General features: G+C 43.3%; 2 long non-coding RNA genes across 3 annotated transcripts in view; both read right to left on the bottom strand.

The window, feature by feature from the left end:
• Nucleotides 1–22,166: 22,166 nt before the first annotated feature.
• Nucleotides 22,167–34,470, bottom strand: LOC133258437 (uncharacterized). The gene is made up of 3 exons (XR_009740022.1): nucleotides 34,383–34,470; nucleotides 30,310–30,412; nucleotides 22,167–22,494 (listed from the first exon to the last, which is right to left on the bottom strand). It is a non-coding gene; the product is annotated as an uncharacterized LOC133258437 (long non-coding RNA).
• A 29,026-nt stretch (nucleotides 34,471–63,496) lies between these two features.
• The window catches only part of LOC133258440 (uncharacterized), a 9,708-nt gene continuing 1,115 nt past the window's right edge, over nucleotides 63,497–72,089 (bottom strand). For both annotated transcript variants that reach the window (XR_009740024.1, XR_009740023.1), the window contains 4 exons: nucleotides 72,004–72,089; nucleotides 66,442–71,916; nucleotides 64,714–64,891; nucleotides 63,497–63,815 (listed from right to left, as the gene is read on the bottom strand). The exon at nucleotides 72,004–72,089 is cut by the window's right edge. This is a non-coding gene — a long non-coding RNA (uncharacterized LOC133258440). The remainder of the gene's footprint in view (nucleotides 63,816–64,713; nucleotides 64,892–66,441; nucleotides 71,917–72,003) is intronic.

A 72,089-nucleotide genomic window follows, 5' to 3' on the forward strand; every position in this document is an offset into this window, starting at 1 on the left:
AAAGGACAGCCAGGAAAAATAAAGACCAACAGCTGAGCTATCAGCAGAAAGATCTGCTCTTTGCATGGTGTTCGAAGTCCCACCTTAACTTTACTCTAAATCACCCAACCTAATACCTGACACCCATCACAGCCATACATTCTCAGTGACCCCTAAGAATTCAGTGGTCTCTAGTGAGGAAGAAAATCTTCCCAGAGTGTCACAAATGCTGCCTAGTATCAGTGACTAGTGACATGATGGTCTTAAGAATAAATGAATGACGTTCAGCCTGTGGGGAAAGAGTATAATATTCAACTATAAAATGCAGCATCTCATTCCCATGTTAGACATGGGAAGCCAAGTGAGGATGAAGACCATTTTGCCTCACTTTCCACTAGAATGAGAACCTCAGAGAAGTTATTTTCTCAAGGCCAGTGGCTAGTTGGTAAGAGAGTTAAGACAAGAACCTAGGCCTGGACCCAAGTTCCAGTCCAGTTCTCTCTCCCCTGCCTGAGATTGCATACAATATTCTGTAAATGATTTTCTTGGCAAATTACAGATGAAACATAGAATGGTCTGTTTCTTTGTGGGGCAGGGCCAAGGTTAGCATCGCCTTACAGATGGAAGGGATGCAGCTGGACACCTCCTTTAGGTGCAGCGCGCAGTAAACCCAGGTGAGGAGAAGGCCAGGCAGGCTCCCAGGTGCAGCTGCTTCTGGGGAGTTTGCAGTGCCGAGCCTTTGCTTTCTAGGTGGTCCCCAGCGCTCTCTGCTCAAGGCAGTTGTTTGGAGGTATAGGAATCACACTGACTCAGTTTATAGCAGAGTTCTATGAGGGGCATGAGGGAGACGAGGAAATGGTCCCTTTTCGGTCCATAGTGAAGAATGTTTTTCAAAGCCCTGCTGCTGTCAGGCAGCCAGACCTTAGCCAAACTCTGGCCGTATTGGCCTTGGAGCCTAAGAGGCCTGCTGCTGCAGGGCGCTGAGTCCACTGGTGGGATGGAGAACTTTAGCCCTTCCTGGAAGAGGCTCCAGCAGCCTACAAGCCCTGGGGACCTGGGGAGCCCTGTGTATTACCAGCAGCTGGGCAGTCCTGCCCCTGTCTACAGCCGTAACCACAGGGCTCAACAGACATTTCTGCGGACAGGGACAACTCCAGGTCACCTTTGTACTGCAGAGCAGTGACCTGGGGATCTCCACAGGCAGGAATGCAGAGGGGGAAGTGAGATAAAGACAGAAACCCAAGTCTGGAAGGGCATCCAGAGCTCCTTTCCCCACCTCTGGGCTATAGTCCTTCAACGTAAGCCCAGACTGGGCTGGAAGGTGAATTCCTGCGTGTGTGTGAGTCGACCCCATGGACTGTAGCCTGCCAGGCTCCTCTGTCCATGGGATTCTCCAGATAAGAATACTGGAGTGGGTTGCTACTTCCTCCTCCAGGGGATCTTCCTGACCCAGGCATCGAACCCACGTCTTCTGCATCGCCAGGTGGATTCTTTACCGCTGAGCCACCAGGCAGTGATTTCAATCCTGGTCTGTGTGCTCACACCCTCAGCAAAAGCATCTGGGGAAAACTGAGGGTGTTCTCCACAGCCCCTGCAGAGACCTGGTGCAGCAGCTCTCCAAGGCCCCCTCCTCGTGGAGGCCAAGGGGCAGGCTGCCTTATTCCCTCCCCTCCCTTCAGGCCCTGCAGCGCTGTCGTCTCCAGCGGGTGTCTCTGCTGGCCGGTTATCTGGTCATCTTTTCCAGTCCGGGGAAGGACAGAATAGAAGAGTTCTCCAGAGAGAGGAGGTAAAACAGAACCCACTCCATTTTCATTTTCTCAAGCGCGGTCTGATGTGGGAAGGCGCACTGCTCAGAGCCCCACAGGGACTTTCCAAGCTCAAATCCAGAGGTCAGAGGGCAGTAGCATCTCTGTGTTTTACTGATGTGACCCAGAAACCTTTGTAGAGTTAAGCAAGAAACCAGAGGCAGAGCTGGAATTCGAGTGTAGAAGGTTCTGATGCCCAGACCCGTGGTCTCCGTGCTTTGTGCTTGGTTAGGAGGACTACTTTGGTGGCGTGCGTTGTGCCTGCAGCCGCCGCCTCCCGTCCTGTCTCCCGAGCAAGTGCAGGCTGCTCTTGTTCCTCACCCCTCCTTATACCTGGATGGTGTGCAGAGTGGGAAGGTGGCTTCCGGGCCCCCTCTGTGTGGTTCTGTCTACGGAGGGGACTGCTGTGGGCTATCCCCCACGGGTGTAAGCAGGCCCACCTTTTCCTGAATTTACCATCCCAGCTCCAATGTGAACTCATGAACTCTCATGAAACCAGCAATGGCCTGCTTGCCAGGAGGAACTGGAGGGCAGAGTGTGCTGTAATGGACCCGGTTACGTAAGTCAGCCCAGTGAGTTCCTCCTTTTCCCCCCATGAGGCACCTCAGAAGGACCCACGGCACGAGAGCTGCATGAAAAAACTCAGTCTTGGTGCAGAGCCCATAAGCAGGAACCTTGTACTGTGTAGATTCTGGGGTCTGGGAATTTGAGACTACACATGATTTAGAGTTTAAAAAACAAGAAGAAGAAGCGTGCTTAGAGTGCCCTGATCCTTGGATGTCAGATGTGAAGGGAAGACTGCATCTGGCAGTATTGGAAAAGGAATCTCTGTGAACAGTGAGTACTCCATATAAAGAAGCGTTATCCAAACTAGCGTTTTGAAACCTTTTGTGACCATAACCCACAGTAAGAAATGCATTCTTCTTTCATATCTAGTATGGACAGATAGATGGATAATAGAAACAGAAGTTTCATAAAACAATTCCCATCTTTACCAAATGCAATACATTTTTATTATATTGTTTTAAGAAAAAGGAGCAGCAGCTCATTGGAAATTGATTTAATATCGATTTGACTGCCAGAGAATAGCAGCTACTTGCAGTTTGAGAAATAACTGATTTAAACAAAAATGTGTCAGGCATGTAGAAACCAATTGTCATCGTCGCTCTGGTCAGATCTCTGCAGAAGGTGATGCAGTAACGCAGGCTTTGTGGTCCTAGAAGAGGTTTTCCTCGCTCTTCCAATCCCTGGATGTTATTGAGGTGGTGTTGGAGCTGGAGAACCAGGGAATGGGGGAGGGGCGATGGTTGATGGAAGAAGAGGAAGCTGAGTTTTATTTCTGCTTGTACAGAGGACACTGAGTGTCCGTGATGCCTTGTCCTGGCACAGATAAGACAAACCCTGTTCATCATGCAAGGGTGCTCACAGTTGAATGAGTATGCACTCATCACGCTCCAGCAGATTTACAGTGAAATCGAAGTGTAAACTGGATTCTCCATGGTAGCCAAAGCCCCTTCATTCTGAGTTCCCTAAAAGCAGGAGCCATGTTTCAGGCAAGAGTATGTTCAGTGTTACATCTCTAGTTTTGTGTCTCACATAGAATAAGTATTCAATAAATGTTTGATATAAAGACCATCAGTTCAGTTCAGTCGTTCAGTCGTGTTCGACTCTTTGCAACTCCATGGACTGCAGCACGCCAGGCTTCCCTGTCCATCACCAACTCCCTGAGCTTGCTCAGACTCATGTCCATTGAGTCAGTGATGCCATCCAACCATCTCATCCTCACTGGGGTGGGTTGCCATTCCCTTCTCCAGGGGATCTTCCTGACCCAAGGATAGAACCTGGGTCTCCTGCATTGCAGGCAGATTCTTTACCATCTGAGTCACCAGGGAAACCCAATAAAGACCATATTAGCTAATTAATATTTGCAATTAAACTAGTCATAATTCTAATTATCTTTGATGGTATAAAGAAAACATTTTTGTAGGGCACTGTAACACACTTGAGCATCACAACAGATAGGACAGTTAAGAAAGTCCCCCAAAAGTTGAAATTAAAGAGCAGAACTGCTGAACCTCACCTGGGCTTTGGGTTCTCCACATGGCAAACCTTTAAGATGCTATGGTTTGTCTGCCTGACTTGTACATCTGAGTGTCTCATAGGTGGACCCTGGGACAAGCCTGGAGGTGAGACGCCTCAGTGGTGAGGGGTGACTGGCCCTGGCTGAGCAGGGACCACAGGCAGGTGCATTCTGACTTCCCACCCCTGAGCATCTGAAACTGCTGAGTTTACCCACTCGGGTTGGGCAGTTCAGGAGGATGTGGTTGAGGCTTGAATCACCCAGGGTCCTGGGTGGTAGGTTTCTGGAGAGAGGAAGGTGCTTGCAGACCACTGTGTGTCAGGTCGTAAATAAAGTGTGTGTTTGAAGTTCCGGACTAGCTGGGCATTAAGACAGAGAAGCGGTCAGGGGCCGTGGAGACCCTAGCGTGGGTCCCACAGCAGAGTGAGCGGAGCTCCCTGGCGCTCTCTGAGCTGAACTTCCTGTTAGGGTCCAGCCCCTCGGGCTGGCCCTCTGTGCCCAGCGAGGCCTGGCGGGCTGGACCCCAACCTGCCATCCAGCGGCTAACTGAATTAGGTACAGGACCTTCTTCCACGCAGTTGTGGGGTGAAGGGTCGGGGAGTGGGGAGCAGGCAGGGAAGCAGGGGTGTGAGGAGAGGGGAGGGAAGGATGACAGGTGACCTGTTCCCTCCAAATGAGGTCCCCTCAGTTGAAGAGCTTGGACTAAGGAGATACCCCGGAAAGTAGTGGACAAATTCAACCTCAGGGTGATTGCTGTTCATGTTAGACATTTTTTCAAGTTTTCCATGGCCCAACCCCAGAGAGAATAGTGCGGGTTGCCTGGGAACTGGGATCCAGTCACAAAGAACGGCTTCCCCTTTGGCTTGGGAGCTTGAATGTGGGCTTGGGACCTTGGATGTGTGAAAGGCTTCGCAGGATGGCAGGTCCACCTTGCAAACTCTGTCTGGGTTTGATAATTTGCCTAGTTATTTACACCTGTGTGCTTAGTCTCTCAGTCGTATCCAACTCTTTGTGACTCTTTGGACTGTAGTCGGCCAGGCTACTCTGTCCGTGGGTTTTTTCCAGGCAAGAATAATGGAGTAGGTTGCCATTTCCTCCTCCAAGGGATCTTCCCGACCTAGGGATCAAACTCGAGTCTCCTGTGTTCTTCCTGACCCAGGGATCAGACCTGCATCTCCTGTGTCTCCTGCATTGCGGGCAAAGCCTTTATTTACTCCTATTTTTAATTTGGGGGTAAGATCAAATCTAAATGCACAAGAGCATTCAAAATACGGAAGGCGGACCTGGAGCCCCAGGTTTTAACTCCAGCTCTGTCCCCGTCTATGTGGCCCTGGGCCACTCAGTGTCCTCATTGGTAAATTGGGGGGCTGAGAAGGGGGGTGATGGAGATGCTCCCCTTGGTCTCCCTCAGCTCAGACACCCTGTAGCTGGCTGCAGCCCAGGGAACGTTTTCTGGCAGGAAAGAGAGGCTGCCCGGAGCTTCCTTCTCAGGCAGCCAATGAGTACATTCTTTCCTGTGCCCACATATGGAAGCAATTTCTAGATGATCCAAGGCACTTGTGCTGCTGAGCTCAACTGAAACAGAGGAGCGCGGCGGTGGAAAGTGGAAAAAGAAAAACGCCTGTATGAGTTCTCTTACGAACTTTCGCATCTGAAATCCGCAACCCACCCCCCCCCCCACCCCAACGCCCCCTCCCCGTGCCATTTGCCTTTCCGTGCTGTCTGGGGATGTGCCAGTGGCTTTGGGGCATTCCACAGATAAAATCCTGATAAAGATCGAGTGAGGGCTGAGCTCACTGCTTCTCCCCCGAGGCTGAAGGCCCCTGCCTTTTCCCCCTGGAAGCTGCTGGCTGGAGGCTGGGGAGGAGTGCAAATTCCAGAGTTTTGTTCCCACATTTATTGTAATCTTTCTCTCCGGTCTGTTAAAATGAGGACTATTAATGGCTGCTTTCAAGATTGTCTGTGAAGTTGAATTAGGAAACATTAGCCAAGTGCTTTGAAGGGGAAAATGTTTTATTAGTTCCTTCTCTGCCAAGCAACCCTTTACTGATGTTCCTCTTCTGAGCTCCTCGGGGGTTTTGGTAGCGATTGGGTGGTAGATCTTGTCACTTGTAAACTGGAGGCACGGAGCATTTACTCCTAACTTTTGGTTAGGAGCGGTTAGAAGTGCAACTTTTCCTAGAACATGACCTTACTGAGAAAACCTCATCTATGGTCCTGGTCCCCATAAATGGTCCTAAGGTCCTTATTTCCTCCTTCTTTCTCGCCACCCTTAACGTCAGTTCTTGGGAAAGAAGGTTACTGAAAAGGACATGTTTATAGAGAAATGCTTTTTGTTCCCCTTTCCGTCTGTCTCTTAACTTCTCTACTGCCTAACCCCCCCACCAACGTTAACATTTAAAAATTAATCTGTAAAGCATATTAATGCTATTAATGTTATTCGTCCTAGAAGTGAAATCTGAGTAATTAAAGCTCTGTGAACGTTTACCAATGCTGGTTAAAACTGTTGCATCAACGTTCTCATAACTGTCTAAGGTTATCACTTACTAAATTTATCACTAAATTCCTAATTTTATCACTAAAATTATCACAGATAATTTTTTTGGAAAAAAACTCAAAATTGAGACAGTAGGCTGATGCATGCTGAAACTCCTATGGGGACCCCATTCTTTTTTGTTGCTCTTGCTGGGTCTCCAAGCACGGAGCCTTCTGGTCAGAGCAGCCCTCTTTTCCCCCTTCAGAGGGAGCATGTTTACGGCTCTGGTTTACTTCATCTGGGATTGTTGCCGCGGAGGGCCAGAAATCAAGCATGACATGAAGAAAGAAACACTTCTGGGAACCTCACATGCCTGGCCGCCCTGTTTCAGGACACTCAGAAACTAGGGTTGTAATTCCACACATACATTTCCCGCCCTATGGAGTTTCCTGCCTGTTTTAGATCCATAATCAGGAATGTTTAAGCCCATCTCGGTAGGTGCTGGATTCTCTTCAGCACTATTCAGAAAACTTCAGCCGACCCACCTCCTGTCCACCAGGTGCTGAAAGTCTGAAACCACACTCCAGGAGAAGAGTTCTGAGTGCAGGCCTGTTCCTGCCACCCCCATGTGCAGTGTTAACTCAGGACTGGGAAGGTGCCCTGTGCCAGCCGGGGTGATGCCACCTCCTGCTCTGCTGAGAAGATGAAGACCGTTCAGTTCACTTGTCCTTTCTCTCCAGGGACTCCTTCCCCACCTAGGGTGGCCTCTTATCTTTAATGCAGCTGCAGCCAAACCCACTCACACCCCAGGCTCCCAATGATCAATACAGTTGAACACCCCCCTCTCCAGGTCAGTCACCCCCAAACCTCCTCACTCCTCTGCAGCCTGTTTTTGCTTCATCTCATCACTCACCAAACATTTGTTCTCATTTGTACTCACTGTTGAAGCTTGCTGAACAATGTGTGTTCTAGAAGGGAGAAACAGCAAACAAGCAACTACTTAGATAGACTAGTGAATGCTTCAGAAATTAATACGTAGATTAATTAGTAGTGATAAGGGTTATGGAAGAGGCTGACAGGTTGATGGGATGGAATGGTAGGAACGCTCCCTGAGGTACAGCTGTTGGGGGAGCTTTATGAGAGTTGAGATATGCATGACAAGGAGCCAGACTGAGTATCTGGGGAGAAGCATGCAAGGCTAAGTGCAAAGGCCCTGAGGTGAGGACGAGCTAGACAGGTCCCAGGGAAAGAAAGAGAGCTGTGAGGAGAGGGGGGAGGAGGAAGTCAGAAATGCAGGCCTAGCCAGGTACTCTAAAGGCTCAAATCTCATACGGTCTAGCCCAGGGAGTGATACCACGTGATGTGTGTTTCAGTAAAATCATTCTTGCCTCCATCCATCTCCACCTGCCTCGGAGCTCCTGGCTTGACATCCTGACTCACCACACTTGTTGGGTAGGGTGCCCTCAGTTTTGCCCATTGCACTCTGGCCCTGCTCTACGCACTGCCCCCCACCCCCACCAAGTCTGCGCCCAAGTTCAGGAAGTCCCAGCACCAACTGACCAGCTGTGCCTGGGGATTCAGAGGATGGGTGAGTCAGTCTGCCCTGAGCTGGACTGAGCACTGGGCAGAGAAGAGAGCGAGGTGCTCACTAGGCTGTGAGGCCCTGGACAGATTGCTACCCCTCCTGCCTTCAGTCTCCTGCTCTCCAGCCGTCAGCCTCAGTGGTCAGCAACACTGTCACAGTAACAGCATCTGTTAGGCACTTGCTTTGTGCCGGGCTTAACATGTATCACACTCACTCCTCTTAGATTGGCTCTCCCATTTTACAGTGGAGGCGACTGAGGCACGGAGAGGTTAAGTAACTTTTGCAGAGTCCCAGCTAGCACGTGTGGTTGAGCCCAGGCTCACAGTGGATGGTCTGATAGCCTCGTGCTCTTAAATCACTACATTCTGCTGCTGCATGCAGTGGGCATGGCTGTTCCTTCCCACCACCTGGCAGTCCTGAACGAGGTCCTCTTCCAGAGTGGTCAGCCCTGGGTGCAGCCCTCACCAGATGCTCCCTGCTGACATGCTCGACTTCAAGCAATGAGCAGACCTGTTGAGTTCACCAAGTTAGGGTGGCATCTCCAACATCAGCTAAGCTGGTGCTCACTCCTCTCCAGGATGTGACCTCCCTACAGTCCCTTCTGAGTCCATCTGTGAAAACCTCCTCTGGGCACATCCACCACCTGCCAAATAACAGGCAGTAATAATAGTAGGAGCAAGTGTTTATGAAACACTTCCTATGGACCTGGCTTTCTTTTTATTCTTATTTTACTGATGGAGAAACTAAAGCACAACTTGCTTGAGGTCACAAAGCTAGTAAATGGTAGAACCAGAATTTGGACCCAGGCAGGTTGGCTCTGGAGACCCTTTAGAGTATATACTTATTTATACTGAAGAATTCCCATCCCTGTGGTTTCCACATGGTGGTCCATACTCTATCCCTTGTAGCCACAGAATGGTTTGATTTTATTAACATAGGACAGACCTGTCAATATTTGAAGACAGTTATCACGTCTTTTTTGGTTCCAAACCACCACACCAAGCTCCCAAGGAGCAGTTCTACTCTGAATCCCCCTCTTCCTCCCAGAAAAGCACAAAGAGCGCTTTATAATTCTCCATCCAAATCCAGATACTTGTGAGAGGCAAGGGAGTACAGTTAATAATTATGCCGGGACAACAGGCATAAATGTGGACTGTCCTGGGCAAGCCAGGAAGTGGTTTACCCTACCCCCAGGCCACAGCAGAAATGCCGCCGCTTGGCGTGCCTTCTGAGCAGTCTGTTCAAGTGGATTATGGAGAAGTTGAGATAACTTTACACAGATACACTATTGATGGGAAATCAGATTTCAGGAGCCTGCCATTAGTCAGACTTCTTGATGGAACAGTGTTGGGTATAAGGTCAAGTCCTGAGGTTGCTCCTGTGACCCTGGATGAGTCACCTCCCAGCCCAGGCTCACAGTTTTCTCATCTGTAAAATAGAGGTTGATAATCTGGAGGTCCCTTCTAGTTCTAAAACTCTGATCCCATGTCAAACTTCCCTACACAAGTAAAAGTGTAAGTTCTGTCTTTGAAGCCATAAACATAGAATGTGGAGGTTTTTAGCTCTTCTACCAGCTTGCTTTTGAACTGTGGTGTTGGAGAAGACTCTTGAGAGTCCCTTGGACTGCAAGGAGATCCAACCAGTCCATTCTGAAGGAGATCAGCCCTGGGATTTCTTTGGAAGGAATGATGCTAAAGCTGAAACTCCAGTACTTAGGCCACCTCATGGGAAGAGTTGACTCATTGGAAAAGACTCTGATGCTGGGAGGGATTGGGGGCAAGAGGAGAAGGGGACGACAGAAGATGAGATGGCTGGATGGCATCACTGACTCAATGGACGTGAGTTTGGGTGAACTCCGGGAGTTGGTGATGGACAGGGAGGCCTGGCGTGCTGCGATTCATGGGGTCGCAAAGAGTCAGACACGACTGAATGACTGAACTGAACTGAAGGGTAGATTTTGAGAGTAAGATCGCCTTGTCTGCTTTGGGGCTGTCAGTGAAATTGTGGTGAGCACTGTTTTCTTTTCCTTCTAGACAGCCATGGATTTTTTGATAGAAACATAGGAGACAGAAAAGGACCTCCATAGAAAGTGCCTGTTGACTTACTGAGAACTTTCTTTATTAAAAAAAAAAAAAAATTACATTGTATGTTTCCTAAAACCTGTGTCTCCGAAATAATTTCCAAGTGTTTTGACATAATTTATCCCATTAGATGCCCAAATGGCCGTGTAAGATAGGTGTCACCTTTGTTTTCTGGATATTGAAACAGAGGCTCAAGGATACAAAATGACTTGTCTGAGGGCACACAGCTGGTTAGTAGTAGTGGGGCTGCGACTCAGATGTACGTCCCCAGGATCCTTATCCCAGGAGCAGCGCACAGTCTTTGTGCAGCACCAGGAGTTTTCAGTATGTTTGGGTTTTTTAGCAGAGAACTCATTTTTCTCCAGCAGAAGGGAAGCTTCTCTGGATAAAGTAGGGTGTATCTGTCTTGCGTGGTGCTCTGTAAGGGGACCCGTGGAGCCCCGAGCCCCCACAGAGCATGGTTTGAACAACCTGGCACTTTTCCCAGGTGCCCCACACTGGCCCTTTGCAAGGGTGTAGAATGCTTGTGGGATTCTGCACAACTTTGTTGTACATGAACTTGGTGCATTTAATAAGCTTCCCTGTGGTTCTAAGTCATTTGATTGGACATTTGTGGGACTTGTGTCAGCTGTGTGGACACAGTCTTTGTTAGGAGATTTGACTTCCTCCTTCCCCACCCCATCCACACACTCCCCTAACCCTCCAAGGCTCAGTTATGGCCCTCCCCACCTTGTTTTTCCACTTTGCTCTGCTGAATCCCAGCCCCACCTGTACCATTTACAGACTCACGTGTCCTTTCTGGATATGACTTGCCTGCCTTTGTCATTCATCCACCCACCAATAAACACGTATTAATTACCTAGTAAGTAAAATCACGTGAACAAGCCCAGCCTAGCAACTGGCACATAAGGAAAACGAGTTTCCATCCCTACTACCCCTTCTTTCTTTGTGTCTGAGATGACTGCCTTCCCCATGACAATATCCCAGGTCCCTTCTCTTGAGAAACCGTATTGCTCTTAAGGAAAGGAAAGTGAAGTGACTCAGTCGTGTCTGACTCTTTGCAACCCCATGGACTGTAGCCTACCACGCTTCTCCGTCCATGGGATTTTCCAGGCCAGAGTACTGGAGTGGGTTGCCATTTCCTTCTCCAGAGGATCTTCCCAACCCAGGGATCGAACCTGGGTCTCCCGCACTGTAGGCAGACACTTTACCGTCTGAGCCACCAGGGAAGTCTATTGCTCTTAAGCTAGCCTTTTCTTTTATCTTGAGGGTTAGGGTTGAAGGTAAAAATGAGTTGCTTGGCTCATTTTCACTGCCTGCATATCCTGTCCTCTCTCCATAGTCAAAGCACAAGTCTATCTTCCACCAGAAGTTATTCCACAGAAGAGGGAAAGTTAGAGAATAAGCTTTCCATTCTCTGGGGTTGCTGGGTCGCAGGGAGCAGCCAAGTGGCATCTATTCACAGAGCCCCCTTATCTAGGGGGAAAAAAAAAGAGAGTGGGAAATAGTTCCCATTTTTAAGTCTAGATTTTGTTCTCTCTCAGCAGTGTTTAAAAGGGGCTCATGCTCAGTTTCATCAACTGACAGAACATTTAATAAATGCTGAAAGTTTATGTTTACGCTTAAGGTTCTGTTTCTCCTGCTTAGTGTCTGCAGCTTTGCAATCACTGAGAACTGATCCTTCTCTTTCTAAACATGTGACATTTAGGCCACCAGATTTTTCTTAAACCTACTTCTTCACTCTCTAGCATGTAGGATTTATTAACTGGAGATAGTTTTGAAAGACATGATACATTGCAAAACATACATCAATAATTTTACCTACAAGAGATCATTCAGAAACATCAAAGCATTAGTCCAGTATAAACTGTTAGAAAATATTTTTGACATTCTGCTTTTTGATTTTTGTGAAAGACAGATACTTGGCTTAGATCCTATTTCTTACATAACAATCCTTTTTCTTTCTGAAAGAGCAGTAATTATTAGAAGCAGCAATCCAAAGTTCCACCAAACTGCTATAAATTTAGTACTCTTTCTCTTCTTTCTTTATAGCTACAGAGCTTTTGAAAATAATCTAGCCATATCCTGGGTTATATAACAGTGCCTCAGCTGTCTCCATGGAGCATCAGTATAGTGTGTATATCACATCAGTATAGTGAGTGTATGTGTGTATGTAATTGATTGGATGCCTGGGCTAAAGTTATGGGTAGCTGTTTTATTTCTAGTGATCATTTTAGTTACGAGTCAAAATTGGCCATTTTGTTCTTTGGGTGATTTTTCACGCTGAGCTAAACTGTTGCTAAAGTTAGACTGATGTTCAGTCCAGCTAAGCTGGGAGCCCCCACAATGTTCTAGTCAGCCTTGAACACAGCAATCCCTATGCCCTCATCCATAGCTTTGGAGCTACACTACTACTAAGTAAGAGAAAACGGAAGAGCAGGATGGGTTGGCCACATGCTAGTTTCCATTTGTGTCTTAAGGTTCACATCACATCCTTGGTTGGACTCCTTAGCTTTAATGTCAGACCTGGAATCCTTAAAAAAAAAAAGTAGGAAATTTTTTCTTTGGAAAATGTCTTTAAAACCAAAGAAAATGACAGAATAAAATTGTGATATATTCTAAATGGAAGCTGGTGGTGTGAGTTCCTCTATATCCTTTTAATATTCTGCTCTTTTTTTTTTTTTTTGGATCTGCCTGTTGGCAGATCCAAAATATTGGATATGACAATATGACATATGGACAATATCTCCAATATGACAATATTGATTTGTCATTGCATCAAATTTATTCTGTGAAATAATATTGTATTCCCTTTCATTTATACATTGAGCTTATTACAGTTATATCTTGGTATGTAACAAACCTCCCCAAAAGTTAGTGGCTTAAAATGTCAATCATTTCATTGCTTGCAATTCTGCAATCTGGCTGGGCTCAACTGGGCAGCTCTTCTGCTGTTCTTGCTTATGGTCAGACGGGGGCTGCATTCAGATGGCAGGTTAGCTGGGGCAGAACTGAGCTGGGCTTTTCTTCTCCAGGAAATATCAGGACCTCTTACTTTCCAAGTGGCCTCTTCATGTGGTCTTTCCACGTGGTCTCTTCAGCAGGGTTGCTGGACGTTTTCCATGGTAGTTAGGAGCACAAAAGCAGAAGCTTCCAGGCCTTCTTAAGTCTCAGACCATGACTAGTAGGTTCTGCACTTTCTTTTTTTTTTAGAAAGCAAGTCACAAGTACAGCCCAGTTCCAAGACAGGGGACTATACAAGGTGTGAATACCAGGAGCCAAGCTTCATTGGAGGCCACCATTCACTGGAGTTATACACCCCAGGCCAGAGACAAGAGAAAACATGTTTCCTCTGTGGACTGGAGAAGTTCTGTGTGGCTGGAGAGTGGAGTGTAGAGAGTAGAGCTGCCTGGGTGTGTTTATGGGGGTGAGGAGGAGTCACACCTAGGGTTTGTGAAACAAAAGGCCCATGAACTAAGCAGGAGCCTCATCATATATTGAAAGCCTGGTAAGCCATATTAGGGTTAGACTTGGCTTCAGTTGTGATAGGAAGACAACTGTAAGCAGATCTGCCTTTCAGAGAGATCATAGCTACATCATGCTGAGAATGGAAGGACCTGGGCCTAGAGACCTCAAGAAACTGTTCTGGGGCCAGGCAGGGGAGAGTGGTGGATGGCTCAGGGGATGACTCCAGGGATACTGAAAAGGAAAATCTACAAGTCTGGGCAATTGGTTCACTGGTTATGGGAGTGAATGAAAGGGCAGAGGTGAGGGTTACCTTCAGGTTTTTGGTTTGGGCGGCCAGCCGTCTGCTTCAGCAGGGAGCCCTGGAAGAGGGACAGGGCTGGATCCCATTGGGGTGGGCTGGAAGGACCAAGCAGAGCCAACTGGAATGTATCAAGTGTGATTACTTTGGGGTTTAGTCCACTGCGAACGTTTTTCAGACTCATACATTGTGAGAACCTTGCGTGCTTCTTCTTCCTTCCTCCCCACCTCTCACCCACCTGGTTGATTTCTGCTTCTCTCTGTCCTCCTGTGGGGAAGAGAAGAATGACCAGATCTGAGGCAGGAGTGTCCAAGGATGTCACCTTCTTGAACCTTTCATTCATAGGGTAATGGGTTGTAAACACTGGTGATGGGGAGTTAGAGGATTTGCAGTTGGTGACTTGCTGGGAACAACACAAATCAGGAGTTGGGAAGTGCAAACGCAAGGGGATTTGGGATGAAACTGGAAAAGGAGAAGAGAAAAAAAAGCTCTCCAGTTAAGGCAAGGAAAATTAGTCATTTGTGGAGGAAATACAGAACAGAATAGAAAAAGCAAAGAGAAAGAGATGGCTCCACAGCTGTGACCTCTGTTATAGAAGACTCGAGAATCTTGTTTTTTCATGCGTCCTTTTCACATCTAAACGTTAGAAAAGCAACATAAACCTTTTTCCTGAAAGCCTCAGTGGGTCTTCAGGTAAACATTCTTGTTATATAAAAAGAGAAATGAGTAGTTAATACATAAAGGTAACCTCTAGTCCTTTTGTGGAAGAAAAGGAATTTAAGAAAAGGACCAGCATACAAACCATTAGAGTCAGTTTTTAAAAAAAATGTTGTCTACTCTCAAACGATCTGACAGAGAAATATCTGTAGCCTGAGAGGATGGGAAGAGAGCATGTACTTGTGATCAATTTTTAATAAACATAAATGGTGTAATAAATTATGCATGGGGGAGTGGTATAAAGCATTAAACAATGAAGGATAAATAATTTAAATGATTAAAAACTGCCTCTGTCATTTGTTTGATGTATGAGAACTCTCTGAATTTTCTCTTCAAGGAAATAGAGGAGGATTTTTTTTTTAAAGGGGATTTTTCAAAACAGATTTTTTTTTAAAGGGAAAATCAAGTGATGATCTGCCAGGAAACGGTGTTGAGCACAGAAATGCGGATTTCCTTGATCCCGTATCTTGTCCTCATTTGATAAATACGTCAGTTGTGCCTTGCTAGTGGATTGTATTCTATCAGGCTGATCAATGGTGGAGGCACTGTCCATTTTCTAGAAGCTTGAGACTCCAGATCTCTTTCCAGGTGTCCAGAGAGATGTGTTCTGGGTGCTGGAGTACAGTGACTTTTACACAGTCTTACAGGATTCTGAGTGGAAGGGACTATCTCTGCATGTTCAGTGCCTCAGGTAAACTTCCATTTCCATCCCCAAATTAGTGTAACTGGATGGATTCTAATCAAAGAAGTGCTGACCAAGTGTTTACACATCCCCCCTTCTTATGTACCACTCATCTATGGTTTAGGGGAGCCACATTCACCAAAAGCACAATTGCACTCATCTCACATGCTAGTAAAGTAATGCTCAAAATTCTCCAAGCCAGGCTTCAGCAATATGTGAACCGTGAACTTCCTGATGTTCAAGCTGGTTTTAGAAAAGGCAGAGGAACCAGAGATCAAATTGCCAACATCTGCTGGATCATGGAAAAAGCAAGAGAGTTCCAGAAAAACATCTATTTCTACTTTATTGACTATACCAAAGCCTGTGACTGTGTGGATCACAATAAACTGTGGAAAATTCTGAAAGAGATGGGAATACCAGACCACCTGACCTGCCTCTTGAGAAATCTGTATGCAGGTCAGGAAGCAACATGGACATGGAACAACAGACTGGTTCCAAATAGGAAAAGGAATACGTCAAGGCTGTATACTGTCACCCTGCTTATTTAACTTATATGCAGAGTACATCATGAGAAACGCTGGGCTGGAAGAAGCACAAGCTGGAATCAGGATTGCGGGGAGAAATATCAATACCCTCAGATATGCATATGACACCACCGTTATGGCAGAAAGTGAAGAGAAACTAAAAAGCCTCTTGATGAAAGTGAAAGTGGAGAGTGAAAAAGTTGGCTGAAAGTTCAACATTCAGAAAACGAAGATCATGGCATCTGGTCCCATCACTTCATGGCAAATACATGGGGAAACAGTGGAAACAATGTCAGACTTTATTTTTCTGGGCTCCAAAATCACTGCAGATGGTGATTGCGGCCATGAAATTAACAGACGCTTACGCCTTGGAAGGAAAGTTGTGACCAACCTAGATAGCATATTGAAAAGCAGAGACATTACTTTGCCAACAAAGGTCCGTCTAGTCAAGGCTATGGTTTTTCCTGTCGTCATGTATGGATGTGAGAGTTGGACAGTGAAGAAGGCTGAGCGCCGAAGAATTGATGCTTTTGAACTGTGGTGTTGGAGAAGACTCTTGAGAGTCCCTTGGACTGCAAGGAGATCCAACCAGTCCATTCTGAAGGAGATCAGCCCTGGGATTTCTTTGGAAGGAATGATGGTAAAGCTGAAACTCCAGTACTTTGGCCACCTCATGCGAAGAGTTGACTCATTGGAAAAGACTCTGATGCTGGGAGGGATTGGGGGCAAGAAGAGAAGGGGACGACAGAGGATGAGATGGCTGGATGGCATCACTGACTCGATGGACGTGAGTCTGAGTGAACTCTGGGAGTTGGTGATGGACAGGGAGGCCTGGCGTGCTGCGATTCATGGGGTCGCAAAGAGTTGGATACGACTGAGCAACTGAACTGAACTGAGTGGCTGAGAGCAGAGTATTAGGATCAAACCCTATCTGGGTGTGAACCCCTCTCTACTACTCACAAGCTGTTTCACCTTTGTCAGGTTAATTAACCTCCCTGAAGCTTAATTTCTCTATTTGTAAAATGGGTTCAGTAATACCCCCAAAGGACTGTGGCACATTAAATGAGATACAAATGTCAGTAGCTTAGCTCAGTGTCTGCAACATGCTAAATGCTCAATACGTGTTTATTATTAACTAGTGAATTATGTACTTTTTGTTTTCTAGTCCCAGAGGAGTGTGAAATAGACCAATAGAACTAGGACAAAAAACTGTAAACTTAACAACTATCTGCACCTAATCTGAATTAAAGATCATAAGTTGTGATCTAAGAGCCATTTATGAAAAGTGCAGTATTTTCTAAAAAATTGAACTCAGATATCTTAAGGACACACGTGCTCCAGTTAACCCCAGTCTGCAGTATTACCATTAGCTTTTACTTCTCTACCTGCTCTGATAGAAACTTAGATTTGCCACCTCAAGCTGAAAAGTTAGTTCTATAAAGTTAAATTGGTTTTAACTTACTTTCCATAAGTGTTCTAATATAACTTGGGGCATCTGATTGCTATAAAGCCTTTATGGAAATAGGGGGAAATGTTTTTGACCCAACTGAATAATTTTTATGAAATTAAAGGCAAAACAAGCCAACAAATCTGCCTGTTGTTATTCATTATTGTTATTCCAATAATACTTTGTTGCTATTCCAAATTAATATTTACCTAACACCAGTGAGAAATAGATTTAAGGGACTAGATCTGATAGATAGAGTGCCTGATAAACTATGGATGGAGTTTCGTGACATTGTACAGGAGACAGGGATCAAGACCATCCCCATGGAAAAGAAATGCAAAAAAGCAAAATGGCTGTCTGAGGAGGCCTTACAAATAGCTGTGAAAAGAAGAGAAGTGAAAAGCAAAGGAGAAAAGGAAAGATATAAGCATATGAATGCAGAGTTCCAAAGAATAGCAAGGAGAGATAAGAATAGCAAGGAGAGAGAAGAAAGCCTTCCTCAGCGATCAATGCAAAGAAATAGAGGAAAACAACAGAATGGGAAAGACTAGAGGTCTCTTCAAGAAAATTAGAGATACCAAGGGAACATTTCATGCAAAGATGGGCTCGATAAAGGACAGAAATGGTATGGACCTAACAGAAGCAGAAGATATTAAGAAGAGATGGCAAGAATACACAGAAGAACTGTACAAAAAACTTCATGACCCAGATAATCACGATGGTGTGATCACTCACCTAGAGCCAGACATCCTGGAATGTGAAGTCAAGTGGGCGTCACTACGAACAAAGCTAGTGGAGGTGATGGAATTCGAGTTGAGCTATTTCAAATCCTAAAAGATGATGCTGTGAAAGTGCTACACTCAATATGCCAGCAAATTTGGAAAACCCAGCAGTGGCCACAGGACTGGAAAAGGTCAGTTTTCATCCCAATCCCAAAGAAAGGAAATGCCAAAGAATGCTCAAACTACCGCACAATTGCACTCATCTCACACGCTAGTAAAATAATGCTCAAAATTCTCCAAGCCAGGCTTCAGCAATACGTGAACCGTGAACTTCCTGATGTTCAAGGTGGTTTTAGAAAAGGCAGAGGAACCAGAGATCAAATTGCCAACATCTGCTGGATCATGGAAAAAGCAAGAGAGTTCCAGAAAAACATCTATTTCTGCTTTATTGACTACACCAAAGCCTCTGACTGTGTGGATCACAATAAACTGTGGAAAATTCTGAAAGAGATGGGAATACCAGACCACCTGACCTGCCTCTTGAGAAATTTGTATGCAGGTCAGGGAGCAACAGTTAGAACTGGACATGGAACAACAGACTGGTTCCAAATAGGAAAAGGAGTACGTCAAGGCTGTATACTGTCACCCTGCTTATTTAACTTCTATGCAGAGTACATCATGAGAAACGCTGGGCTGGAAGCAGCACAAGCTGGAATCAAGATTGCCAGGAGAAATATCAATAACCTTAGATATGCAGGTCACACCACCCTTATGGCAGAAAGTGAAGAGGAACTACAAAGCCTCTTGATGAAAGTGAAAGTGGAGAGTGAAAAAGTTGGCTGAAAGTTCAACATTCAGAAAACGAAGATCATGGCATCTGGTCCCATCACTTCATGGCAAATACATGGGGAAACAGTGGAAATAGCGTCAGACTTTATTTTTCTGGGCTCCAAAATCACTGCAGATGGTGACTGCAGCCATGAAATTAAAAGACGCTTACGCCTTGGAAGGAAAGTTGTGACCAACCTAGATAGCATATTGAAAAGCAGAGACATTACTTTGCCAACAAAGGTCCGTCTAGTCAAGGCTATGGTTTTTCCTGTCGTCATGTATGGATGTGAGAGTTGGACAGTGAAGAAGGCTGAGCGCCGAAGAATTGATGCTTTTGAACTGTGGTGTTGGAGAAGACTCTTGAGAGTCCCTTGGACTGCAAGGAGATCCAACCAGTCCATTCTGAAGGAGATCAGTCCTGGGTGTTCATTGGAGGGACTGATACTAAAGCTGAAACTCCAATACTTTGGCCACCTCATGCAAAGAGTGGAAAATAGTCATTGGAAAAGACTCTGATGCTGGGAGGGATTGGGGGCAAGAGGAGAAGGGGACGACAGAGGATGAGATGGCTGGATGGCATCACCAACTCAATGGACGTGAGTCTGAGTGAACTCTGGGAGTTGGTGATGGACAGGGAGGCCTGGCATGCTGCGATTCACGGGGTCGCAAAGAGTCGGACATGACTGAGCTGACTGAACTGAACACCCAAGTAGGCATTATATTACCAATTGAGAAACTGATTATTTAGAAATACAATTGCAACCATTTGTGGTTTTAATTCTGAAAACACACTTGCTGATCAATAAAAGTTCAAGTCCCAAATGTTGTTGTACCAGACACAGGAAACTGAAGACTCATTGTAGATATTGAAATCATGGCTACAGGTATGTTGATGCTTCATCCAGTGAGAGATGGGTCTGTGTCATTTCCTTTGACTCTGGTGGGGAAAGGGGATTGTACTTCTTTGACCGAGAGAGTAAGACAGAGTGGCCCCATGTGACTTTCAAGGTTAGATCATAAAAGGCTGTACTTTGGCCTTATTGGGAACACTTGCTTTTGGAGGCTTGAGCCGCCAAGTAAGAAGTCCAGCTAGAAGCTAGAAAGGCCAGATATAAGTCTTGATGAGCCCACCCTTTAGCTTTCCCAGCCTTGCAACAGACATAAATGAAACCGTCATGGAAGTGGATTCTGTAGCCCCAGTCTTCTCTTGCCCTCAGTCTATCAGTGATCCCAGCTATGACCACAGATGTTATGAAACAGAGAAGAGTTGTCTCCATCATGCCCTTTGGAAATTCACGAGGATAATGAAATGGTTGTTTTCTGAAGCTGAGTTTTGGGCTCTTTGTTACACAGCAGTAGATAACTAGAGCACTCACCCACTGAGGTGGCCTGGCTATATAGCTTGGGTAGTTACTGTATCACACCATTGGGTTTATAGGACTATAAGAACCACCTGGTCCCATCAAAATGTGCCATGTTGCTGCTAGCTTTTTTCCATATAAGAAAAACATGGGAGAGTGAGCTAATCAGTTAACAGATATGTGTGCAATTTAATAGTTTTCTCAGGAGAGTATGTTACTATTTTTCATTTAGCAATAAGTTCATATCACCACCTCTAAGTAGAAATAGCAGCTTTTTTCAATGATGATGAATTAGGCAATCCATTAGAAAGCACTTAGGATTTCTTTCCTTTTTTTTTTTTTAAAGGTAACACTGTTGATACACATAAACACTTAATGTCATAATTATTATATTTTAGGTTAATGGATAATGCTAGTAGTTTGTGCTATTAAGAGCATTTACAAAGCAATCTGAGCATATACAGGAAAATTAGGCTATTAGGGCCCGAGGTAGCTACTGCTTCAGAAGCAGCTGAACTATAATAATAGTCTTAGTACTTAGATTTACAATCAGTTTAGTGGTCTTTTCATGAACAGATAAATCCATTTGAATTTTGAAAATCAGAGTATGGCAGATCACAGGCCAGATCCCTTCTGAGAGGCTGTGTGGAGAAATCTTTATTTTTTCTAATTGTTGTCTTTTCAGCTCAGCCAACAACAGAGAAATTCAGCTCTTTGTGGGTCGGAACTCATGTTTCTAGATCAGAGGGAGCAAATTCACAGCACATGAGATGCCAGGAAACTAGGCTGTCCATATACATGTAAGTTCACCATAGTGCTAATCTCATCCATGCTATTTGGCCATCTCATGCGGGTCCTCCTGGCAGGCCCCTGCCTGGCCATCCTCATTGTCCACCCTTCTGAAGGTAGCCCATGGGCACCTTGAACCAGAATAGTGGTCACCAGCACAGGATGGCTGAAGATAGATTGGTTGCCTTCTGTTTGTCAAAGACTTTCTATCTTGTTTGGCTTCCTGCTGCTGCTGCTAAGTCACTTAAGTCATGTCCGACTCTGTGCAACCCCATAGACAGCAGCCCACCAGGCTCCCCCGTCCCTGGGATTCTCCAGGCAAGAACACTGGAGTGGGTTGCCATTTCCTTCTCCAATGCATGAAAGTGAAAAGTGAAAGTGAAGTCGCTCAGTCGTATCCGACTCTTAGCGACCCCATGGACTGCAGCCTACCAGGCTCCTCCATCCATGGGATTTTCCAGGCAAGAGTACTGGAGTGGGGTGCCATTGCCTTCTGTTTGGCTTCCTATTTCTCTGTTAAAAATATTGTCAGGAGGTGTACTGCTTATGTTTAATCCTAGAAAGAAAACTGAGAAGCTAAGGAGTTTAATTCTTTTTTGAGGAGAGCAGTTGAGATGGTATTATGATTCAGTAAAAGTAAAAGATTCAAGAAGCGCAAGTACAGGAGATCATGGAAGGAGGGACAGAGGGAGTTTTTATGTCCAGTTTTGCCTTAAGATATATAAATTACTAGGCAGGTTAGCTTAGAATTGGCACCAGCATTTTTCATTTTGAAGTTTTCATACTTTGTGCATACAGGGAGTAGACCGTTTATGAAGCTAGTGAACTGGACTGAGTATCCGCTCTTCTTTGTTGTTGGGAGGCAGTGATCTTTCATTCATTCAGTAAACCCCTGCAAGGTGCCAGACCCATTTCTCTCCGCCGACCCCCAGGTGGACTGGTAAGAGGGGCAAGGGAACCACTGGTCCAGGGGAGGGAGGGGGCAAGCCTCTACTGGGAGGGTCTGGAAGGAAGAGGCTGACCTTGAACCAAGGCCAAGATTGGCTTTGCAGGAGACAGAACACCTTTCTCTCATGTGCTTATTGCCTGGAGTGTCACTCTTTACTTCAGAGATATACTGAGACATGGAAGGTCATTTCTTTATTTCAGTACATATTGCTCCATGTTTTTTTTAAGACTGTGGCGGGGAGCATTTCATTAGGACATTTTCATGTGTTAAGATAGTCGTTCATCTCTCGGTGAGCCTAGCTGCTCCTCTTTTCCTTTAAAAGGAGCAGTAATGTTCCAAACTTCCTTTTAAAAGACATGAAATTATCACAGGTACTGGGCCACAATGAAAGGGTTTTATTTTTTTTCAAAACTCTGTCTCAAATCTTTACTTCATCGTTTGGTGTAAGGAGAACACGAGGGAAGGACACGCCAGAAGGCATGGTGGCTTATAACCGAGCCTTGGAGTCACTGCAGCAGCAGAGTTTCTGAGCTGCCGTTGTCAGGACGAGGAACCACGGTGAGATCAAGACATCTGTAGTCCAGCAGAGTTCAGTGAAGTTTACAGTTGTGGCTAAGGTAGAAATTCCCTCTATTGGGAATTCCTCTTGATCACTGGGGGTTGACTTCCACGTGAAGTGGCCGGCTGCCATTTATGAGCCCTGGAATGTGAATGATACGTGTTTTTGAAGACTCGTACTATACCCAGCATGGCATGCCAGTGACAACCATAGCCTCACAGCTTTCGTCTCAAGAGAGATTGCACAGAGTGGTGAGTGAAATGGCTGCCACTGTATATTTATTTGTTCTTTCTCTTTCAAGCATAGAGTTGGATTTCTGTAAATAAAATATATGTTATTGCAACTTTGCAAACGAGAAACATAACCCCAAGATGTGTCAGTGCACTGTTAGCACATTTGGTAGTGGATTCCTGGACTTTTTTTCCTTTACAGTTTGGATCGCAACACAGTTTATCATTAATGACAGCCCAGGGTGGTGTTGGTGTTGCCTTGCTTTAGCTGTTTTTATTTTTGTAACCTTAAATGCTTGTCTTTAATCAAGCTAAATGAATTATTTTTAACCTGAATTTATACATGTAGTGGTACATTTAGTAACACACTACTGGTCACAACTTATCTGCCCTCTGCATATTCCTTATTGCTTAGGAAGGTTTTACACCTATTAGGTTTTACACCTATTTTACACCTATTTACACCTTGTTACTAAAAATTTCTATGTATTTTAATGAACATTACAGTTCATGGTAGTCATTTTTTCAATAAAAAGGGAAGTATAATTTATTAAAACAAAAACTATAATCAGTTCATTGTGATATTCCATTAATTCCTATTCTGCCTCCACTTCCATCAATGTTATTAATGTTCCACTGTGCCCTAAGGTTAAAATGCAGTTTATATAAGATGTTCAGGAAACATTTCAATAAACAGACTACTGTTATTAGATAAAGAGATGTTCGATCATTGTTGTACATCAATTTGTGCTTGGAAGTTAATTAGTTGCTATGTGGCTTTCAGCACAGAAAGTATATCATTGAGAGATGTGCAACAGTAATTCAGCAAATGTCCCACCCTTTGCGACCCCATGAACTATAACCCACGGGGCTCCTCTGTCCATGGGGTTATCCAGACAAGAATACTGGAGTGAGTTACCACTTCCTCCTCCAGGGGATCTTCCCGACCCAGGGATCAAACCCACGTCCCCTGCATCTCCTGTATTGGCAGGCAGATTCTTTACCACTGAGTCACCAGGGAAGCCCAGTTCCACAAACAGCACCTTGTTTTTATTTTAGGTACTTCCCAAAGCACCAGCTTTATTTCTAGACAAAGAAAATAATAGATAATGGTATATACAATGTATTGTTATTCAGAATGACTGTAAATATTAATAAAATCTTGAGAGATGTTTATCATTTGAAAGGTTACTTCATTTATAGAATTGTGTAATTCAGCCTGTCTGTAGCCACTTCAAAATCCAAATCATAAACCAGAAAATATGTGATAAACAGATGTGGTTGGCTTTGATGTTGCTCAGCTGGATATGACCCACACTTTAATTGTAACCTGAATAAATCCTGAGGCCCTACATGGTGCAGATCCTGCTTAGAGTCTCATTCACAGAAAACATCAGAAAGCCAGATAGCCTTGAAGAGTGACATATCTGTTTCATTTAAGTTTTTCCCAAAGGCATGGCTTAAAAGTGTTACACTTCACATCACATAAACAGTTTCTTCAAAATCCTGTGTAGCCATTTGTTCCTCTCCCTACACTCATGGCCATTTCTAAACATCTCTTTCTCATCCCCATAGTTTTTCACTGGTTACGAAACCTTCATCATTAAAAAAAAAAATTAATGGAGATATAATTCACAAACCATTTCCCTCATTTTTTAATCAGACACAAATATATCCAACTCTTCTAAATTTAGAAGCATAAATGCTACTCCACTTCCAGGCTTCCTATTCTACTTCCTGGCTGGACTGTGCCTCTCTAGGATGACTGGAGGACCTGTAACTCCACTGCCTCTGATTTCTGAAGATCTTTTATTTCCTGCTTACACAGCACCCGGAGATAAAGCCCATTGCTTGACTCTGATTACATTTCTTATGAGAAGTTCTAACGTACAATTTCCTAATAAGATTTCCACCTACTAACAGTAATAGTAGCCACGATTTATGCAGTGCACTGGCTAAGCTCTTTGAATGCATTGTCACACTCAGTACTCAGAAAGTTATCTCCATGTTACACATGAGTAAACTGGGCCCCAAACAATAAAGTAATTCGCTGCAACTCGTAAGTAATGGATCTGGGATTTGAGCCCAGGTAGTTTGATTCCAGAAGCCTTCCTTTTAGGAGTGACGTGAGCTTGTTTACCAATTCTGCCCTATTCTGTATGCTGTTAAATGTGGAAGAGAGGGTTACATCTGAGTAGGAAGATTGTACAAATAGGCAATTAACTGTTCTCCTGCTCCTATGTTATAGATATGTGTAGGGAAAATACAAATTCTGAATTGGGGCTACAAATCTGCATAATACCCACTCATAATCTCTCCCAATAATCTTGGTTCACTTTTGAATTTTAAGATTGCCTTGCATTCTTTTTTTCACTATTCCGCCTAAAAGAATGGAGCAACAAATGTATGAGAGGGTCTTGGTTCTCATACTGTCTGCCACCCCTGGAGTTCTGTATTTATAGGCTTCTTAAAACTCATCCTAGGTGAATGGCAAGGCTTTCTTTGTGTCCCTAGCCAGTCTTTTTATGAGTAAGGGAGTTTGCCATATCTTTTCAACATTTTGATCAATAACAAAGATGAGTGAGAGGCCTAGATGTTTGGAATTAAACTGCATGATATTGGAAAGGGCCAGTTTGTTTGTCGATATCAGGCCCTATGGTATGCCAAAGAATGACTCTTCAATTACATTACAAGGACATAATCAAATGTACCAGAGTGCAGTGCATCAGCAAGAGAACTTTTTTGACCCTTCTTCTTCTTTGTAGCTGTTCCTAGGACTCCGAAATGTGGTGCATGGTGTCTTTTTGCTTGATTGCGAATGAGGAAAGCCTTTGGCATGACATAATGCTCCAGAAGTCACTCAGGGTCAGTGTAGAAACAGTTGTTCTAGGTCCAGCTGAATTGTTTGACCTACATCGTGAAGCACTGACTACCAAGGGTGTACCTCGCTGCAGTTTCTCTCTTACAACATGCATGTGGTGTGCACGGATTTAGCTTTCTCTGAGACAGAAGTTTTGATGTAAGACTTCCCTGCTGGTCTAGTGGTGAAGATTCTACACTCTCAGTGCAGCGGGCATGAGTTCAGTCTCTGGTCAGGGAGCTACAATGCCACATGTCGACCAAAAAAAAAAAGTTTTGGTGTATATTGGAAATGACACTGGTCTTGCAGTCAGAAGCTTTGGGTTTAAATCCCAGTTCTATCACTTACTTACTTGTTTGAACAAATCCCTTCAACTCTTGGAATCCCTTAGTCCTCCCTTTTGTATTATGAGAATACTTAGAAAAGATTTGCTTCATAAAATTTTATGAGGCTAAATTAATTTTTAAAATATGTTATGTTAGAACAGAATTGCTCTTTTAAGGTATTTAATCACTTATTTGTGATTCAAACTAGGATCTCAGTCTAGTAAATTGAGAGTTAATAATGGCAGGTCTTCAAACAGTTGTTTCACCTTTATCCTTATTGCTCCCCTCCCACTGGGATTCTCCATAAAAAATAAAATATGGAATCTTAATGTTAACCTTTATTCAAACACATGCACAAATAGAAACACATACAAAGAATACCTGCGTAGGTATTTTATGGCCAGAATTTTCCCTATCACCCTTTCACCTACATCAAAGTTTTTGAAAAGTGGAAAACACCTCATTTTTAGGGGAAAATTGTTGAATACTGAGTTTTTTTAACTAGACACTAAGAACCTGAGAATTTTAGCCTCCTCAGTAGGTCTAGCAACATTATTTCCTCAATTTGGATTTTTCATGTCTTTCAAGGATATGTTTATGTTCTTGTAGTCTTACTTTGGTGTTCTTACCTAAATCTAGATTAGATTTCTCAGCTGATGGTGACTTCTAGTGATTGGAAGTGAGATAGCAGGAAGTTCACCTTGAGAGCCTCCCTTCTACAGATCTCTAAAGTGCCCGCATATCTGAGTCCAAAATTTGCACAAACATTCCTCAGGATGTTCCTGGCTACATGCCAGCCACTAGGTTCTTGACTGCCCTTCTGCCCACATTCATCCACATGATTTGTGAAAGCTATAGCCAGTTCTTGTTGTTGGAAGCAGGGAGGGAAGTGAATGGAGACCTGGCCACATACTCTTTAGAAGAGTTTCTAATGCCTGTGTAGTGTCATCCCCATATACACAAAATTTATTATTGTTATTGACATGAACCTACCATTAAATTTCCCAAAACAATGGCTTGACCTTACCGATTAACAGGGTCTTACTGTGCAGTTCTCTGATGTTCACCAAGAAAGGTTACATATATTTTAACCTGTAGAAAAAAGTATAATAGGGAGGATTTCTAAACCATTAGATATTAAAATACACCTACAGAGCCAGGGGTGCTATAATAATATAAACCATAGTCAATCAGCAAAGATCACGAAAAAGGGAACAAAAAAACAATATAACAGAATATATATGATAAAATGGCAAGCATAAGATGAGCATACAACAGTGAGCGTGATTCACTCACATTTAAATCCCTCTATTAAAATAAGATTGATTAAAAAGATAATCTAGCTAAATGCTGTCTTTAGAAGTGTTTGTATACCAAAATTATACAGAAAGGCAGAAAATAAAGGGATAGGTTGATGAATTCTAACAAACAAAAATAGGAGTGTTAATATTAACTCTAAAAAGTGTAGGAATAAATGTAAAAGAAATATTGAACAAGATATAAAACAAAAGATATTAAACAAGCTTCAATAACAATGAAACTGTAGGAACTGAACATTTAACACTGAATTAGATAAACCAAAACTTGTTAAAAAATACAAGCAAAATAATGCAAATTAAAAATATACATGAAATAAAAATTTAAAAATACAAATAAAGTTTTCCATAATCATAGTGGGAGACTTTAACAGAATACTTTCAGAATTTGATCAAGCAGATAAAATTAAGTAGGAACAAAAGATCTACATAACAGTTATTAACCTAACCCAATAAATAGGAAATATATGTAGTTTTTCAAAAGACCATGGATAATTTCAAGAATTGATGAAATACTACACCACAAAGTAACTTAAACTAACCAAAAAGTAGACATATAACAAAAACATAGCACTGAAAGTTACACAAGATGGCTTTTACCTCCACCTCCATCTGAGCACTTGAAACTGAGATATGATCCTTTTAAATAATTTTTGGATCAAAAAGGAAATCACTTCTGCAACTATAGACTATTTTAAAATTAACAATGTAGAGTATATTGAATTATGGGGCAAGAGAGTTCCAGAAAAACATCTATTTCTGCTTTACCGACTATGCCAAAGCCTTTGACTGTATGGATCACAAGAAACTGTGGAAAATTCTGAAAGAGATGGGAATACCAGACCACCTGACCTGCCTCTTGAGAAACCTGTATGCGGGTCAGGAAGCAACAGTTAGAACTGGACATGGAACAACAGACTGGTTCCAAATAGGAAAAGGAGTACTTCAAGGCTGTATATTGTCACCCTGCTTATTTAACTTATGTGCAGAGTACATCATGAGAAACTCTGGACTGGGAAAAACACAAGCTGGAATCAAGATTGCCGGGAGAAATATCAATAATCTCACATATGCAGATGACACCACCCTTATGGTAGAAAGTGAAGAGGAACTAAAAAGCCTCTTGATGAAAGTGAAAGAGGAGAGTGAAAAAATTGACTTAAAGCTCAACATTCAGAAAACTAAGATCATGGCATCCAGTCCCATCACTTCATGGGAAATAGATGAGGAAACAGTGGAAACAGTGTCAGACTTTATTTTTCTGGGCTCCAAAATCACTGCAGATGGTGACTGCAGCCATGAAATTAAAAGACACTTACTCCTTGGAAGGAAAGTTATGACCAACCTAGATAGCATATTCAAAAGCAGAGATATTACTTTGCCAACAAAGGTTCATCTAGTCAAGGCTATGGTTTTTCCAGTAGTCATGTATGGATTGGGAGAGTTGGACAGTGAAGAAGGCTGAGCGCCAAAGAATTGATGCTTTTGAACTGTGGTGTTGGAGAAGACTCTTGAGAGTCCCTTGGACTGCAAGGAGATCCAACCAGTCCATTCTGAAGGAGATCAGCCCTGGGATTTCTTTGGAAGGAATGATGCTGAAGATGAAACTCCAGTACTTTGGCCACCTCATGCGAAGAGTTGACTCATTGGAAAAGACTCTGATGCTGGGAGGGATTGGGGGCAAGAGAAGAAGGGGACTACAGAGGATGAGATGGCTGGATGGCATCACTGACTCGATGGACGTGAGTCTGAGTGAACTCCGGGAGTTGGTGATGGACAGGGAGGCCTGGCGTGCTGCGATTCATGGGGTCGCAAAGAGTCAGACATGACTGAGTGACTGATCTGGTCTGATCTGATACTAAAAATATAGTTAGATAAAAAGTTAAGCCTTTTATTTAAAGGAGTGAAAAGCAACAAAATAAGTTTAAAATTTAAGAAGCTAATAACTGAAAAATAATGTAGTGGGGAGGGAAATTATGAAGCTTAATTATTTACTTTTATTAGAAAAATTGTGATTTTTTTCTAATAAAAAATTTGATTACCAGTAAGGCCGAAGTGCAGAGTTAACAGACAGTTGCTGGAATGAGGCAGAGTTAATGGGGTAAAAGACACTGTCCTAGGACCTTTCATGGTGGTCTAGTGGTCTGCCTTACAATGCAGGGGACCCAGGTTCAGTCTTTGGTTGGGGAACTAAGATCCCACATGCTGCATAATGTGGCCAAAACAAGCAAAAGACATAGTTTCTGTCCTGTCACTTAGCTTTGGCTGAGATGAAAAGCATGTGCAAAAATTAATTAGAGAATAGAACTATATTCAGTAAAGTGCCCGTTTGTGAGTTATAGATGGTAAATCATCTACAGCAAAGAATAGCAGTCAGCTGAATCTCCAGCTTCAAACTTATCAGTGGCCCCTGAGCAGTTATTTAGCCCCTCTAATTTGACTACTTCTCTGTGAAGTGGGGATCACAGGATTGCTGTGAGAATTAAATCAAAGTACACTAGGCCCTCTCTATGCACCAGTGTGGAACCATGGATACACAGGGCTGACTTAAGGGACTTGAGCATCCTCGGATTTGTCGGGATGGGGTGGTTGGGGGGGTGGTCCTGGAACCAATCTCCTACAGATACCAAGGGACAACTGCATGTGGTAAGAGCTGCCTAAAAAGTCAGTGTGGCAACTCTTCCAACCTCTTCTGAATGCTAGTGAGATGACTAGGGCACCATCAGTATCTTAGTACATTTTACACATATGTCTCAGTTGGTAAAAAATCTGCCTGCCAAGGCAGGAGACCCGAGTTCAATCCCTGGGTGGGGAAGATCCCCTGGAGGAGGGCAACCCACTTCAGTATTCTTGCCTGGAGCATTCCCACGGACAGAGGAGCCTAGCGGACTACAATTCATAGGGTCATAAAGAATCAAACACAACTGAAGTGACTTAACATAGCACAGGACAGAAAATAGTATTTAGAGTATCCAAGTTCTCCTGCCTGGATGAAAAGATTGGGCATTTTATCTGTGACTGAAATATGGCCATGGTGACTGGGTGAACAAGTTTCTGTCCATTAAAAGAAAAAAAAGCTATAAAGCGTGACACTCCCAAAGCAGCAGCAGTTCGTGAGTTCCCAGCCACAGAGAACAGAATAGCCAGTTTTGCCGTTCTGTAGCTGGGTGGCTTCCCTGAGTGGAGAGGTGGAACTAGGGAGGCCTTTCAGATCTGGTTCTGACCAGTAAGCTCGTTTAGTCCTCATCCACAGGCGTGAGACATCACTCCTGCAGCCACTTGCTGTCACTGTTAGGCTCCTCAGGCATGATGATGGAGTCCAAGATCCTGAAAAAGTGTCAGGGTAGACATAAAAGGAGTCAGATTTTAAATCCGTAAAAAGTTGAAAAGAATTTAACACTTGATGGGAATTTGTGATCTGAGGTAAAGTTAGATTGTGTCTGGAAACAGGTAAAAATCTGTAGATGCTACACATCAAACCACTTTAGTCAAAGTATTTGTTCAGTGGGGGAAAGAAAAATCAGTGAAAGTAGTTAAATAATGTCTGTAGTCCAAATAACTAACTGCTATATTCCCTCCATTCCCAAGACACCATCAGCTGTAAGGTGTACCATTAAATTTATGACAGGCTAGGAGGTAGGGGCAAGGACATTGTATTAAATGTACACTTTGTTTCCAGAAATGTTAGAATATGGAAAAAAAAAAAAAACATGTGTCTTGGAATTAAGGAAATGCAGAATCTCACTCGGTTGGTGTTTTGGCATTTTCTTGCTGGTAGAAGATAGGACTAAGTTTATAAAAGCAATTTTTAAAATATTTACTAGAGACTTCCCTGGTGGTCCAGTGGTTAAGACTTTGCCTTCCCTAATGCACGGGCTGTGGGTCAGATACCTGCTTGAGGAGCTAAGGGTCCACATGCCTCGTGGCAAAAAAACCCAAATATAAAACAGAAGCAATATTGTGACAAATTCAATAAGGACTTTAAAAATGGTACATATAAAAAAAGTCTTCAAAAATTCAAAAAGCGTTTACTAATACACGGGACAGAACTAATGAAAATTGAAGGTACATAAAAGTTTTCTCAGGCCCATAGATTTATTTTCTTTCATTCATGTGTCAAGACAAAAAATGTCATGGACAGCTGGGGAAGAACTATATTTGATAAGCATGGAGTGTATTTTAGTGCCAGAAAATAATGAAATGCTCGAAAACAAAAACCAAGAAACAATATTGACAGGAGAATATCAAAGGAACAAGGAGCCCACTGAAAGAGCTCCCACCAGCCAAAGGAGATTGATCTGAGCAACAAAGTTAGCAAACTGGTGTTGAATTATAACCCAAAGTATGAAATGAATATCTGTGAGACCATACTGATATAAAAAAATGACTGAAAATATATGGGGAGAAGTGATAAGTCTTCTGTGCAGAAAAATTCAAAATAATTTATATAGATACTCCACCCTTAAGCTTTTCTCTCCAAAGTGTAACAGTAGAGAAGAGGGTGAGGAGCAACCTTCCGTGGAGAATCATGACAAGCATTACGTTGGGTGATCAAGGCTGCGATCAACAGTGTGAAATTACGTTGACAGTAAATATTCATGATGTAATGTGATTAAAATGGCACGTTACCTCTGTGGTCTTTCTCTAAACAACCCAATCACCCTGTCTGATGATGAGAAAAACATTAGACAGATCCCAACTGTGGAACCTTCTACAAAATACCTGACCAGTACTCCTCAGAACTGTCGAGGTCATCAAAATCAGGCAAAGTCTGAGAAACTGTCACAGCTAAGAGGAGCCTAAGTAAGCTCGATGACTAAACGTAATGTTGTATCCTGGATGGGATTTCTGCGACAGAAGAAGGACATGGGGAAAAATTAAGAAAACCCAAGATCATGGCATCCGGTTCCATCACTTCGTGGCAGATAGATGGGGAAACAGTGGAAACAGTGGCTGACTTTATTTTTCTGGGCTCCAAAATCACTGCAGATGGTGATTGCAGCTATGAAATTAAAAGACGTTTACTCCTTGGAAGGAAAGTTATGACCAACCTAGACAGCATATTAAAAAGCAGAGACATTACTTTGCCAACAAAGGTCCGTCTAGTCAAGGCTGTGGTTTTTCCAGTGGTCATGTATGGATGTGAGAGTTGGACTGTGAAGAAAGCTGAGCGCCTAAGAATTGATGTTTTTGAACTGTGGTGTTGGAAAAGACTCTTGAGAGTCCCTTGGACTGGAAGGAGATCCAACCAGTGCATCCTAAAGGAAATCAGTCCTGGGTGTTCATTGGAGGGACTGATACTGAAGCTGAAACTCCAATACTTTGGCCACCTGATGCGGAGAGTTGACTCATTGGAAAAGACCCTGATGCTGGGAAAAATTGAGGGCAGGAGGAGAAGGGGACGACAGAGGATGAGATGGTTGGATGGCATCACCGACACAATGGACATGGGTTTGGGTGGACTCCGGGAGTTGCTGATGGACAGGGGGGCCTGGAGTGCTATGGTTCACGGGGTTGCAAAGAGTTGTACACGACTGAGCGACTGAACTGAACTGAAATAACCTATGGTCCTTAGTTAATAATGTATCAGTTTTGGTTTCTTAATTTCTCTTTATCTATCGTACTAAATGTAAGATTTTAATATCAGGGAGCTTGGGTACAGAATGAGAACCCGACTATCTTCTTGATTTTTCTGTAAATCTACAACTGCTCTAAAAGACAAAGTTGTTAAAATTCTTTTAATACCTAAACAGAAAAAACAAAAAGCATGGACAGGAAGCCAGGTTAGGAAATTTTAAGGGAAGTTATAATGTATTTTGTTGAGACCATTGAAAATTCCACACAGAGCATGACTGAAGTAGAACATATGTAACTGCTTAGTTTAAAAAAAGGGAACTGGCAGCTTATCCCAGAATGTGACACTTCTAAATATATTCAAGTCGATTCATTATTATTTATCATCCATGGAGTATTTTGTTTTTCCAAGATGGCCAAGTTTTACCATTATTCTTTTTAAAGTGATGGCTGTGCTTTTAGCCATGTTGACTCAGATGGCTAATCTAACTGTACAGTTCAGTCAGAAAACCAGCCATCAGCTGTCAGAATGGTAAAAACAGTTATGTGTGTTTTCAAAGCCAGAAAGGCACTCATGTGGTGAGACTGCAGAGTTTCGTGTTATCCAAAGTCCTGACTCCCAGGATCCATTTCCTCACTTGGTGTTCTCACATGGAAAACTTCTTTGGGGAATTACAGGGTCATATTTTCAAGACTTGGAACAGTAGGCTTGTCTACAGTTACCTTTATAAAAAACAACTAAAAAGAAAAAAAAAATCCCTTTAAAAGCATTTAAAAAAAAAAAAAAAAGAATTACGCCAGGATAGCCAAATAGAAACAGTCATTGGGGTTTCTGCACTGAGTCAGGTTGTATAAATTACAGACTATTTTCCCCCTGGTCCAAGACATTGTTTCACTTCCACACACCACTGCCTACATCCATAAATTCCAGTGTGTTGGCCCTCCAGAGGGCTCGAGGAATTATAAAAGAGGAGAGGAGGGGACTGACCACAGGAACAAGCAGGCTAGAATGGCACCCTTGAGGTTCCTGCTTGGTCTTGCCTCAGCTCTGCTCCAGGCCTCACCCCTGCTGGGGGCACAGAAGGGCACTCTCCCTGGTGCTCTTGGCAGGCCAGCATCAGGGCCCCCCACAGTCAGGGCTCACATGCCACTAGGAACCCCATCCATCCCACAGGAAGATGAAGTCAGCCTTTTAGGAGAAACCAAAAGGCTGGCATTTGGAGACCAGCAAGTGGGAAATGTGTACCAGTTATGTAGCCCTGGGAGACAGAGAGTACCGTGGCTTTGTTTGCTGAACCCAAAGTTAGGGCACACTGTCCGACAGCAGGACTAACTAGACTGGACGTGAACTTGAGACTGGCTCAGGATACTCAGGCTGAGTGGCCCCTGTGGCTGCGCGGTGCAGAAGAACGTGAGCCAGGCCCTGGGTGTGCTCGCCCATGCTGGCGCCCCAGAGAGGATCCTGGGGACGCCCTGGGTGCAGCTCATGGCCGCCCTTCCTCAGCAGTCCCCAGGGCCGTGGCACTGGGCCCATCCTGGTGACGGGCCAGCGCCCAAGCTCCAGGCTCCACCGTGAGCTGGCTGCCCTTCCCAGGGGCCGCCCTTCCCCAAGGTGGGGCTACCCGGGGGGCCCAAGAGCCTCGTGGCATCAGAAGAGCCAGGAGCCCAGACACCACTGTTCCCTGCCTCCCCCACCCCACCCCCTTGCTTCTCTCCTCTTTACCTGAGCCCTGGGGATGTCTGGGGCCAGCTGGGGACCCCTGTGGGGACACAGCCATTTCTTGAGACACAGGGTTACCCCAGCGTGAAGTAGGCAGGGAGGCGATCTTATCACATGTCTCTGACCGCTCCTTGAACAAGTCAGAGAAGGTGCAGTGAGGAAGTCTAATGTCACATGCAACACTTACAGGAAGCCGACTGCAGGACAGCAGGGGAGCTCGAGAACTTGGCCGTTTTCAGCGGATTAGAACAACGCAGGTCAGTGCTCCTTCCCCCCTCGCCGAAAAATCTTTTTAGCCACTCTAAAATACCTAACTGGTTCTCTTTCCTTAAACTGCCTTGAACGCTTTTTTTGCGACATGAAGAAATTGCTCCAGCTTTGAATGTAAGAGCCGGGGTGTAGCTCGTGGCCACGCGCCGTTAGAGGAACAAGCATCAAGCCCTTATTATGAAAATGAAATTGTCAGAACCTCTTGCTTCCCTGTTCAGAACCTCTGTGCCCTAAAAAACAAACCTTCACATGGTCCTTAAATTACTTATTTCATGGAATTTAGCTAAGCCTCTCATCAAGGTCACCTGTTAGCATAAACCAGGACACATCAGCTTGTGTTTGCGGGCAGTCTCAGGGTGTTCAAAGGGCAGTAGAAAATGCGGCAGTATTGTGTGGACAAACAGGCTATAAGACTATGCAAAAGTCTGTTGCTTTTATGCACTTTTTTTCGTGTGGTGGAATGAATCTTTTGGCTTGTATTTCCTGTTAAAATTGTTTCTCATATCTTTATAAATTCTTAAGTTCCCTTTTAAATTTTTTATGCTCTCTTCCTTCCTACTTGTCTTCTACATTTGTTTTAAAAATTTCCTCCTTTTATTGAAAATGGAAGTAAAGGGGTGCGGGCAGTTTGAATGGGGGATGAGGAAGGCCCCTGCCTGCCCTGCCCCCACCCCGGGTCTGAGAACACAGCTTGGAGCTGTCATGTTCTGGGTGTGCAGGAGCCATGAGGTCTGCCTGCCACCAGAGCTTTGTGTCTTCACCCTGTTCTCCAGAGAGGAAGATCTGAGGCGTCTAGAGCAGAACCCGAGAGATGGTTGAAGCATTGGAAATTAGAGCCCAGATACAGCTAAATGGCCCAAGAGGATTCATCTCATGAGGGGCAGTTTAATAAGGAACTTTCAATAAAAGGCTCTTACACAATGGCCTGCCACTTTCAGACCCGAAGAAAAAAGGAAAATGTCTCAAATCTGAGTGACAGGAAGGAAGTCACTACCTTCTTGGGCTCTTACTAAGCACTAGAACAGGTTAGCCAGCGACGAATTTTTTTCCTGGACCATTTGAAAACAGACTAATCTTCTTTCATAGCTGTGTTCATGTGTTAATAGAGGTAGAGAGAGAAAAGCAGAGCAGAGCCCGGGTTTGGGAGCTTCCTGTTTCCTGTCTCCATCCCAGCCCAGAGGGTTCTACAAAGTGTGCTGAAAGAAAGAACAACAGTGGGGTGAGGGGTTAGCGGACTCACGTGTTGTTTATATCCTAGTAATGCAAAATAACCAAAACTATGAGGCAAGAGAAAATTGTTGATGATATCCTCAGATTGCCACATTTTTTTCATTTTTTTGCTACTATGTTGTGCAAGAAGATGGTGAGGAAACTGACAGACTATGAGAGGATTGGAAGTTAGAGATCTCAGCCCTGGTGCTTCTGGAAACCCTATACTGGCTCTGAGGGAGGCAGCCCATGTTTCCAGTCACGGGGAGGGGCTAGAGGGGAGATTGGACTTTCTTGGTATTGGAGTCCTTTGCACAAATAAATGCCTAGAGGAGCCACATGGAAGGGAACTGCGGTGGAGAGGTCTCTTGCATATGGCACCAGGCGCACCCCTGAACAGCAGAAAGAGGCTTACATCTTCGTGGTAGCTGGACATGCCTAGAAGGAGCTCTTCTTTCAGTTTTGTTTTGATTTTTTAATTGGTCCTAGAGGTTTATTGTTCAGAGAGTTTTGTATTCTGCTAATCTGCTGCTCATAGCAGAAAAGGGTTTTTTATTTCTTTAAATGCTTTCCAGATGGACTTGACATCTTTTTTCGGGATGGATCCTTCTGAAAGCTCTTTCCCTTTCTCCTTGGGGCATCTGTTCTCTGCCCATCCATTCCTCTAGCTTTCCACATTCCCCTTGTTCCTTTATGTTTGAGATGCAAGACAAGGTTTATAAAGTGTCATTATTGTGCAAAGTCTCTGACCCCCAAACCTGAAAGTGGTTCTAAAAAAAAAAAAGAAGGAGGACTCAGAGGCGCAGAAGGTGCTAGATCCTGCTGGATGGTGGATAACACCTGGAATGTTCATTTCACATGTAATTCTTAGACAGGAAGTGCCGCCAGTTCAATGTGGAGGTCAAAAGTAGAAACATAAATGGTCATCTTTTATCTGGAGTTGAAAAATGCTGAATTTTATGGGGAGGGACTACATGGGCATGTCACTGAATTCTCTAAATAAGAAGAGGAAGGGGCTGACTTCACAATCCCTCTTCTCCTGCACCCTGACATATAGGCAGGCCTCTTTTCCCCAGAATCTCAGATAATACAGGGTAACACTTCAGAATCAGCATCTACAGATATTGGAGTGGCTTGGGCTTCAGAGGAGTGAAAGGGTGAGATATACAAAATATTCATGCTAGTAGAGAAGAAGAAAATAATAAAACTGACGAGTGCAACCTTTACAGTTGAGTTCATCCTTGGCCGTCTTGCTGTGTTGACATCAGCAGGTCTGTAGGCCATCCATCTCTCTGGGCTTTCTCAGAGAAAAGTTCTGGGCATGGGAGAGGTATTGTTATCATCATTGCCATACTGGGAAATATTGGGAGCATAGATTTGGTTTTTTAACTGTGGTAACACACACATAAAATTTACCATCTTTAACTATTAAGTGTGTAGTTCAGTAGCATTAAATGTATTTACCTTGTTGTACAACTCATCTTCAGAACTTCTTCATTTTGAAAATGGATACTCTGTAGCCATGAAACAACTCTCCGTTTCCCCTCCCCCCAGCCCCTGACACCCACATTCTACTTTCTGTTTCTATGAGTTTGACTACTCCAGATACTTCATATAAATGATACAATATTTGTCTTCTTATGACTGCTGTATTTCACTTAGCATAAAGTCTTCAACATTCATCCATGTGGTAGCATGTGTCAAAATCTCCTTCCTTTGTAAGGCTGTATAGTATAGTCTGTTAGATATACCACGTTTTCTGTATTCATTCATCTGTGGGTGACATTTAGCTTACTTCTGCCTTTGGCTATTTTCACTAATGCTGCTGTGAGCATGGGTATACACATACCTGTCTGAGATACTGGTTTCATTTCTTTTGTATATATACTCCAAAGTGGTATTGGTGAATCATATGGTATTTCTATTTTTCATTTTTTGAGGCATTGCCATACTGTTTTCCATAGCAGCTGTACCTTTTTACATTCCCACCAACACTGCCCCAGGGTTTCATTTTCTCCAAAACCTAGCTCATACTTGTTAATTTCTGCTTTTTTTCCCCTCCCATCAGAGCCATCCTAAAGGATGTAAGATGATATCTCAGTTTTGATTTGCATTTTTCTAACAATTAGTGACATTGAGCATCCTTTTATATGCTTGTTGGCATTTGTATGTCATCTTTGGAGAAATACCAGTTCAAGTCCCTTGCTTGTTTCTCAGTGAGGTTATTTGGTATTTGGTTGTTGAACTTTAAGGTTCTTCATATATTCTGGATATTTAGAGAACTATAGATTTTTTAAAGTATTGCATGTTCAGGTTCTAATGTTCATATCATCTACTGGCACCAGCTGCCTCCTGTGACCTCCACCCTTGGGAAAGAGCATGAATTTCAATAATATTTTTTTTTCAACAGTATAATTTTTATCTTAACTCTTCAGAGTGCTACACAAAGTTTCAGTCATTTTCAGCTTATAAGCAGTTTGGTTTTTGAAAACTGACAAAAGTGAAGGGAAGGGAAAGAAAGGGAAGAGCTTAGGGTAGTGGTTTTTATTCTTTCCATACTTTATACTTTTTTAGCTATGTAAACTTCAGGAAAAAGCCTTATCCTCAATTCTGTTGACTAAAACTGCACTCCATGCTGGGATAAAAATACTTTCTGAGAATCATCTAGTAATTATGTCTTCCTATACCACCCTCCCTCCAAACGCAGAGACTCAAAGATGCCTCAGATTACAAAACCATTGTCATTTTTCTTCATGAATGCCTCAAAAAAAAAAAAAAAAAAGTATTTTGCTTCTGGGTAGTAAGGACCCAAAGAGGAATTGAGCTGTTGTCCCAGGAAAAGGAATAAAAGCAGTGGGACTCTTCTGGAGTTGTGGCCATGCTGTTTGTTTCGATTCAGACTTTCAGGAAGGAGCTGGTAGGGAAGATGTGATGGGCAGAGGGACACAGTCCTGTGGGGACTGCTTGTGCTGGAGGCACTGACTTCTAAATGAAGTACCGTCGAGATGAGGGAACAGACTGCCTGTGTACCTGACTGATTCTTGCCTCTGCCATTTCAGTTTCCCTCCAGTTCTTCATCAGTTAAAAAATTGGTGCTGTTCTCCACCCGTCTCAAAAGGGTGTTGGAAAATGACCAAAATGCTTGCATTTGTTTGTTACTGAGAGACAGAGAAAACTTTTTCTCAATAAATAAATAAATAAACTAGGACAAGAGGAATCCTGGAGGTGGAACCCTGTTATGATGCAACGAACGAGCAAACTTCAGCAGCAGCTCTTCCTGGTGTACATGATATCCCATGCCAGTTTCACCAGGAGGTATTCATACACCACCCCCATTGTAATTTGTCAATACTAATTAGAAGTTACTGCTTTGAGACTAACTAGCTGGATACTTACCAGAGTGTCTGTTTTTGATATTTTCTGGTATGGGTTAGGCTTGCTTCCTACTTTTGTTTGTGTCTGGGTTTTAATAATATGTCATATTTGAGGTTCACTCATTGTATTGGTTTGTAATCCTAGTGTGACTTAAAAACAAAGTCTTTGTTTTTTTAATATCAGGATACATGTTTGCACACACCCATACATACATGTTGTTGTTCGGTTGCTAGGTCGTGTCAGACTCTTTGGGATCCCATGAACGGCAGCATGCCAAGATTCCCTATCCTTCACTATCTCCTGGAAATGCTTCCTCAATTAAAAGTCATTCGATGATATCTTGGCACCTACAATTATTTAGAATATGCTGCTAACTTCAAGCTAGGAAGTTATTCATGTATTATGCCTATAGATTCATTTGGAGGGTCTGCTAGTGAATTGCTATTCTTTCAATAAATACCTGACTTTTTAAGGGGTGGTTTGGAGCATTTTTGATTTCCAGGCTGGCTACAAAAAGATCTGGTCTTCCTTGAAGGCTTTAGAGACCTGTAGAATGATCCTGCCTCCTGGAAACTGGGAGTGGGACCAGTGGAGGGGCTGCCCAATACCTCAGCAGCTTGCTACGCAGACAGTTGCACAGAAGGCGCCAGCTCCGCCCTCTCACTGCGGTGTGGCTTCTTAGGAAAGTCTCAGTTCCAGAAGTCATTTAACCAACTGAGCATTCTTGATGGGCTGCCACCAGGGCTTCGCCTGAAAGCTCTTTCAAAGCAGACTTGCGCCTTCACTCTTTCTTTCCTTCCCTTTGTATGCCCCTCTTCTTTCTGTGCTTAACTCTCAGTCCCGCCTAAAATGCCCATCACCTCCTGAAGACTGAGGCTCAGGAAAGAACTCACCTGCATGGACAGCTTACTTCCTCCCCCAGCCCTGCCTCTAAGCTTTATGTGCTACTTCCTTGGAGCATTTAATGCTTTTCCCTGCAAATAAAGGCTGATGAATAAGCACAGTTGCCAGAATCAAAGTGTTTGAGAGGTTTTATGTAGGGAAAATAATTGGGGAGGAAATAATGTTATTATAAGATAAATCGTGGTGAATCTGGAAGGGTAGAATAGACAGTTTACTTTTTAAAAACTGCTTTTAAGGATTCATAAGGAAGTAGCAATAGGGGAAGGGGAATTGAAAAGGCCAGAGGATAATTTGCTCCAAAAGACAAAAATGTTAGGTTATTCAAAAACTATTTTTTTCTCTTACTTCAGTGCCAGGAACATCTGGCCTTGGGGAAAGTTTCAGAAAGAGGATTTTGGATGCTGTTGTCACTATTCAAAACTTAAAGAGATAGATAAAAAAACAGAACTCTGGGTTTTTAGAAATAGAAGGAACCTTCAAGAGTTCAGTCAGTGGCTCAGACAGTAAAGAATCTGCCTGCAATGCAGCAGACCGGGGTTCCATCCCTGGGTCAGGAAGATCCCCTGGAGAAGGAAATGGCAACCCACTCCAGCATTCTTGCCTGGAGAGTTCCATGAACAGAGGAGCCTGGCAGGCCCTACAGTCCATGGGGTGGCAAAGACTCAGACAGGACTGAGAGACTCACACACACACATAAGTCATGGGTTCAATCCTATCATTTTTAGATTTGGAAACGGAGGCCCAGAATGGCTAGGAGGTTTGTCCTGGTTGACAGAGCTAGTTAGTGACAGTGGGGACGTGGATCAAGGCTCCTGACTCTGGCATGGGCAGCAGTGTTGAGAACTCCCAAGGACTTGACATTGATGTCAGTGCCCCTCTAGGCTCTACAGAGGCCAGACCCATGCCTAAAAAAGAGCAGGCCAAGAGACTGAGGAGTTTATGGGCTCACAAAACTCCAGCTAAGTGACCTCTGTTCCTGGAAGGAGCCACAGCAATATGGGTGTAACCTTGACAGTAGACACCTAATCTATCCTATCTGGAGAAAGTTTGTATGCAGTGATGGCTCCCATGGAGCAAAGAAAAGGACAGCCCAGAAAGGAAAAATCCCCAGTGTTGCCCAGGGTTGGCCAAAAAGAGAGACCCTCAATATTGTGGACAGGACTGTGGAGTAAGAGGGGGTTGTCCCTTGGGTAGCATGGATGAAGATTAGGACTCACCATGGCCCAGATTAAGTAGCCTCCAAGAGGCTTGCTCAACCTTAGCCCTGATTTCAAGATCCCTTCAGAAAAAGTACATCAGTTTCCTGGATACCATTATCTCAGAGGAGTATATTCTGGACAGTGGCCATGGTCACTGGAAAGTAATGCCATCATTTGTGAATCCTGGTGTGCCTGGGAGCCTCTCGTGAATTTGTAAGGTGGGTCAGTCATTCTGAGTCTGAGCCCTCTGGTTCCCAATAAGAAGGAGATTTGGGGGCCTCTAGGTAAGAAGATTTGGGGACCTTTAGGTGAAGTCCCTGAGCTGGAAGTGTGGTGATTCAGCCCCCACCCCCCCGGGAATGCCCCTCCACAGGGTCTTCCTGGGCAAGCAGCAAACTCTCCTCAGTGTCAGTCCTAGTTCTTTGTCCCTCCTCTTTAAATTGCCATAAGTATTATAAGAAAATAAAATGTAATATACAGGTCCTGCAATTGAACACTACAAGCCCTTTTTGGACTCTTGATAATTTATGGGGTTTGGTTTGTTTTTTTTTTTTTTTTTTTTGCCTTTCGAAGGGCATTTTCCCTTAATTCAGAAATATTTTTTGAGCACCTTCCATGTAGATCTTATATTCTAGGTGGGAGATGTGGATAATAATAGTAAACCTAATAAAATAGGATGTTACATAGTCTGTTCCAAGGTTAGAAAGTAACGAGGACTAAGGAAGACATGCGGGAAGGCATTGGTGGGCGTACAGATTTAAGTGGGGTGGGTAGGGTAATTGTCACAGAGAAGGTGGCATTGGAGTGAGAACTTGGAAGAGGTGAGAGAATTCACCTTGCAGTTAGTTACCTAGGGCCTTGAGGCAGAGCAAATCTGATGTATTCAAAGAATGAGGAGGAGCTGGTGTGACTGGACCAAGTGAGGAGGAGGGAAGTAGGGAGGAGTCCTGGAGGGCCTTATAGGCCCATGTAGGACGCTAGCTTCCACTCAAGAGTGAGGGGAATTTTGGGAGGACTTTGAGCCATGGAGAGTTGATGCTCTGACTTTGCTCTTTAAAGGATGCCTCTGGCTCCTATGTTGAGAATACAGTACAGGACAGCAAGAGTTGAAGAGAGAGGCCATTGCAATATCTGGTGAGAGATGACAGTGCCGTGGACCAGGGGGGCAGCACTAGGGGTGGTGAGGATTAATCAAGGTCTGTTTTTTGTTTGTTGTTTTTCTTGGTCAAAGTATTGTTGTTTTACAATGTTGTATTAGTTTTTGGTGTACAGCACAGTGATTCAGTTATATATATATATTTATTATTATTTATGTGCTTTTCCATTATGGTTTATTGCAGGATATTGAATAGAGTTTCCTGTGCTGTACAATAGGGCCTTGCTGTTTTTCCATAGTATATGTAATGGTTTGCATCTGCTAGTCCCAAACTCCCAGTCTAACCCTCCCCACTTTCCTGTTGGCAACCACAAGTCTTTTCTCTGTGTCTGTGACACAGACATAGAGAAACAGTCTATGCTTTGTAGATATGTTCATTTGTGTTGTATTTGAGATTCTACATTTAAGTGACATCATATGGTATTTGTCCTCACTTAGTATAATAATCCCTGGTCCCATCAATGTTGCTCCCAGTGGCATTATTTCATTCCTTTTTGTGGCTGAGTAGTATTCCATTTATACATGGACCACATCTTCTTTGTCCATTCATCTGTTGATGGACATTTAGGCTGCTTCCATGTCTTGACTATTGTGAATACTGCAGAGCCTGGTTGTTTTGAAGGTGGAACGAAATTAACTGTTGGATTGAATGATGGTAAGTAGGAGAGGAATCAAGGAAGACTCCAAGGACTTTGCCCTAGGCCTAGGAGGAATCAAAGTGCCATCAGACTGAGATGAGGAAGCCTGTAAGTAGAGCAAGGTGGGTGGAGTGGAGGGCAGGTCTGTGGAGCTTAGTTTGTGCTGAGCATGGAGGTCTGTTAAACAGACATCACATGGAGATGTTGAGTAGGCAGTTGGATATGTGTCTACACGTAGGAAACAGAATTCCAGAAGAAATTAATCTTCCTTAATGGTCTTAATGGTTGGATGTTACTTCTAAATACATCTGCAACTTCTAAAACTCCTATAAAAATAGGAACTAGGACTCTGCTTAAGGACTTACTCATTGATTGATTTCTGGGACTGAAATCAGAGAGTGTTTACTTGAGTAAATGAGAGTGGAAGGATCAGGATTTTTGTTTTAGGCCTTGCCTTTTACTGCTTAAGCCTTGGGGATTCCATAAATCTTTTTTTTTTTTTTCTCCTGGCCACACCACATGCAGTATCTTAGTTCCCCAGAGATCAGACTTGCACCCCCTGCAGTAGAAATGCAGAGTCTTCATCCCTGGACCGCCAGGGAAGTCCCCATCATTCTTATTTTAAGAAAAGAAATTTTTAGCAAAGTAGGCAAAAGCAAAGTTTATTTTTGTTCAGATGCTCAGTATTTAAACAAATCAAGTGCTTCTTTGTGTTTATGTCAAGACAGTTGAAAATCTTGTAAGGTTCTTTGCATCATTTACTGTTTATGTATCTATTACTATTATCTTGATAATTGATGTTGCATTTATTGCAATTTAAGCAAATGTTAGCTAGTTACACAAATATGAATGAATGAAAGTACGTTAGCTGTTTTCCTGGAAAAAAGGAAGTATGTTAACTTCATTCAGTGGGGAGAATTCTGAGTTCTCATGGGTTTGATCGAAGTTTGTACAAAACAAACATTTTGACCTCTACATTCATTCTTTGTTTGCTTTTTAGTCAGCTTGAGTGAGCATAAAGGGTGTATTTTTAAGAGACCTAAATTGGTACACTGGAATAACCCTAGCAGTTCCTGCCTGAAACAGAGATGAAATGTTTTTATGCTCAGTCTTGTGCTCAGTCCGTAAGAGCATCTATCAGTTCTGCCTTTGTCTCATTAGACCCTCAGCCAGGTGTTGTGTGAGCCTCATTTACAGAGATATTTATTGAGATGACCAAAATGTTCATTCCGGTCTTTTCTGTACAATGTTACAAAAAAACATGAATGAACTTTTACCCAGTCTAACACATTGCCTCAGAAGGGAAGGGACAGGGCTACAGTCCTTGGAGCCAGAATTCAGACCCAGGGCTACCAGTATCCAAAGCCTCCCCTCCTCTGCTTCCGAGAAGCATTAGCAAAATAAACCAACCAGAGCATTTCAGTAAAACAGTGTAGACCGAGTGGTACCATGGAATGACCTCCTTATCATGAACGAAAACATGGGGCTCCTCTCAAAAATTTCAGGTAGTTGCTAAAGCAGTCCTTGAAATGAGAAGATACGTGAGAAAAAGTCTCTTGTTTTCATCTTTCCCCCATACAGTGGTGGGACTGCCTGAGTGGTGTGATGGCTGTGGGCTAAGAGCATGCCCCTCCATCAGCCCTACAGGAAAATGCCCCACCCTCTCTTGTGCAGAAGGCCCCTGGTGCCAGCTGACAGCAGCTGTCCACGCTGCTCCTGGAAGGCGCCTGGGAGCTGGGAGTCTGAAGCCAGCCAGCCCTGAGGAGGCCTGACAGGGGCTTCTGAGAGCCTTGGAAGTGGTCCAGGAACTGGAGGCATTGACCTCAGCTCCAGGCTTAGAAGGGCTGGACTGTGTCCCTCCAGTGCAAGCCAGACGGAGGGCTGAAGGGCAACAGGGTCAGTTCCCACACTGGAACCTTCCATGGGGACCCTGGGGAAGAACAGCCCCCATCTCAGCAGATGATAGTTAGACTGTTTGCCCTGGTGCAGCTGTGCTGGTTACTAAAATACTAAGATGCTTCAAAACCTGTTGGTGACTCATTACCAACCATAGTCACCCCAGTGCACGCCCAGCACCCCAAGACCTCTCTCATAATTCAGCAACCAAGGATTAGTGCCTGGCACAGCATGGGGTACCCCAGGACCCTGCTCCAGCATCCAGCATTGTTTGGATTGGTTAGTGCCTGTGCCTTATGGGCTGTTAGATATTTTGACTGTAACTCCTGTCTCATCCCTAATAAAACAGAACACTGAGCTGGTGATGACAAATGTTTAAAAATTATGTATCTATTTTTGGCTGTGTTGGGTCTTCATTGCTGCACACAGGCTCTCTCTAGTTGAGGTGCGTGGGTTTCTCATTGCAGTGGCTTCTCTTGTTGCAGAGCATAAGCTCTAGAGCATGGGCTTCAGTGGTCGTGGCACACAGGCTGAGTTGCCCCTTGACATGTGGAATATTCCCAGACCAGGAATCGATCCCATGTCCCCTTCATTGGCAGGCAGATTCTTAACCACTGGACCATCATGGAAGTCTGATGATTTTGATGGGGGCCCAGGAGGGCAAAATTTAAACTATAATTGTTCCCCAAATCACTGGTTCTCTGCTCTGGGCCTGTGGTTAGCATCCCAGGCTATTTTTTTTTATCACCTAGAAGGAAAGCATCTGCAGTGGTTGTCATTGGGAGGGTTATAAGTAGAGGTCACGCAGGATCCCTAGAAACATAATTTTGTCTAGTGTCTTCAGGGGACCCCAGTTTCAGAAGACTGGATTTTTTTTAGGAATACAACATCTCTCCTTTACTTACTTGGTTTCTACTCCTCTCCTACCTGTCACGAAAAAAATGGTTATCTCTGTGAAACATGGCTTGTTTGCCCCACTAGAACAGTTGCTGACCACCTGCCCAGAGGAGGTGAAAGTTTCATTATAAGCCAAGCTCTACTAATCTTGATTTATTAGTGCCAAACACTTGCTTTTTGCAGCTGTGGGAACAGTTTTCAAAGCAGATTTATTTCTGAGTTGGACTAGCAGTACCACATGGTTAAGGGAAAAAAAAAAAAGGATTCTTTCACAAACACAGCAGATGCCCACACATGGTGGTTCCAGGGGTGTGTGAGGAGTCATTGTGCCCATCCACAAAGCGTCAGACTGATTTTTAGGTGGTTTGAGGTGTGCTGAGTCCTTTAACAGGGTGGGGGGGAGGGGAGGTGCGATTAACCTGAAATCAGTGGCCATAATACATCTTTATTTCCGCTAGCCTCTAACTAAAAACTTTGCATTTCCCTCAAGTATGAAGGTAGCCCACAAACTTCAGGAGTTGTAGCAGCATTTGTGACCGCATCCCCAATAGAAGTCATCGACATTTTACATCACTGAATGGTAGGCAGCTTCTAAGATGGTCCCCAAGGCTCCCCACCTCCTGCAATTCACACCCTTATTTACATCCCTCTCCTTCGTGTGAGCTAGTTTAGTGACTCATTTATGGTGAACAAGATGAAGCAGAGAGGATGGCATGTCTCTTCTGAGATTTAATTTTATGATTTCCATCTTGGGGGCTTTCTCACACTCTCTTGCTCACTGTGAGGAAGGTCCACTACTGTGTTCCGAACTGTCCCGTAGAGAGAACCACACAGCCCAGAACCAAGGGAGACCTTTGACCAATAGCTGGCGAGGAACTGAGTCCTGCCAACATGTGAGTGAGCTTGGAAGGAGATTCTCCCCTAGTTATCATGTATGCTAGAAAAAATACGTAACGACACCTGAAATGAATGGTTTCATGGATCTAGTTACTTAGGATGACGCTAAATTATGGCTTTGTATTTTTTTAAGGTTAGTTGACTTAAACAGAAATATTAAGTGAATGATCTAGTTTGGGTGGTATGCAGTCATCCCAGAATTATGAAGTTGGTTTGCGAATGTTTGACATTTGGGAACCACTGCCCTGGGAAACTTACTGGGAGACCAGACACATAAACAGATAAAGAGATAACAGTTCAAGTTCAGGAAGAGGCGGGGGGGCGGGGGGGGTGTCTAAGTTCAATCAGATTGCTTCCAGGGCACTTGATAACCTAGCAGAGGGGTAGTCTGTACCCCTCCCAAACTTCCAGTCACATGTCACACTGCCCCTCTGCTGCTGCCCCCCAGGGGGAGATGGGGTGGGGAGTGACTTGGGAGGCCCAACAGGTTCCTCATTGTCCTCTCATCTGTGAGATCAAGCTCTGTGTAACTTAATTTCAAGGCCTAGAAAAATGTTGGTGCCTGAATCACCTTTGTGGTCCACCATCTAGTCCTGCATAGTCCCATGTGGTGACCACGTGAAATGTGGCTGATTAGAATTGGAGTGGGCTGTAAAGTATACACAGGATTTGAAGACTTAGTATGGCAGGCTGTAACATATCTCGTTAGTAATCTTTACATTGATTCACATTGAAATGGTATTTTAGATATATGGGATTAAGTAAAACATATTCTTAAAGTTAATTTCATCTATCAGTAGAGAACTGTAAATTGCATATGTAGCTGGCGTATTTCTAATGGGCAGCTGTTCTCCCTGCCTGCAGATGAGAGAAAGTACCCAAGTGTGTGGAGGGGGTGTTGGGGATGGCGGAGGCAGGGGGTGGGTGGGGTGGTTAGCCCTGTACTGATTGTGCTAACCTGTTGTGATTCTGCTTATCCCTCCCTGATCTCCAGACTGTGCTTCCATTTGCTTTCTGGATATACTGGATATCTTGCCAGATTTCAAGCTCAGTGCCCTTCCTCTAAAACCTGGACCTCCTCCTGCCTTCCCCATCTCATAAATGGCACCCCCTGTCTAATAAATCTCTATGTCTTGGTATTTCTCAAATAACATGCTGTATTTCTTGAATCCATCTCCCCTTTTATATTTCCTCTGCCTCTTCCCTGATTTACACCTTCAGAGCCTGAAGGCTGAACCAGTGCAGGTGAGTCTCCTGCCTTTAAAGACTCTGGCCTTTCACCTCACTGCTGTCAGAGTGAGCTGATAAAGCACGGATGTGACTGTGGCACCACTGCTTAAACATCTTCCTTGGGGCCCCAACACCTCCAGTTTGGGAGTCCAAATTCCTGAACACTATCTGACGCTAGAGTACCTTCCCAGCCAGCTGCGTCTAAGGAGCAGCCCTGCTCTCTCATGGCCTCCTCTGCTTAGCAGACTGCCTTCAAGCACAGCTCATGGCCAGCTCCTCTGCAAAGCCTTCCATACCCACTGCTCTGCCACCCTTGCCGCACCTTTGTACCCTGTCACCACCCAGTCACATGCATTATGATCATCTGCTCACGTTATCTTCCTGCCTCCCATCCCCCAAGAACAAACCCCTCTCTTCCTACCTTGCTCTACTTCCCCCTGCTACCCCAGCACCAGTACAGTCCCTGGCCAGAGTATCTTCTTAGTAAATGTTGGCTAGATGAAAAAATAATAGATCAATGCTGAATGTTTTCATGCTTGTGGGGTAAAAAAATCTGTTGGAGATTTAAACAAAGATCTTAAGATCAAAGTAGTACTTAGATGTGAACTTTTGCTTTTGTCTATAAAACAAGTTATTCTGACTTGATGAAGATAAAATAGAATCTAGAACAGTAATGATTTCCTTCTTGAAAAATATTGTATGCTTCTTTTCCTTTATACTTTCACTCTGGTAACAATGGCTTTTGCTTCTGTTAAATTGTTTCAACCTATTCTAAAAAAATGACTCACAAGGCAAAACAATTAGATTCTAGTTCTAACTTGAATGCATTTCCCAGGTCCACAACCTCTGGGAGATTTGGTTACCTTATTTGTAAACTGAAACAGTTTACTCTGTGATCTCTAAAGTAATTTCCTTTTCTAAAATTCTAAAGCATTTTAAGGTTCCAAGGGCTTGAAGATGGGGCTGCTGATCATAGGCTTGTTTTACTCTTGTTTGTAAGTGACCCTTCTGACATTTACTTGGGAGTATAGAGTTTCAATATATACTCTGTTCTAGCCCATTGAAGAGAGCAGATTAAGATAAAGCTCTTCTAAAACTGTAATATTCAGTGTTGGAAAGAGTATGGTGAATAGGGCATTCCTTTAGGACGCCAGAGGAAGTGTAAGCCCTTCGCACTGTGTTTCAAGAGAGTTTAAATTGTTCAGACTATTTGATCCAGTATTTCTGTTTCTGAAATTTATTCTATGACATAATCCTAGCTGAGCACAAGAATTTGCATGTCATGATACTGATATTGGCACATTTATAAAAGCAAAATAAGAGATGACTATATGGCCAGCAACAGAAGAATATTAAATAAATTTTGGCATAGGATATCATGCAGTTGTTAAAAATCATGTTTTCCAAGAATATTTAGTGGCACGAAAGAATAACCAAAAACTGGATTCAAGAGTTGGATACATTATAATCTTAATTTTAATTAGGATTTATACACATGCACATTCCATACACACACACACACACACACACACGTTTATATTTATATGTACAGAGAGAAACAGAGAGGGACCAAAAAGAAATAATCCAAAGGGTTAGCAGAGTATACTTCTACTCAGCAGGAAGAGCAGGGTGCTGTTGGGGTGTAGAGGTGAGACAACGTGACACCCCAGTGTCTGGGAGCTCCCGTCCTGCGAGTGCTACAGACATATATGAGCATCATTTAGTGGTGATGGGGTTCCCTGCAGTGAACAAGTAGCTGCCCTTGGGCTTTGGTAGGTCAGAGAAAAGGCCATGGTTCACACTCCTGAGTGGCCCTGCCAGAACCGCTGCAGCTCTGCAGTGTCCGGGGGGAACGTGGCAGCTCCAGGCACATACTCTTTCCAAGCCATTCCCAGCCAGCAAGAGCTTAACTTGTTGCCCTCCCCATGGCCTCACTCTGACCCGGAATCCGAGGAAGGAAGACCTCTGAAACTTAGGAAGGACGTTTGAAACCCTGGGGAAGGGCGGGGAGCCATCTTTACCACATCTGTTTTTGTTTGGGTGATTTATTTTTTATTGTAGCTAATTTACGATATTATTTTAGTTTTAAGTGTATATCAAAGTGACTCAGTTATACATATGTATATGTGTACATATATATATAACCTTTTACAGATTATTTTCCATTATAGATTATTATAAGATATTGAGTATAGTTCCCTGTGCTGTAGAGGAGGTCCTTGTTGATTATCTATTTTAATATAGTAGTGTGTATATGTTAATTCCAGATTTCTAGCTTATCTTTCCTGTGCCCCCTACCCACCCCCATCCCCTTTGGTAACCGTAAGTTTTTCTATGTCTGTGAGTCTATTTCTATTTTGTAAATAAGTTCATTTATATCCACATATAAGGAAAGACTAGAGATCTCTTCAAGAAAATTAGAGATACCAAGGGAACATTTCATGCAAAGATGGGCTCAATAAAGGACAGAAATGGTATGGACCTAACAGAAGCAGAAGATATTAAGAAGAGGTGGAAAGAATACACAGAAGAACTGTACTAAAAAGATCTTCATGAGCCAGATAATCATGATGGTGTGATCACTCACACTCAGGTAGAGCCAGACATCCTGGAATGTGAAGTCAAGCAGGCCTTAGGAAACATCACTACGAACAAAGCTAGTGGAGGTGATGGAATTCCAGTTGAGCTATTTCAAATCCTAAAAGATGATGCTGTGAAAGTGCTGCACTCAATATGCCAGCAAATTTGGAAAACCCAGCAGTGGCCACAGGACTGGAAAAGGTCAGTTTTTATTCCAATCCCAAAGAAAGTCAATGCCAAAGACTGCTCAAACTACCACACAATTGCACTCATCTCACACGCTAGTAAAGTAATGCTCAAAATCTCCAAGCCAGGCTTCAGCAATATGTGAACCATGAACTTCCAGATGTTCAAGCTGGATTTAGAAAAGGCAGAGGAACCAGAGATCAAATTGCCAACATCCAATATCTGGATCATCAAAAAAGCAAGAGAGTTTCAGAAAAACATCTATTTCTGCTTTATTGACTATGCCAAAGCCTTTGTGTGGATCACAATAAACTGTGGAAAATTCTGAAAGATATGGGACTACCAGATCACCTGACCTGCCTCTTGAGAAACTTATATGTAGGTCAGGAAGCAACAGTTAGAACTGGACATGGAACAACAGACTGGTTCCAAATAGGAAAAGGAGTACATCAAGGCTGTATATTGTCACCCTGCTTAATTAACTTAAATGCAGAGTACATCATGAGAAACTCTGGGCTGGAAGAAGCACAAGCTGGAATGAAGATTGCCGGGAGAAATATCAATAACCTCAGATATGCAGATGACACCACCCTTATGGCAGAAAGTGAAGAAGAACTAAAGAGTCTCTTGATGAAAGTGAAAGAGGAGAGTGAAAAAGTTGGCTGAAAGCTCAAAATTCAGAAAACTAAGATCATGGCATCCGGTCCCATCACTTCATGGGAAATAGATGGGGAAACAGTGGAAACAGGGGCTGATTTTATTTTCTGGGGCTCCAAAATCAGTGCAAATGGTGACTGCAGCCATGAAATTAAAAGACGCTTACTCCTTGGAAGGAAAGTTATGACCAACCTAGACAGCATATTGAAAAGCAGAGACATTACTTTGCCAACAAAGGTCCATCTAGTCAAGGCTATGGTTTTTCTAGTGGTTATATATGGATGTGAGAGTTGGACTATAAAGAAAGCTGAGCGCTGAAGAATTGATGCTTTTGAACTGTGGTGTTGGAGAAGACTCTTGAGAGTCCCTTGGACTGCAAAGAAATCTAACCAGTCCATCCTAAAGGAGATCAGTCCTGGGTGTTCATTGAAAGGACTGAGGTCGAAGCTGAAACTCCAATACTTTGGCCACCTGATGCGAAGAGCTGACTCACTTGAAAAGACCCTGATGCTTGGAAAAATTGAGGGCAGGAGGAGAAGGGAACGACAGAGGATGGGATGATTGGATGGCATCACCGACTCGATGGACATGGGTTTGGGTGGACTCTGGCAGTTGGTGATGGACAGGAAGGCCTGGCGTGCTGCGGTTCATGAGGTCACAGAGTCGGACATGACTGAGAGACTGAACTGAACTGATAAGTGATATCATATGATATTTGTTTTTCTCTTACTTCACTTAATATGATCATCTCTGGGTCCATCCATGTGGCTGTGTATGGTATTATTCCATTCTTGTTTATGGTTGAGTAATAGTTCATGGTATATATACCTCATCTCTTTTCCATTCATCTGTCACTGGACATGTAGGTTGCTTCCGTGTCTTGGCTATTGTAAATAGTGCTGCAGTAAACATTGAGGGGCGGTGCATGTATCTTTTTGGATTATGGTTTTATCTGGCTATATGCCCAGGAACGGGATTGTAGGATTATATGGTAACTCTATTTTTAGTTTTTTAAGTATTGATGGCTTTTTAAAATGTGCTATTTAGACATTATTTTATCAATGAGCTCAGGATACAACATAGTATTATACAAAAAGAAAATACAATATGTACAAAAATAGGACATCATAGTATATATCATGCATAAGGTCATGGAAGTGTGACCTAAGAAAATAGATATCGGAAACACATTGTAATGTGGTGGAATGTGCAGACCAAGTCCCTTTCCGCCAAGGAAGAGTTCGTGAGAAAGCTGGAATAGCTTGCAACGCTCATAGCATTTCCTGGCACATAGTAAGCATTAAATGATTCTTGATTTAATAAATATGTGCTTTAAGTTACTAAGATTTATGTTGAGTGGTGCAAAGGAAAATACTAATTGTGAGACAGTAGGGGAGCAAGAAATAGACCCTCTGTCAGGCCTCACTAATAAAGGGAGTTTATTATAGGAAGGTTAGTAAGGGGGAACTCAGGACTAGCTCCACAAGGAGGCATGTATTGGAAGCATGGACTCTGGGACCAGGCCATTTGAGTTCAGGCTGTGTCTCTACCACTTAAAAGCTATGTAGCCTTGGTCAAGTTACTTAACTTCTCTGTGTCCCATTGCCGTCATCATCTACTTCATAGAATTATTGAGAAAACAAATGAATCAATATTTGTACAATATTTGTAATGCTCCTTAGCACACAGTAAGGGTGCAATGAATGTTCACTATTATTGTTGGTGTTGTTAGTATTAATACTATTAAAATTACTGAAGGCTAGGATGCAGTTTAGGAGACTGGTCACCTCTTCTTTCTTCATGTCCACTGCTTAACTGGTTCAGCTGTTCCTTTCTGTCTCTTGTCTGGTTCCATCAACTGATTGTCCCTCCCTCTCCTTGATCCCCCACTTCATCATTCTGAGGCTGGGAGGAACCTGATTGCCCCATTTGAGTAGAGTTTTTCATGCCCAGCCAGTTCAGTATGCTCCCCATCCTGAAGACTGGCCATTCCTGGCCTGGGAGCTGTTCTTGTCCAGTTGGCCATGGCTTGGACTTCCTTGGTGGCTCAGTGGTAAAGAATCAGCCTGCCAATGCAGGAGACACAGGAGATGTGGGTCTGGTCCCTGTGTCTGGAAGAGCCCCTGGAGGAGGAAATGGCAAGCCACTCCAGTATTCTTGCCTGGAGAGTCCCATGGATGGAAGAGCCTGGAGGGCGACAATCCAAGGGGTCACAAAGAGGTGGACACGACTGAGCGACTGAGCACACACTCACAAGGTGAGTCTAGCAGCATTTGGTTTCAGAAGGGGAATGTAGGCACAGAGAAAGCACTTGTAATTATGGAATTTTAAATTATTCTGAAAAGGGGACTCATAAAGAAAGGGTTAAGAAAAACTTCACACTGTAGAAGAGACCCAGTGACTTATGGCATTTTTTTCCACCTAGTACACCGATTCATTTTCTAAGGCCTGTTAGTCACTGTTAAGATCCAGAAAGGAAATTATGTGACTAAGAACTGTGGAAATGAAACCTCAGAGACCTTTTTTGAACCTATGCCTTTCTAAGTCATGCCCTTTCCACCTCTGCATCAGTTCACAGTGTAGCTTGTCTAACTTTCTGGTACCTTATCCAATTCTTTCCGTGCCATGGACCAGCCAAGAAAGCACTGTGTGGTGGATAAACTAAACACGAAGATGGTGATGGGTGTTCTGATTATTTTCTAAAGCTGAATGATGCATTAGGAAAGTTCCTAGGGAGAAGCTTATATCACATGGTACGCATCCTCATGGACCACACTTCCTTCTCTGACTGTCACTGCCATGGACCCGCATCTTTTCGCCGCTTCCTGCATCTTCAAGGTGATCAGAACGGCATTGCACTCCCTGCAAGTTACCACCGCTCTAGAAGTCAATCACTGAGTCAGGGCTGACAGCAAGGGCTCTTTGCTGCAATGCCTGTGGCTCCACAGGAAACAAGACAGCGGGAAGCCAGCTTTTAGGGGGTCAGAGCTCGCAAGCTGTGTGAGACCATTGTTCTTTCTGGGCCATCTCTCTTCTCCAGATGCCTATGATTTGGTATTTCTTCTGGTCAGAGAAAAGCAATGGAAACACTGAACAGAAAGCATTCTATCCCTTGTTACTCAATGTGTTTTTTCCAGAGAAGCCCTAAAGGTTATGTTGGGTTTTATGAGCTGCAGAGGATTGCCGACTGGTGTTCCACCTAGAAAGACAGACATCAAAAACTGCAGGGGGGAGCTGCCCTTGGGTGGGCTGTTGAGCTGAGACAAAATCTCTGCTTCCTGCTCCCAACCTGAATATCATGAAGGGGAAGGGGGAAGCATCCTCTGAAATACTTTAATTGTCCCCACATGTCATCTGGGTACTAAATATTTTAAACTAAAAACCTTATTATGCAGTTGACGGTCAGTGACACATGTTTCTGATATTAAAAGTCAATCACTCTCCTCTGTCTTCCTCTCAGAAAAATGAAAATGAAATAGAATAAATATGTCTTCAGCTGTGAGAGTTTCCTCAAATGATCAGATCTGAAGGGCTTTTGGAACTTCCTTCACCCTGTCAGCAAGAAAAGACATCAAAACAGTGATACAGAACCAGGACTGAAAAAAAAACAATTTAAAGATTTTTGCTGACGTATCTAATGATCTTCTCAAATGAAAGTTATTTGAAAAAAAAATTTAAAAATAAGGATCATTTTAAGATTTTGGTAGTAGTCACCACCTATTCTGTCAGAAAAGTAGCTGATTTTACAGAAAATTCCAAATGGTTTTCAAAACCAAATATAATGTGATCTTTTTTGCTAATTTGTTCACTTAATTTGAAGAATATTTATAAATGCTTGAAAGCTGGAGATTCAATATTGGTCAGTTTAAAAGACTGTAGGTATATTTCAGCCTAAGGTTGACCAAAAGAAAAAAGATTTTAGGTATCCTGCTCCTTTCTTAGCTCTGTAAGGACAATGTTGCGGAAGGAAGACCCATGGCAAGGCTTCAGCAATGGGGAGACCAGGTGTTAGAGGCGCAGAATAGCTTCTGATCTACTACTGGCTTCAGCAAGAGAGGTCAGACTCCAGGGCCCACCGGTCTCATGGAGAGAATAGTGTGCAGTCCCCTTACATACATGTGAATCTGTGTGGGAAGCCATGGGGGTAGGGTATCTTCTCTCACTCCATCCTGCCCCAGGATGGGTAATCTTCCCCCTTTCATCCCCTTTCATCCCCTTTGACACAGAACAAAATTATTGGATAATTGCTGACCCTCAGTTTTCCTGCATTTGTGTGTGTGTGACTAAGGCCAAGGTAAACTGGTCTCTTGGGTTTATTTTGAGTTGAAACTAGCTGAGCTGTTTGTTTCCTCTGAGCATATACAGACGCTTTTTGAACTATCTTTGTGTTTGAGGGATTTTTTTTTTTTTCATGGTATCAGCACACCACTTCCTCCAAGTTATTACTTTGAAACAGCTTTGCAGAGGGAGATATTCCTGCTGGCCATCAGCTTGGCCAAGCAAGCGATGATTGAGGGATGGCAGCAGAGCTTCACAGTGTATTTCATGTTTGTGCATGACTTCATGAAATGATTTCTCATCCACGAATTTTGGCAGACAGGATGGGCTGTCATCTGACCTTACCAGTAGAAAACTGTGTTTTGTTAACATCAGGCACTGGCTCCCTGTTTGAATGATACTCAAAGTTTAGGCTAAAATAGTGTCCTCAGATGACCCTTTGCCTGCTCTCTCTGAGAATTCCATGGAACCTTCTTGAATGTGGATTTCTACTTAATCTTTGATCCTTCCAGGCTCTCTGGTTCTGATAAATTTTTAGAAACTGCAAGTTTGAGTAAAGTCATTCTTAAGTTTCCTTTTATTATACTTTAAATATTTTTAAATAAATGACCTTTGAATGCTCTTAAATGTTGATGTGCAAACATATAGTGTTTTTACTAATATGCTTTATAAATATTATTCCTCTTCCATAAATTCATACATTTCTTTTATTTTTGAGGATAGTAATATTTTATAGTATCTTACAAGTAAATTCTGAACCTTTCAGTTCTTTTATGCTTATGCTAAGGAAAATAGGACTAGAGATTTAAAATATACAACCATAGTAAGTTTATAGTGATTTTATATTCCCACATTTATGGATGTAAAGAAAACTGATTTGACTTTCATCCAATTCTGATTTTATACTTTTTTAAGTGTTACTGCTTTCTTGAGTAGGGGGAGGGAATAGTTACACTTAAGGAAAATCACCACTGAATTGCCCCATCCCTGCTATGGACTTTATTTTTGTAAAAGCTCGAATTCTAGCAAAGCAGCAACAGGTCCCAGTCACTTTCCTGAGCAACATATACTGTATACTGCCTTTTATAGTTATTTATTTATTTATTTACTGCTGCTCTGGGTTTCCGTTACTGTTTGGGCTTTTCTTTAGTTGCAGCGAGTGAGGGCTACTCTCTCGTGTGGTGCTCGGGCTTCTCCCACTGCGATGGCTTTTCTTGTTGCAGACCTTGGGCTCTAGGTACACAGACTTCAGTAGCGGCGGCTCCTGGGCTTTAGAGCACAGGCTCAATAGTTGTGGCGCACGAGCTTAGTTGCTCCGTGGCAGGTGGTATCTTCCTGGACCAGGGATTGAATCTGTGTCTCCTGCATTGGCAGGTGGATTCTTTACCACTGAGCCACCTGAGAAGCCCTCTTCACTGTCTTTTACACTGTTTTTAAGTAATTGTTAATGAATCCAGGATATGATATGTGTTGTTCTCCATTGCCCAACCTTGTACAACTTATGCCTATAAAGACTTTGACATACCTCAACTTTGTGTCTCTCAGCACTTCTGAGAAATCCCCATCTATATTTACAAGATATATAGGGAGGAGGTGGAAAGCAAGGGAAGAAAACCTCATTTCCACGTTTGTGCAATTAGAGGTTGAATAGAATTCAGTAGACCCCACTAGTGAAGAATATTAAAAATATACCTCCAGAGAGTATTTTCAATGAGGTAGGAGCAAATCTTGGATAAATATAAAATTCTGTGTTCAGAAGCCTTTGTACTTTGGAAAATAAAATTTCCCATTGGTGATCTTCATATTGGTTTTCCATGAATTCCCTGCCAACAGGAGTTGGATCCTCATAGTGTTTTCTGTGTGGTATTAAATTTTGCTGAAGCTTCACTTGACTCTTGGCACAACTGACTTTCACGTCAGAGTCCCTCAGCTTGCGGTGGCTGAACTTGGGCACAATGATAGGAATCATGGTTTTGTTTTCTCACTTGCTCAGAGACATCAGATCTTGTCTCAAGGCCTGTTTTCTTTCAGTTCATTATGTGCCATCTCTGAAAACATTCACAGACCATTCCTATTCTCTCTGCACTTCCCAATCACTAGAATAAAGCAGGCTTGATAAGAAGCTCTGTCTTTGGTTCCCCAGTTGGGTGAGACAGTCTCAAAGGGCTCTGGGACCCTTTCATAGTGCACTGAAGACAAGTCCAGCCTCTGAAGCGGCGGATCTGGGGTCCCCATCCTCCTCTTGGAACGTTAACTGACAGCTGGCAGGGAGCCTCTCCAGGTGAAATGAAAACAAGGCAGTGAACACAAAATCAATTTACAAGTTCCTATTTCTTCTTAACTTTTACAAGAAACTGTTTTTTTAGGCAGTTTCTGGGGCATTTTTTCTGAGTCTGTGTCCACTGAGCCCAATGACATTTAAAATTGCACAGAAATGCAGAGGCATTTGTAAATGAGAATGGGACCAGCACAAATTGTGTAGATTGATGCCAGGTTTTTGAGACAGGCCTAAGTGGACCTGAAAACTAACTGTAGAACCAATATAAAATGGAGACTCTGAAATTATGAGTACCCAGGTTTTCTTAATTATTTTACGCATGCTCAGTCATGTCTAACTCTTTGCAGCCCCATAGACTGTAGCCCTCTAGGCTCCTCTGTCCATGGGATTTCCCAGGCAAAAATACTGGAGTGGATTGCCATGTCCTCCAGGGGATCTTCCTGACCCAGGGATCAGAACTCGTGTCTCCTGCACCTCCTGCATTACAGGAGAATCCTTTACCACTGTTTCATCTGGGAAGCTCTTTCTTAACTATGATATAGAATATATTCTTTATCCTTAAATTACATCGAATCATCCCTCTAGAAATAAAAGGAGCCACTTCGCCTGCTGTGTTCCCTCCTTTACCAAGTATAACTAGGGAGAAGTTGAGCTCACTTAATAGTAATAATGATAGCTGATGTTGTTGAGCGTTTAGCATTGTGTCAGGCATTTTACCCCAAAGCGTATACCTTTCTCACCGAGACACACTGAACATCTGCAAAGTCCAGGAGAGAAAACTGTATGAACTGAGGAACAGCTCTTGGGAAGACCCAGGTGAAAAGGAGACCAAAGGATGTCATTCCAGCCCAGGTCTTCCTGTTAATCATCAAATAGCTAACTGTAGTTACTTTGAATGAATGATGTAGGCTCAGAAGGGTTTTTATCACCAAGGTTTTAATTAAAAAAAATTCTAAGTTAGATTTTACTTTTTCCAGAATATTTGCAGAATGGCTAAGGAAGATGGTAAAGATAATGGAAGCTTGGATGCTTATTGAAAGTGAAGTCACTCAGTCATGTCTGACTCCTTGCGACCCCATGGACTGTAGCCTACCAGGTTCCTCCGTCCATGGGATTTTCCAGGCAAGAATACTGGAGTAGGTTGCCATTTCCTTCTCCAATGCTTATTAAGGCAGCCTAAATTACTCCTTAGTTCCTGGGAACTTCAGTCTTGTGAAAGATGGAATATGGTGACTCAGGGTCATAATGGTTGTTTTCTGGACTCAGACTTTAGAAGTTTACACATGTCTGCACGTGTAAATCAGGGCACTCCAACTTCTGCCTTTGAGACAGGAGGAACTGTGGTCAGATGTACCTGGATGGCCTGCTCTTTCCTTTCAATGTGGGATGGAAACATTGCTTAGAAGGTGAACATTCTCAGAGGCTCCACAGTTGCCACAGTTGCAATCTCAGGGAATTCTTTTGTAAGCATATTATCTGTTGGGAGTAGGGGTGATTCTTGATTTATGAAATTTGCTTTATAAACACACAGAAATAGTCACTGCTGTCCACCCAGTCTCCCAATGGTTAAAACATTTTATTTTCTCTATGAAAAGTCATGGAGCCTTTAGATGGTCTTCAAATTCAAAAACAGAAGAAATAAGGGAAAAAGTTTAAAAGCCTATAATTAAAAAAAAATCCAGATAACAGCTAATGGAAAAAGACATTCTAAAAATGGAGAAGATAGTAAATATATAAAACATTGTCAACCTCATTAATAATCAAAGAAATGAAAATTAAAATGGCTCATACATACAATTTTTTTGTCTATCAAATTAGCAGATTTTGGAAAGTGACAGTGGTGCATGTTGAAGAGAAATGAAATGGGTGCTAGTGAGAATAAGAATGGTAAAACTGAGAAAACAGTGTAACAATATGTATCAAAGGAAAAAGGAAAAACTTCATATATTCCATTTCTAGTTACTGTACTCTAATAAATGTACCCTAAGGAAATAATCTGAAAGGGTCACAAACATTTCAGTACAAGCATATTAGTCATAGTAGGATTTATAATAATAAATTGGATGTAATTTAAATGTCTACCAATGACAAATATTTACATAGGTAATAGAACATCCATAAAAATGAAACATGCAGCTATTAAAATTATGTTAGGCTAATATTTGAGAACATGGGGGAGTGTGAGAAAGATGAATATAAAACTATATATATATATATATAGTATGATCCCATTTCAGATGCATACACAGGAAAAAAGATTGGAAGGAAAGTCTAAAATGGTAACTGGTTTTCTCTGAGTATTAATGGATCATTTTAAAATTATATTATTCATAATTTTCTAAACTTTTCACATATGACTTTTTCATAATAGAAAACTATAAAAAGTAGGAGAAACTTTAAGTTTACCCCAAACAGCATTTCCCTCCACCTGAATGCCTTCCTTTCTCTGAACAAAAAGCCTACTAACTTGGGTTAACAACCCCTCTGTCTTTAAAAGTAAAAGGCAGCAAGTCAATTTCCTCCTGACATCTTGATGAGATCATCTTACCCTGTGGAGGGGAGTTAGGACTGCTGGGTAAAAAGTACTTAGGGACAGGGGCCCCTTACGTCTGGAGTGAGGTCAAGGGACAGTGTAGGGCTGGCTCGGGGATGGGGCAGAAGCTGAGCTTGGTGCAGCAGTGAAGCCCTCTCCCTTGAAGAACTGAAACTAAAGTTTTAGTTGAGCCCTATTGAGAATTAAATAAGACTTTTGTGGGCTGGCCTGGCAGGGTGTCCTCAAGTATGTTTGTATGGAAATGGTTCTCAAATACAACTGATTACCCCCAGACTTTGATGCTGTACATTTACACTAGAGTCTGCCTGAGTTAGCCCTTCCTCTGGGTGTGACCTTGTTAAGGCTACTCTGGTGTAACACCTGTGCTGCACAGAATGGGAGATAAATTGCTTTCCTTCCATCACATCATCAACTCAGATCTGAACGCTCCGTGAGCGTGGTGATCACTGTGTGATCTCACCGTTTGATATCTGTGGCATCCCCAACACCTGAACCAGCATTCAGCACACCATAGGCGCTGAGACCCCATGGGAGCCCTCACAGTGTTCCCGCTCCTGGACAGCCGTGTAGTTAAGAGACAGGAACACAGGGAGAGCAGATAAAAGATCCTAGAAGATTTTACTTACGGAAAATAATCTTCCTTGTGTGTTTTTCTTCTTGGCTGGAGAAGACTGGCCAGGAGGTTGCGTGTGGGGCCAGAGGGGCCAGTGAATAAGGAAGGCGGCTGTGCTGACCAGGAGGGGCAGTGGCTGGAGTTGGGAGGCCACAGGTCGGGGTTATGTTTGACCTTGGCCGTGAAACCCAGACAGCTACATATTTGCCTTGCTAGGACAGAGCTGCCATCCCAAAGTCAAGTCTAACACCCAGGTTGGGCTCAGTTTAATTGTTGCTTAGTCTTGTTTTGTTTATTATTTTTTAATGGTGGTAGGTAGGGGTGAAGCAGGGAGAAACCATTCTGACTTTTTTTTTAAACTATGTCCATTTACCTTCCTGAGGGTGTCCTACAAAATATAAACCACATGTGGTTTTTACACCTCACGTCTTTGTGGTTTGCTATTCTCAAACTAGTCAATATTTAAATGTAGTCATGGAGTTGCTTTTTACACCAGCCACCAGCTGATGGTTCTGTCCATTCTGCTGGAATGGTTTCAACAGGATGAAATGATCCAAGACTGAATTAAGCAGCTTCCATGCAGCAGCGGGGAGGAGTCCTTTTGTCAGCACTGAGCAAACACAAAAACAAAAAACCCCAATGAGCCAAAAACCAACACACACGCACAGTGGTAGAGCAGGTCACCTTGCGGCCGCACCTCTTGTGATCTCTTGCCCCTCCACCTGTCTTTGGAGTTGGGGGGAACAATGTACCTGCCTTTGGTCCAGCAGGAGGCACTTTGCACGCCTTTCCAGCAGCCTGGTGGGGCAGCCATCCCTTTAAGACAACCTGGAGGTGTTTTTCCAACAGTCTGTTTTCCCAGTCAGTCATTTGGAGACTCCAGAGCAGCCAAATGGGAGGCGGAAAGTTCTTGAAGTGGCAAAATCAGATGGAATCTGGGGTCATTCGAGTAGAACACATTGTTTCAGCCAAACCACTGAGAGAAGCTGGGGCTGCTAGGGAAGAGCAGCAAGTAGCTCTGCATGCAGCTGTGACCATTGGGAAACGGCCTGAGAGTCCCTCCCACGACTGTAGGTGAGCAGCCGGGACAGTCCCTGCGGGCTCCTCTCCCCATTCCCCAGGCTGGAGGAGCAGAGCCGTCAAATTGCCATGCCTGACTTTTTTTTTTTTTTTTTCATGTGCTTCAAGAAATTCTTTCATAATTGAGATTCTATGATCAGTACACAGACATTTCACTTTGCACACAATTCTTAAAACACTTAGCAAAGATCTAAAAATTCATGTAGTTGTTTTGAGGATCAGTATACAGACATTTCAATTTGTTCACAATTCTCAATATACATACAAAAAATCTTTAAAAAAATCATGTAGTTGTGATTCTTTTCTGAAGTTATTCCAGAAGCTTCCCAGCTTAAAATTTGGAGGCAGATTTTCCTTAACAGAATATCAAGGACCAATATCTTCAAATATTGACATGCTGTTACATTGCAAGTCCCATGAATTCACAATTTAAATCATATACATTACATACTTAAATTGTCTATCACTCGGTTCGACCAAAGATGTTATAGAGTGTGCAAAATTCTGTCCCAGAGAGCCAAGATCAAGGAGTGAGTGGTCTGCTTTAGGCAACAGTTCTACCAAAAACAACACGGGAAGAGAAGTAAAGTGTTCAAGGCATTAAATACACAGCTGACTCCAAACCACAATTTATATATGGCAGTATAATACAACACTGCCATGCTTTGTATTATAGGATAGGATATAAAAGGAACCCCTCATCTATGGAACAGTTAAACTGACACCCAAGACAATCAAAGCCTCGGATACTCAACATCCCACTTGTTTTCTTATTGTACCAAAAAATAAACCACCAACAAATGCTTTCACCTCATTAAAAAAAGAAAAAGCATTTACACTTAAAAAATGGGATGAGGTGGGATTCCTTCATTTTTAAAAACGTTTCTAGAGCTGCTTAAAAAATGTGCATTTCAAAACGGTTGATAAAAATAGATCTCTGGATTATACAAAAAGGGAGACGGGCCCCCTGGTTGGATTGGGTGTGATATTCAGCATATTTGGCTTCTTTCCTGCTTCATCAGAGGCTGGGCTCTCCTCGGTTTTTAGTTTCTCTGTTTTCTGCAGGTAAGTCTTCTTTAGTTTCTTGCCACTTCAGCCTGTTTCCCCTTTGCTCCCCTTTTCCCCTTTTGTTTGCACTTTTTTGTCTAAAGATGTATCCTTTCCTGCCACAGTTTTTGGCTTTGTTTCCACTTTTGCGGGAGCCGGGAGCCCGGAGCTGGTTTCTTCTTGGGCTCCTCCTTCGCCACCCGCTCGGTGGAGCCGGCCTTCCTGGCGGACATCGCGAAGCCAGGCTGAGAGCCTTCGCGAAGCCAGCTGCTCAGCCCCTGCCTCTTCTCCAGCCGCCCCAGCGATGCCTGACTTCAAAGGGAACTCGGTCAGGGGCATGCGCAGAAGCAGTGGCTCGCAACCCTGTCTGACCTCGGACTCACTTTGAATAACAGGGTTTTCTAATGTCCCCTTCACAAACGTCAGTGAACTTTCACCAGGGAAATAATCTGACCACACACATCATTCCTCTCCAAATCTGTGTAATCGTTATCTGTAATTAAGAAGAGGATTAATTACAATTATAATTTATTAAGTAATACAAGGAATGTAATTTATTATAAAATAACTTCAATTGTAAGCAATCAGGTAGTACTCATTAGCAAACAAAATGAAGTGGTCAGGGTTTTGCAGTTGCACTGATAATCATCGTGAGTAGGGCATTGCGACTGCAGACTAATTTGGGTAAGAGAGACTTCATTCCCACCAGTGGCAATGCATTGGAACACATTTTCCAGCCAAGGTGAACAACTCTTGGTAAAGAGCTGTGCAAATCATAGTATTTCATTTATATGACAGTTGCATTACTGGGAAACTTGGGGACTAATACAACAGTATTTATTTACTTTGAATAACGTGTAAAATGGAGTTTAATTGTCAGCTCAGATTACTAAACAGTTTTTTCACCTACATCAGTGTCCACCAGGACCTTTGAAGGTTATGTGGATCAATTCTTTATTGAGTGGGACAGTCTGGTACATTGCAGATTGACTAGCATCCTTGGCCTGCATCCCAGGAGGGCCTCCCCATTGTTTTGACACCCACAAATACCCCCATTTCCTGCCCACATGCAGGAGGGTTGGGTCTGCCTCTCCAGGTAGCAGCTGCACCAGGCAAGCCCAGCTTCCGTGCAGTCAAGGGGCCCCCGGGGAAGTCTCAGGTCAGTGAGCCCTTCTGCAGGGTTCAGTTGAGTGGCCTCAGGCCCAAAGGCATAGAGCTGGATAGACCCTTGTTTTCTAGTCAGGAGAGGGCTTTCTTGTCCACGTGGTTCTATCCTCTGGCAGTAGACATGGAGTAACCAGCTATATGTCTGGAGAGAAGACCAGATAGGGAGCAGTATGGCTGTTCCCACCCCACAAATCATGGTAGAGACCCCATCCTGATCTTCATACCTGATGAAGCCACCAGATTAGCATCCAGAAGGAACACACAGCTATCCGTATGCCAGCAGCTTCACTCTGGGTGTGTGTACAAGCAAATACTTGGCAGGATGTGAAAACAAGGCTTTCCTCCCTTTGGCCCCTTAAGTTGTAAGAAACTTCTTCTTCCATCTCATGTGGTTTTTTCCCTCTATGAAAGTGAAAGAAGTCGCTCAGTCGTGTCCGATTCTTTGGGACCCCAGGGACTGTAGCCTACCATGCTCCTCCGTCCATGGGATTTTCCAGGCAAGAGTACTGGAGTAGGTTGCCATTTCCTTCTCCAGAGGATCTTCGCGACCCAGGGATCGAACCCGGGTCTCCCACGTTATAAGCAGACGCCTTACTGTCTGAGCACTTGTATTCGATGTTGGTGACTACCTGGGAAGTGTTTGCATTTTAATTAAATTACCTAGAATACGGTGAGGCCTCTTCCCGCCAGGCCCCCACCGTCTGGACTGTGTTCCCAATGTGGTAGTGGCTCTTGAGTGTTTGAAATGTCACTCATAGTAAAATACACGCCTGTTTTTGAAGACTTAATAGAAAAAAAGAGTGCAAAATACCTAACAGGCTTTTTATTGTAAGTACGTGTTGTAGTGATAATATTTTTGAGACAGGATGTTAAATATTACTGTTTTATATTGTTTTCCTTTTAATGTAACTAGTAGAAAATGTGGAACTGCACATATAGACCAAATTTTATTTCTGATGGACAGTTCTAATCTAGGAGGAGGGTTGTTTTCTTTGGTTCTTTGGTTGGTAAATTAGAATTTAGATTTTTGCTTTTTTGTTGCCTTTCCTAGAGTCCCCCAGTTTGAGAACTGGATGCTTTCTAGGAAGAACTACTTGGGTTCTGAATCAGTATAAGGGAGCCCTCAATCTCTGTTCCATTCCATCCATCCATCAACCAAAGAGGTCATTTTGAGGAGAAAAAGGTAACTTCTATAAAACTCCCAGGTCTGAACATGATTATAACAGAATGAGCAAACCCCTTTAACAGCCTCTAGTGGATGAGGCCTCCTGTGAGTGAGCCACAAGTCCTTTTCATATCATTGTTTAAACTTTTTGCTATAGAAATATTTCAAATGTATATGAAAAGTAGTCAGAACATTATAATGAAGTGCCACGTATGCTTCACCCAGCTTCAAGAATGATGATTCTTTAAACCTGTACCTGTTTTCCCCCTTTTTCATTTCAGGGCAAACCTAGACATCATATCTTTCCATATACAAATATTTCAGTATGTATCTCTAAAACTTTAAAGACTCTATAAAAAACAACATAACTTCAATAATATTATCACTCTTTAAAATTAGCAATAATCTTAGTATTATTAACTATCAATATTCGGATTTCCAGTTACCTCATTTATTTATTGAAGCACAGTAATTTATAATGTATTAGTTTCAGATGTACAGAAAAGTGATTGTTTTTTATATATTCTTTTTCATATTCATTTCCATTTTGGTTTATTACATGATTCTGAACATAGTTTCCTGCTGAAGCTGGAAGAGCAGGAGTGAAAAGTCAGTGGATGTCTGCCTCCCCAGATCTGAGGCTCTGCTGTAAGTTAGGGGAAGGGATGATAGACAGCCCCAAAGCAACCAGTGTGCACTCTGTCTACCTGTCCAACACACACACATGCACACACACACGTCTTACACATACAGTTTCAAAAATGCCCGCACAGAATAAATCACTCACCTTCCTCCCCACAAAAAGTGGACAGTTGAGGTCCGAGTCCAATGCCAAGGCCGAACTTTCCACAATGTTGTCTGCCAGCCCCAAATGCAGTATATCGTGGTCCAGTGGCAAATTATAAAGGAAACGCCCAGTGCACAATGGTGGAGGCAGGACAATAGCAGAATTGCACGGTTAAACTTCCATTTGGGAAAGGAGAGGAGTCATTTGTCACCCGTCTCTAGCGTATTTTATAACCCGGTGAACAGATTGTCCCTGTGTGGCGATGGTACGGAACTTTGGTCAGTCAGTGGCTTAACTTCCTTCTGCTCTTCCTTAAGGGTCTTCCTTGGCTGTTGTCTTCCAGAGCCATCTCGAGGGCAGGGCCGCACCTGTTCCACAGTCTATGCCTTGTTCTCTGGCTTCACGGATCTAGGGATTGCCTTAGGATTTAAGCAGTCATAAGCTGTTTTCAACCATTCCAGGGTTTTATCCTCTAGTATTTAAAAACGTGATAAGATTCTCTAGAATCCCCGAGCTCCATGGACTAGTGAACAAAACTCAAAATTGTGTTGAGTCGCAGTCCGCTCTTAAGTTCTGTGGCCTTTATCTCAGTCTCTGATTAGGTACAGTGTTGAAACAGTGGCCTGAGGTGGTGAAGCCACTGTTAATTTACTCCTTGCTGCTGAGAAGGACCCCAGTATATTACAATAAAGGTAACAGCCTTCTGCTCGGACGAGAGACCACAGTGTCTCTGGGGGAGACAGTGGGAAGTTCAGCTTCTCCTTTGTGTCAGACTTCTTTCCTGATATTGTTGTTATCTTTTGGCCCTGTTCTGCCTAATGTTAGTTAGCATAGCGTAGAGAACTGGGGTTTTTAACCCCACAAGGCTCCGGATTCTTTGACTCTCAAACATCTTGGTTGCACATCATGGGAGGCTGGGAAAGGCCTCTATTGACAAAGCCCTTGCCTGCCCCCACCCCAGCAGGCTTCCAGTAAGTTTCATCCTAAATTTCTCTTTGCTGTGTATCTTACTGAAGGCTGAATGTAGCCAACATACTCCAACCTTCTAGTTTTTTCTCTGAATTCTTTAATGGCGCACCTTCAGTAGGCTTGTGGTCTTCGACCCAGGATTCAGTAGGTGGCAGCCCAACCAGCAGTGATGCCATCACATAACCAGGATGGCCAACTTCCTAGCCCAGGAGAGCCTGCACTAGCTGTCACCCAGCCTTAAATCAGCCAGTTGCACATTTTAGAGTTAGTCACATTCCATATTCACTTCTAGTACTGATTTCTGTATCACATTAGTGTTTGTATTACCAGTAATAGAAAACCTAACCACACTAACTTGCATGAAATAGAAGATTTATTTGCTAGTGTAAGTTAGAAGTCCAAAATAGAGCTAGCTTCAGGTATAGAAGGATTCCCCCAATAAATCAACAGCTGATTTTCTCCATCTCTCGTTTCTCACATTGTTGGTCTCATTTTCAGACCCCATGTGGTCAGAGGATGAGTGAGTCAGCTTCAGCCCCTCCATCCTCACAGACCCAGCTCCATCCCTCGGGAAGAATTCTGTCTTCCAGACACAAATTCCCTTGGTTCTGATGAGGCCACAGGCTATATCACCAAGAAAAGTCTCTGGGCCTGCGTGAATGCAAGGCTCCCATGAGCCAGCAATTCATGTATCTGGAATCGGAGTAAATTCCTCTGGACCCACACGGTCTGGGAGGGAGGGAGGGAGAGATGTGTCTCCAAACAAAAACTGAAGGACATCATTGTAAGTAGGGTCAGTGGATGCTGAGCTGCCAAAACACAAGGAAATATGTTGCAAATGTTTCCCCAAGTAAGGTTATACCAATTTATATTAGCAGGACATAGAATGGTGTGATGTTAGTTTTCGATTTTCTGTTTCTGAGATTATTTTTAAATGATCAGCCTTCTATATAACTACTGATAGGTTTATGGGCAAGAAGCTAATTCCTTTGTTTCTGCTCTTTTAAATCATGTGATTCCCATATTTTAATACTTTGAAAGTAGAATTTTTCTTATAATAAATGTGTACATTTAGTCTGGTACTGTTTCTTCTTCTCCATAAAAAGCTATAAGATAAGGGGGGTGTTTTGCTATTGAAGAAAATGGTGTTTTAGAATGGAAGGAGTACAGTATTCTAAAACATGTTTCTGCTGCTGCTGCTGCTAAGTCGCTTCAGTCGTGTCCGACTCTGTGCAACCCCAGAGACGGCAGCCCGCCAGGTTCCCCCGTCCCTGGGATTCTCCAGGCAAAAACACTGGAGCGGGTTGCCATTTCCTCCTCCAAAACATGTTTTTACTACTGGGGAAATACTGCACTATAACAGGTAGTAATGGAAACACAGTTTGCAAAACTGGAATGAAAAGAAATCAATTGTCCTTATATTTTATTCATGGCGCTGTTGGCCCTACTCAGTCTGTATTGATTTGGGGTCACCACAGGAGGGTTGTTGGCTGTGATTCTTTACTGCTTTTTCCAGGTCAGAACCACAGTGTTGTGCTATAATCTCTGTCTGCTCTTCATTTTCTATTTCTGTAGATTAATATGAAAGATTCTTCACTTGATTGTTCTGGAGACTGTTGATTATCGCTTTGCTCTGTCTTTAGGCTGGGACTGGTCCATGTGTTGAATAAGGTGATATATGCATTTAAAATTCCCTTTGAAGCCTAGAATCATGATTGTCTTTATTTGCCTCAGGTTCTCAATCCACTTTTCTTCAGCCTTTCATTATATTAACATACGCAGTGAAAAAAGTGAAAAAGTGAAAGTGTTCGTCGCTCAGTCGTGTCCAACTCTTTGTGACTCCATGGACTGTAGCCCACCAGGCTCTTCTTTCCATGGAATTCTCCAGGCAAGAATGCTGAAGTGGGTTGCCATGCCCTTCTCCAAGAGATCTTCCCAACCCAGGGATCAAACCCAGGTCTCCTGCATTGCAGGCTGATTCTTCATAGTCTGAGCCACCAGGGAAGCCCCGACATCAATACAAACATCCCTAACACCAGTACTAATACTGCATCAACTGCTCCCTGCCATGTTACAGCCTTCTCCCTACCCCTCTTCCTTCCACCTCTTCTTATGCTTATACAAAGGAACTAAGTGAAATCCTCCCCTGAACTTAAGGCCATAATGACACTGGACCATGGAGAGAGAGACCGGGCTTCTGGCTCCAGCTCTGCTGCTGCCTGCTGTGTGATAGAGGCACGTCACTTAATCTCTCTGGACTCCCATTTTCTCTTTTGTAAATGAAAGTGTGGACTCTGATCTCTGCAGTCTCATTCATCCTTAAACTTCCTTATAAGAAACTGACGCTGATCTGGGAACACCTGGGCACAGAGGAAGGGACAGAAAGCGCTTTCACGTCTCACATCTGCCTGAGTGGCATTCACTGCAGAGGGTGGCCTCCAGGTCTGCTTTGTCAATAATGCTGTCAGAACCCTCCCCCGCCCACCATGTGATCTTTCGTTTGTCTCAGTCTTCAACTTCCTTAGCCCATTTTTCTCTCCTCCCTGCTCAACGACAAGAACCACTTGCACTGCGTGAGACTCTGCTTGCATTGCCAAGCTCCTCAGTGAGCTAAAGGGCTCCCTGCTGATCTCTGGTATCCTTTCCCTGGAAGATTTCCCTTTAGCCTAAGCCTTCCCAAGAAAGGGGTTCAAGTCCGTCCTTAACTTTCCTCAGTCACTGCTTTAGGGGAAACAGTCTCAAGCTTTTAAAGGAATGTTGTATTATGGTACTATTTTTAATTATTTTCTCTTTCATTCAACAAATAACATTCATTGACACCCACCAGGTGCTGTTCTAGATCCTAAGGCAACAACAGGAAACAAGGTCCTATGGAACTTGATTTCTAGTGGTGAGATGTGCAAGTAAATAAGCAATTAAATAAATGAAAAAAATACCAGATGGTGACAAGTGTGATGGAAGACAGGAGCAGAGATGGGACATGAGAGGGGGCATTTTTGCTGACAGAGAATGAGAAGGAACCAGGAAGGAAGAGTAAGGTAAGAGGGCTTACAAGTGTCAGATCCAGAAAGCAAATGAGCCTGTGCATTTAAGGAACAGAAAGGGCTGGAAGGTAATTAGCAAGACGGAGTGTACTTGAAATGAAGTCAGAGAGCTGGGGGCAGGTGGGTGGGCAGATTTTGTGAGTCCTTGTGAGCTAGGCAGAGCTTGGATTTTTAAAGTGAAATGAGAAACCATGAGATGGTTTTAAACAGGGAGGAACATTATCTGATTTATGTCCTGTGGTGCATAGTACCACCTCATAAATGTGTCCAAAGTTGACTGTGCTTACAAGTTCTCACTAAAGGTGCAATAGACGCAAACTGTAGACAACTACTCCCTTGAATGTGTCGTGGGCTCCAGACCTCTAAGTGATGGATAGGGATAGTCATGATCTATCATGTCCTGGGGGGGTGGTGTGTGTGTGCTCGTGCATTTGGGGGGCATTACTTATTAGAGAACTAAAAAGTAATTCTGTAAATACATAGCAAAATCACCGTATTGCCTATGTTCTCTTTTTAAGACCCAACTATAGTTAGACTTCCCCAAAGAGTCATTCAGGCATTTACTTAGTAGTTTATCAAGTTTTCTGTTTTTCCAAGGTTAGTGGAGGGTGAAGGAGATAATCACTGCAGGCCTCCCCCCTTGTCCAGACCCAGGTCTGCGTGTATTTTTTCATGTATTAAGTGTCCCCTGGGCTCCAGATCCTACATTAGGTGAGACGAATAAAGTCTGTGCCTTCCAGTGGCACTGGGCAAAGAGTCCAGATCACTAATCCTAGGAAGTCATTTCTAAGAGGGGGAATCCCCACTGACTCAGTGGTAAAACCAACTCCAGTACTCTTGCCTGGGAAATCCCATGGACAGAGGAGCCTGGCAAGCTGCAGTCCATGGGGTCGCAGGAGTCAGACACAACTTAGCAACTAAACTTATAAGAATTCTGCCATAACTTAGCATCACTTATAAGAATTCTGCCATAACTTGGCATCACAAAACTCCTTGTGCAGCCTATCTTAAAGAATTGGGAGTTAAAAGAACCTTAGTTAACTCCCAGTACTTAGTACTTAGTCAACTATCCCAGTACTCCACTCTAGGAGTACTTCCAGTATTAGGAGTGAGCCTGTCCTAAGCATCACAAGAAACTTCATATTCCTGGCTCCACCCATGAATCCTACAAGCCTTCCTCACCCCTTTCCAACCCACCCAGCGGAAAATGCCTCCACAGGTTTCCAACAGCCCCCTGATCCACCCAGTCTCATCATTTTACGTATAATGGAATATTAGGCAGCTTATGATCTTTTCGTACCTTTTTCCTCTGAACTTAGCAGAATCAGGACCCCAGAGTCAAATTTTACAATGATGTTAGTTTCCAAAATATGCCTCTTTTTCATTCTTTCAGCTGATACTGTTTTCTCAGAGTTCCATGGCGGGTGTCACAAATATGTCTGAATAGATATATTCAGATAGACTGAGAAAAAATTGAGAGCGTTTTCAGATTTTTATACATTCCTCAAGTTTTGGTGTATTTTCTATGCATATTCCATTGCCTACCCACCTCTCAGAGTCCTTTAATAATGAGGAATCTGACTTTCTTCCTTCTGCTCATCATCACTGCTTTTCTGTCAAGCATCTTCTGGGAGA

Source organism: Bos javanicus, chromosome 2 (genome assembly GCF_032452875.1).
Source record: "Bos javanicus breed banteng chromosome 2, ARS-OSU_banteng_1.0, whole genome shotgun sequence".
In the NCBI taxonomy this organism is placed as follows: domain Eukaryota; kingdom Metazoa; phylum Chordata; class Mammalia; order Artiodactyla; family Bovidae; genus Bos; species Bos javanicus.